Here is a 70511-nt window from a genome sequence, read left to right as displayed (position 1 = left end):
TGCGGGCACGAGAAAAGGTGGCGGGCTGCTACTCGTAAGATACAGGAGTAGGATGCCAAGGCTGGGGGACGGGGAGAAGATTCGCCATCTCCGGGCCGCTGGAGAAGTACAGGTGGTGGTTGCCTGGTTGGAGCCTTGGGGAATCTCGAGAGGAAGACGAGACTGAATAGTTGGGGAAAGTGACGGAGAGTTAAAAAATTATAACAGTGGGTTCCACAAGGAGTGGCTAAGAAAGATGCCCATTGCAACACAATTCGTTTCTTTGGACCCCGTTCTAGCAATTTTCTTAAACTTGCTCATTGCTCTTAGATCCTCGAAGTAGGTGTCACGTGGCAATTCTCAGGGTCGCAGTAACATCCATGGGTGCTAGCTGCGATGCCAGTGCCGCGCGCGCGGAGCCTGCCCCGGGGTGGATGCGTTGTTAATTAATTTCTTCACGGAAGCTTCTAGTATTGCACAGCTAAGTAACTGAATTTTTTTTCCCTAAAGAATAATAATATTGGTAACTCCTATGAAATATTTACACACTTAGAAGTTAACTACGGAGTATTATTTTTATTAACGTAACTCCTATTGATTCCTCTATATATTGGCAAACTTTCTGAACATTTTAGTAGGAACCGAAGCCAAGATGAACCAATATGTCTACACTGTTGGAAGCTCGATATGATCATTTTGACTGTAAGTTGTAATTTTTGTTTCCAGAAGCGTTTCGTAAATCCAAAGCTTTTCTCTGTAGGGGAACCGTCCCGTCCCGTAAATTATTTGCATGAACCGGTCAATGCATGTATCCAAAGAATCATTACTTAGTACTAATTCACTGCACTGCACCCATCTGCATGGCGACTTGTCGGGTACTACTCCTAGTTCAGAGTCTGGCGAGAGTTCAGCCGGGTGGTCTTGGGACGTTTTGCTTGCATATGCTTCGGTTTAGGCGAAAAACTGGAAACTGATCGGAGAGCCGCGCCCAGTTTACTTCTTGCATGCGGTTACCTGTGATTTAATAATCAGTGGAAGGCCAGGAAGCTAGCAGCATCGGCGCATGATGCGCTGGAGCTGGCAAGGTGACAGAGTACTATCGCCACTGCTCCGCGCTCGGGGTCCCGGTCATCGTAACTGAAATTTTTCTCTGTCAATTTTTTTTCTTAAGTTTGAATTCATCTACATCACCTTTTTCTTAGAGAGATCCAGTTCCATCACCTTTTTTTAGAGAGATCCATTTCCATCACCTTTAGATCCACTAATATGGCCCTTCTCTCTTAAGTCTCGAAGGATCCAACCAAATATTATAAAACTTGAGATGCATGGTTGACTGATGAGATCAAAGAGGTTTCCAGACGACAACGACAGTGAAATTACCAAATGGGCATGTCTATTTCTCGGTCGACTTAGAAATAGTTATTTATTTTTCAGTCGACGATCATAACCATCCAATTAAAATTTTCTCATAATTTATACATAACATGAATCTTGCACGAATCTCAGTGATTGAATCAGATAATTGTTAGTATCGACTTAGAAATAATTATTTCTTAGTCACCTTAAAAATAGCAAAACCGTTATGAAAATATAGTACTCCATAATAAGTGTGACTAAAGCTTCGATACTTATTATGAACCGGACAGAGTATGAAAGTTCATGTCTACACTGTTAGAAGCTCTTCTTATCTTAGTCCGGAACTCTCGATGATTGATCTCATTGTGTTGTTTCGCAAACCGATAGAAACTGAGTCTGCTGGGTCTATCGGTCCACTTTGCCCCTCTGCGTAATTAAGGCCCGTTGGTCTTCATTGTTTGGGCCAGTGAACCCGAGCGGGTGTCCTCAGCCCATTATCCCCACACAAATGTCCAGTACTATGCGGCCCACGGCGTCCTCGACCAGCTCTGCATGCATGCATGCATGCGGTCACGCCTTTCGATCAAGTGCCTGCCTGCATGCAATACAACACGTAATAAAGCTCCAACCATGCATGCATGTGTCGGCAATAAACTGCATGTATGCATGCAGCTAAGCAGCGTACGTGCTGCGCACTGCTCGTGTTAGCGCAGCTAAGCTAGCTAGTGTGTAGTGTCCCATGCATTGACAGAAACGAAAACACACATATGTTGCTCACTTGCTCCACTGCTCCATTCAGTCGATTTGGGAGGCGCTCTAGGATCCTTTAAACTGGATATAAACCGAGGTATGCCAGTTTTCGACCTATATATGCAGGAATCTTTGTCCAGACAAGGTTTGATTGTCGATCGAGATCTCATTGCAGTGCTTTGGAAGTTGGAACTTATGTTTTGCTTTGGTAAACTCACAACACCGATTATCGGCATATCCTGCATTATTTCTATCTTTGAGGACTAGGGAAGTGGGGAGTCATGTTGACCATCTTGTACAGTCCGTGTGATTAATCTTCTCCTTTCTGTGTATTCCTGCCACCACCAATTAGTGCAAATTTGAACTAAAACAACGACAACAATTTAGCTAGGATTGGAGGAAGTAATAAAATTGGCGCAGTCTGTCCTTAATTAAGGTACGTACTCCGTAGTTCGCTTAAAAAAACTGTCATATATCCTAGCTAGTCATCATTAGTGATCTAGTCGCCAGTGAATATTTTGCACAGCAGATGAAAAAAAAAACAATCAATGGGTACCTGCTTGGTTCCATACTAAGATCATTATAGTATGTTCGCAATTTTTTTTCTTTTACTAAATTAATAAGCCCGAAGATAGGTCACCACATCAAAATCGGCGCAATACTTCTTCGGCTGCTTCGGAAGAATGGCATGAGTTATTTATACGTAGGTTACATATGACTGTATCATCCTTGATGTCGTTATTGAGCTAGTCGCCAAATGAGTAATTTTGTGCCTCGGAAACAGGGACGGATATAGGCCTAGGGCAAGGGGAGCTTTACGTACCCGACCATGCTTAGCTAAATTACTACTCCGTGATAAGAAATGCGATAATAATTTTTCAAATTTATGAATTTATAAAGGCGTAGCCATAGGCTTCTGGTATGTAATTATGTTTTCCACCTGTCATGTTGAAACTATAGCTTATATTTAGCCCTAGGCTTGCAAAGATCCTAGCTCCCGACACTGCTCGGAAAGACAATTAATGAGTACCTGTTCGACTCATATACTAATTAAGTTTATAACATGCCATAATTTTTTTCTAACTAAGCTCTAAGGTCGCCAGGTCAGTAAAGGCGGCGCAACACTGCTACTTTGGAAGCACCACTTATCGTTATTAATGTATAGATTACAATGATTCTTATCATATCCTAGTAGTCGCAATATCATTGTACACGCCGTTAATGAGTCCCTACTGAGTAATATTTGTGCCCTACAAAGAAACTAATCTTCGGTACCTTAATTTCTTTGTTCACGAATAGAAGTATATGCCACATTTGCCGACAATTTGCTAAACTAAGCCTAAGGTTAAGTAATGAAAAATAAACACCAAACTTGCTTACTCGGGAGCATGACCTGACATTTTAATACATTTTAATGTTTAAATCAATGCAACCCGGCCTATCGTCATCCTAGTCACCAACAATATCATCCTAGACTTTGGTAATTAATTACTCGTCGGTGAGTAATTTTTGTGCCTCGGAACACTAAGGTTTTACCATGTTTGCCATATATATATAGTCGTCGAGACAATATATCATCCTAGCTGATCATCATTCATCATTAACGATCCAGTCACCAGTGAATATTTTGCGCCCCAAAAAGACAACCATTGTGTGCCTGTTTGGTTCACATACTAAGGTTATAGTATCTTCACCAATTTTGGTCCTTCTGCTAAATTAAGCCTGAGGTTAGGTCATCAAAATTGACGCAACAATACTTTGGCTGCTTTGGCGCCGGCAGCCTTGTCCTGTTCCAATTGTTTTCAAACGTGACAGCGTTCGTTTTAGGGCGTTAACGAGAGATGACTCAGATGAGGTACGTAGCGGGCTGAGGCTCCCCTAAAAAAAAGGTACGTAGCAGGCTCATTTCACGTTCCGGCCATTATCCAGCTATCTAGGATGATGGGCCTGCAAGGCAGGATTAACGGCCCAAGAATTTTTCAAGGCGCGCGCGGAGGAATTGAACTTGGCGCGCAGAATGGAGATAGCCGGATAACCACAAAGATCCAACGGTCGACTCCATCCGCTGGCTGACGCGGCCCTGCATTTCCTTCCTTCCATTTTACCTCCGGCCATTAAACCCTACCTAGCTTAGCGCGAAGAGATATATCAGCCCGTGTTTCCTTCTTCTTTAGCTCCGGCCAACTCCTATATAAGCAGCACCGCTATAGCTCAACACCCCACACCGAGCAACAACCATTCTAGCCCTAGCACAAATCCTCTGCCCCATTCAAGAGCGCCGCCACCACCCCTCGCAAGCTCCATCCATGGCAGCCAACCTTCTCCGCCGCCCCCAGTCCGCCGCCGCCGTTCCGCCGCCCATCCCCGGCAACCCCGCCTCCGGCTGGTAAGAATTAACCTCATACTCCTATGTGATATACTCCTATGTTAATTTGATCTCTTCAATTTCATACTGGAATGCATGCATGAAGACAAACTAGCTAAGCTAATCCCGTGTGTGTCTAACATATGTAATAGGAGGAAATGGGCAGAATTGGACAAGTCCTACGTGCAGCGGATCGCGGAGCACGCGCTCTCCAACGACGTAGCAGACTACGTCCACATCCGGGCGACCTGCAATCCATGGCGGAAGAACACGGAGGATCCCAAGCTCTCCTCCATCCTTGACCCGCGCTTCCACCCACGGAAATGGATCGTGCTCCCGGCCGACGACCGCGCCGGAGACGACAATGAAGCCCGGCGCCGCATGGTCAACATCTCCAACGGCGCCAAGTACGTCGTCCAACTCCCTTCCATCTCCGGCCACGCCATCGCCGCGAGCTCCAGCGGCGCCCCCGGCGGCATCATGGTCCTAATCAACGACTGCACGGCCGCCATTCGTCTCCTGAACCCGATCACGGGCCAGACCGCGGATCTCCCTTCCGTGGAGCCCGTGATGAGCCGGACCAGGACGGGGCGTCTGGACAGGGGATTCCATGAGCTCTGCAAAGTTACCGGGGCCGGGTTTGTCGGAGACCACACTGTGGTGCTCCACTTGGGGCGTGACGACCGCCTCGTGGCCGCCCGGCTCTACGGCGGCCACTGGGAGATGGTCAGCAGAGGCACCGTGCTGTGCTCGGCCTTCTCCTTGAATGGCACGGTGTACTTCGCCGACACGGACGGGCTCATGTTCGTGGACCTCGACAAGCCTTCGATGCGGAGGCTGCGGCGCGCCGCGGCGTGGCCGGAGATAGACACGGAGACCGTCGTGCACATGGCGGACGACGGTGCCGGCCGCCTGCTGGTCATCATCAACAGGCTCTACTTCAAAAAAGAAGCACGCCGGGAGGATGATAGATATTACACGGTGGAGTTCGAGGTGTTCCGGCTGGATCCCGAAGCCAGGGAGCTCGTGCCGGTGAGGAACATCGGCAAGCGTGCATTGTTCGTCGGGAACTACTGCGGCGCGCTGGTCGTGCCGGCGTCGGCGTCGGCTCCGGGTACCATCGTGCACAACAGTATCTACTTCCAGCACAATGGTCACCCTAGGTTCTTTGTGCGGCGTCTGTCGCCCAGGAACAATAATAGCCAGGTCATCGAAGCTCCCAAGGGTAGCTTCCTCGATGATATCACCTCCTATGTCAAGTGGAGCGGGCGCAAGACCATGGTGGCGCCGGCAGCCAGCATCTATGGTCGAGTCTAGCTAGTAGTTCCATGCTTACAATTCTCAGGTTTTAAGAATATCGACTTAGTTTGCTTATTGATTTTATTTCCAAAGAGATTGATTATTTTGTATCTCAGTTTGTTTGAGACTTAGCATGCCGTTTTAATGTTTAACACTTTATTTTCTTAATGTTATCAGTTTGTTTAAGAATTTTGGGAGGTTTTGATCATGTATCAGTTTGTTTAAGAATTTAGAGTTTGATCACTCAAGTTGATTTTATTTTATGTTTACTGGTACTGTATTGTTTGCATCATTCTCAATCTCGATTGCCAAGGACTATGAGTTTCAGCATAGCATGCAGATCTGTGTGTATGACATTTTCGGATTATGGAATGTCTTCACTATGGATTTCACACACACACACACACAACAAAAAAAAAACTCTTCATGGCTCAGTTCTCGTCCTAATTTTTTTCTGTTCTTACGGCAACCAAGGAAACCACATTGGTCAGACGATCCTTCATCAAACTCTGTCTCCCCCCTGCCAGCAGGATCGGCCTGGGCTTCTCGTCCATTTTTCAACCGTCTGTAAATTTCATAGCTCGCGTACGCATCAAGGGATAGTGGCTTCTTCTCCCAAGTATTGTGAAACCAATAATCCACGCCATCCTTCATGCGCGAGTACCATGGGTCCGTCTATCACATGGTATGCGATGTCACAGAAAGAATCATTCTTCTTCTTCTTGCTGTTGGGCACTTTGTAAATTTTCTGGATATCAATGTGAATATGTGATTCCCCGACCTGCAGCTGACAATTGACGGGCAAGCTTCTCCGTGTCCTGGGTGATGCCCACGCCGGCAAACCCAATACTTTCGTCGAGGAGGAAATGACGAAACTGTCGTGATACCATGTCGGCATGGCATACTTGATACACTAGACAGTACGTTCCTACGCATAGCTGGATGACTGCGGCCTTCTGCTTCAGGTGCTCCGGGAGACTCTTCTCTTTGCCCTTTGGCTTTGCCCTGGTGAACTCGACGTCTAGCCGGACGATCCGGTGCGGCGCCTCGTCCAACAACTCGTAGAATCTATCGATACATTCGTCCACGATTCTTGCCTTTGAGGTGTACCTCACGGTGAGATCGACACCGTCGTGGGCAGGGATGTGTGTAGTCGGCCACGTCGTCGTTGTGTGCGTGTAGTGCCGTGTCCTGAACCTGTAGCCAGTCCTGTAGTATGTAGTCAGCTTGTCACGGAGAGAGCTAGCACAGTTTAAGGCGCTAGCCAGGATGGAGTCGATAGACCGTTGGCTCGATCGGAAAGCGAGTGCGCGCTATTCCAAATAAGAAAGGAACATGGTGTCGGAATAATCTTGTATCCGAGTTGGCATATGTGTACGTGATCAACTATATGAGTCGATCGGGTACGTGTGCTAGTAGTAGTACGTACGTTGTGTTTGAGTTAGTTTTAATTTGTTCCTGATCGTGTCCGAGTCAGTTTAGTATACGGACTAGATAAGATAGTTGTTACACGGGTAAGCCCGGCTTGTAATAACGTGAGAAGATTTTTGCTTGAAAAGAAAAAGGAGAAGCATGACAAGTGTCTTTGACCAAGCAAAAAAGAAATAGAGTCAAATACACTGGATGTTCTAATTTTTTTTAAGGTGACAAGTTAGTCCTTGTTATTTGAAAATGCGTCGTTTAGATCATAATTATTTCGTAAGTTGTTCAGCACAGGTCGTAAGAGTGCGTCTCGTGCTATGACTGAGTGACGTGGCCGTTTGGGCCCACATGTCGGGTGGTAATTTGCCCCAAAACCCATGCCTCTTTCTTTTTTCTCACCAGCACAAATTTTTATGGCCGGCTAAGAGGCGGAGCCAGGCCTCATGCAACAAGGGCCATGGAATATTTTTTTGCCTTATGTTTTAGTATAAGCAGCTGCTTTGCACTGGGGTTTAGACTAATCACAATGTATAATATAATGTTGGCCTGATGTTTGGTTGAATCTTGGGTCCGCCACTGCCTGAAAATGTGTACCGATGTCACGATATCCCAAAATCAGTTGAAGCCCCAAAAAATTTGAGCTAACGCCCATGAAAATACATAGAACAGTGTTTTTTTAACTGCAAAAATGGCCTGACAACGTATACCGCGGTTCACGATATCGAACAATTGACCAAAAGCTCAAATAGCGTGAGCACATGGAAACATCCATGATGGCGTTTCTCAAACCGCCTAAAAGTGCCCGAAAATGTGTACCTGGTTCACGGTGTCGGAAAATCACGAAAACCAAAAAAAGTGAATCACGAAAACGCACAAACGATGAGTTTTTGTCGACCGGCCAAAAGAGGCCTGAAAACAGTACGTGAGTCATGTTATCTAAAAACGACCCAAAATCCAAAAAATGTGGGCTATATAGCCCACGAAAACGGTAAGAGCGGTGCTTTTTCATGACGGGCCAAACAAAGCTGAAAACATGTATGACGGTAAAGATATTGGAAAATCAGCCGAAAGACCAAAAACGAGAGCTATAGCCCATGAAAACATATAAAATGATGATCTTTTCATGACTAGCCAAAAGTAGGCCGAAAACTTTTACCGGGTTCACGATATCGGAAAATCGGCCGAAGGTGGGCTATAAGGCACGAAAACGGGCAGAATAGGTGATTTTTCATGATTGACCAAAAATATATATGCCGAAAACATGTACACGGTATACAAGTCCTTATTCTGTGTGGTTCACACTTTGCCATTATAATTGTGTGGTTCACAGTACTTAGGCATAAATTGTGTGGTTCACACTTTGCCATTATAATTTTGTGATTCACGCTTAGCCATAAATTGTGTGGTTCACACTTGGCCATCAATTGTGTGTGGATAACATAATAACTGGGAAAACTTGAACAAGTTCTTAAACCAACTGATACATGATCACAATCTCTCTGAAATCAAATTAAGCAAAAATGTCTTAAACAAACTGATACAACAATCTCTGGAAATCAAATTAATTAAACAAACTAAGTCGCACTTAATTAAAAGCTTAGGATCGGAATCATAAGCATTAATAGAGCTTCTAGACTCGACCATAGATGCTGGCAGCCGGCGCCACAATGGTCTTGCGCCCGTTCCACTTGACGTACGAGGTGAGATCATCAAGGAAGCTACCCTTGGGAGCTTTGATGGCCAGGCTATTATTGTTCCTACGCGACAGACGCCGCACAAAGAACGTAGGGTGCCCATCGTGCTGGAAGTAGATACCGTTGTGCACGATGGTGCCCGGAGCCGACGCTGATGCCGACACGACCAGCGCGCCACAGTAGTTCCCAAGGAACAGGGCACGCTTGCCGAGGTTCCTCACCGGCACGAGCTTCCTGGCTTCGGCATCCAGCCGGAACACGTTGAACTCCACCGTGTAATCTCTATCATCACCCGTTGCTTCTTTTTTGAAGTAGAGCCTGTTGATGATCACCAGCAGGCGGCCAGCGCCGTCGTCCGCCATGTGCACAACAGTCTCCGTGTCGGCCAGGCTCCGGCGCCGCAGCAGCCTCCGCAGGGCAGGCTTGTCGAGGTCCACGAACATGAGCCCGTCCGTGTCGGCGAAGTACACCTTGCCATTGATGGAGAAGGCCGAGCTCAGCACGGTCCCTCTGCTGACCATCTCCCAGTGGCCGCGCGCCGTCGAGCCAGGAGGCCACGAGGCGGTCGTCACGCCCGAAGTGTAGCACCACAGTGTGGTCTCCGATAAATCCGGGCCCGGTAACTTTACAACGCTCATGGAATCCCCTGTCGAGACGCCCCGTCCTGGCCCGGCTCATCAGGGGCGCCACGGAAGGGAGATCCGCTGTCTGGCCCGTGATCGGGTTCAGGAGACGAATTGCAGCAGTGCAGTCGTTGATCAGGACCATAATGCCGCCCGGGGCGCCGCTGGAGCTCGCACGTACTAGCACTTATCCAGTGCTGTCCAGTCCCTCCTTTATAACATATGTTAGACACACTTACGGGATAAACTCTCCATGCATGTGAAAAGTGACCAAATTAACGTATGTGTATGACATATCATGGTTAATTCTTACCAGCCGGAGGCGTGGTTGCCGAGGATGGGCGGCGGCTGATTGGGGGCGGTGGAGAAGGTTGGCAGCCATGGAATGACGGAATGAGCTTGCCAGGGGTGGCGGCGCGGCGCTCTTGAATGGGAAAGTGGATTTTCGCTAGGATTTCAATGGTGTGGGGTGTTGAGCTATAACGGCGCAGCTTATATAGCAGTTCGCCGGAGCTAAAGAAGAAGGAAACAGGGGATGATATATCTCTTCCGCTCTGCGCGCCAACTTCAATTCCTCCGCGCGCGGCTTGAAAATTCATGGGCGTTAAAACGGCCTTGTAGGCCCATCATCCTAGATAGCTGGACAACGGCCCAAACGGTTGATGAGCCCACTACCTCATCTCTGGTTGACGCCCTAAAACGAATGCTGCACGTCTGGAAAAAAATTGGAAGAGGACAAAGCTGCCGGCTCGAGATGCCTCAAAAAAAGAAAGAACGATAAGATTTATATTTCCGCCATGGTTGACAATTGGGCATGTAGAGTGCATGTGCTATGATCTGCTTTGTCTTGAACTTGTTCAAATTTGCTCAGTTATTATGTTATGTACACACAATTTATGGCCAAGTGTGAACCACACAAAATAAGAATCCGTATATTGTGTTTGCCGTGTAAAAAAAAAGTGTTCTCTGCATTCTTCGTGGACGGTAGACTACATTTCTTTGCATTTTTTGCCTGATTTGCCGATCCAGCAGGATTTTTTTTTTGTTTTGGCTGTTTTCGTAGTTATAGCCCATGTTTTTTGGGACCTTGCCAATTTTCAGATACCAGGTCCGGGAGCGAGAGCACGGGCCGGCGCCGAATAATGCGACCATATGACGGTCATAGATCTCGTCCTCTCAGCTGGCGAGCTTGATGACTGGGAGCGAGTGCTGGAGGCGGTGCCCGAGGAGGAACTCATTGGTGGAGGTGTCATGGTGCCAGGATTTGCGGACGGCGCAGCAGCGGATGTCCGCTAGTAGCGTCGTGAGTATCTCGTTGATGGAGACCAAATTGCGCACATCACTAAGGACTGTCTCGCCTGTGCTGCGGCATCTCGCCTCTCCTAGCTAACATCGTGTTGATTTTTCAGTTTTTAGAAATTCAGAAGTTCTTTGCCGAAGGCTGGCCTCTGGCAAAACCGTCTGCCACCGTCTCTTTTCGTGCGCGTTGTCTTCTCCTTTTCTTTGCCGAGAGCCATACGTAAAAACTCCATTGCAAAGGCTTTGCCATGCACCCTAAAAAAAGCCCACGGCAAAGACGGACTATCTCGTTAAACACTACGTCAATGCCTCTTTGCCATAGGCCATGACAAAAGGCCCACGGTAAAGCTTTTGCCGAGAGCAAAACATCCTTTGTTGTGTGTTCCAGACACACGACAAATAAGCTTTCTCCTGTACCGAAAGCTGCTGGTGCTCCGTCACAATGATAAGATTTGTTTCGGCCATATTTCGCATGTGGCCGAGAGCTGGATGTAAGCAGGCCATGCTCTTTGGAGAGTGTATTTGCTATGATTTGCCTTGTAGTTTGCGAGTTATTATGTTGTCCACACACAATTTATGGCTAAGTGTTGAACCACACAATTAATGACACTGTGTGAACCACACAAAATAAGGACATGTATACGGTTTGTGGCAGGTCAAAGTTTTTGGCCGATTTTTCGATATCGTGGCCCGCGGTACACGTTTTCGGGACTTTTTTGCGGGTAAAAAAATATATCCATTTTGTGTATTTTCGTGGACTATACAACGAGGAGGAAGAGCCCGGTGTGGAGCCAAGATCCACCGCCTTAGCGGTCTGAAAGGTTGGGATGTTTGCCGGATAGACGTCAGCGCCATGTTCCTGGCCATGGGTGGGACACCTGGGAGTCGGCCGTGTGTGGACCTTAATTTTCCTATATCGTGACATCGGTACACGTTTTCGGCGTTTTTTGTCCGGCCATGAAAAATCATCGTTCCGTCCGTTTTCGTTTACTATACAACGAGGAGGACGAGCCCAGCCGTCCGCCCCAGCGAGGGAGCCAAGATCCGCCGCCTCAGTGGCCTGAAAGGCTGGAACGTGCGCCGCATCTATGTCAACACCGTTTTCGCGGCCATGGCCCAGGGCGTGGGTGGGACACCTGGGAGTCAGCCGTGTGGGAACCCTAATTTTCTGATATCGTGACATCGATACATGTTTTAGGCGCTTTTTGGCCGGTCATGTAAAATCACACGTTTTCATATACACTGAGGAAGATGATCCCGGGCCGTCCGCCCCTGTGAGGGAGCCAAGATCCGCCGCCTCAGCGGCCTGAAAGGCTAGGACGTGCGTCGCATTGACGTCAGTGCCGTGTTCTCGGCCATGGCCCAGGGCGTGGGTGGGGCGCAGGGCCGGACACCTGGGTGTCGTCCGTGTGGGAACCCTGCCAGCAGGAGACAGTGAGGCTGGAGTACTGCTACTGCTGTTCCGCCTCAGTTGCTGCATGGCGTAATAGAAGAACTTGGGCAACATACTTTTGGTAAATTATATACGTCATCTCTGACCAAAAAAAAAATCTAATCTCTCGTGCGTGCTTGTTGGTTGGGTAGTGAGACATGCCAGATTCGTGATCGATCGAGATTCAGCTTGCTCGTAAGCCTATGTGCAAATTACATTTTAATTCCTGACTTAGGTTCAATTCAAGGTTATGCTGCCAGTTGATTCTACTCAAACTAGAAAACCACAGGTTTTGAGGGTAGGGTTTCACGGGGCCACAAGTTTTGGGTTTGCCACAGAAAACCACCGGTTTTGAGCCTAATTGTTAAACCCAAATGACCCGGATTAGCCACTTTGACAGAAAAACTAACAAGACGGGCCCACATATAAGGTCCTAGGTGGCAGTTTGTGTCTATATCATTTATCCACATAGCCCTCCTCTTCCTCTGTATTCACGATCCTCTCCCTATCCCCTTCTACCACCCCTGTCCATCCTCGTCTTCACCGACTCCGGGAGCCACCTTCATCTTCACCGACTCCGGCCGACCACCGCCGCCACCTGATCTCCCTGTCCAGCTCACCCCGGACCCTGAAGCCATCTCCCTCAGCATCACCTGACTTGAGCTCACCCCTCCTTGCATAGAGATCCTGCCGGCGCCACCTCTCCTTGCTCCTCCCAGTCCCGCCGGCGTCGCCTTTCCTCCCTCCCCTCCCCTCCCGCGGCGCCGCACACTACCGCTCGCCGCCCCTCCCGCACCGCCGCTTACCGCACTCGTCCGCCACTCGACGGCCCGAGGCGGGGCTGGGAATGGGGACAGGGCAGCAGAGCGGCGGCGGCGCGCAGCAGAATGGTGGCCCGCGGGGAGCGGCGACGGCAGTTGAGGCGCGGCCGCGGGTATGGAGGCACCGAGGCACCGTGTTAATTTTAATTTTCTGTTTTTTTAATGTTATTTGTTGTTGTTTTTTTCGGGGAAAATGTTATTTGTTGTTAGGTGCAAATATAGACTTGGATGAGGGGCTGGGGAAAAAGGAGTTCGTCTGACGTGGCAACTGACATGTGGGCCGCCTCTGTCGGTTTCGCTGTCAAACTGACAAAACCGGGTCATTTGGGTTTTCTGAAACAATTAGGCCCAGAATTGTGGTTTTCTGTTGCAAACCACAAAACTTGTGCCTCCGTGAAACCCTAGCCCCAGAACCTGTAGTTTTCTGAAATTTACTCCAAACTAATAGAATCTTGATCCACTGTTAGATGGATTCATTCACATCTCATCATGTTTACTTCTTTTCCGGTTTTGCTTTTGCAATTCAATAATCTGTGTGGTAAACACTTTGATATATAGCAGTTGCTCGGTGTGGGGTGTTGAGCTAGGGGCGCTGCTTACATAGCAGTTGGCCGGAGCTAAAGAAGAAGGAAACAGGGGCTGATATATCTCTTCTCGCTAAGCTAGGTAGGGATTTATGACCGTTAGATCTCTGTGTTCCATTCTGCGCGCCAACTTCCTCCGCGGCTTGAAAATTCTTGGGCCGTTAGTACTGCCTGTAGGTCCATTATCTATCATTAAGGCCCTAAAACGAACGCTGTCGTGGCCCATCAGATCGACAAGATTTTATTTTTCTTGCGCTGGTTGGCATGTTTGCCCAGAACTGGATCTAAGCCGGCCACGATCGTTGTAGAGTGTGCCTTGTCTTGAACTCCGTTCAAGTTTGCCCAGTTCCTATGTTATGTACATATTGAACAGGTTCCTATGTTATACTAAGTGTATGTACACACCATTTATGGCTAAGTGTGAACCACACGATTTATGACCAAGTGTGAACCACACGAAATAAGGATCTGGATATACATTTTGTTGTTGTTGGAAACAAAAAACCTTTTCTCACAAAAAAAAAAAAATCTTCCTCACGTTATCACAATTTACAAGCCAGGCTTTACCCGTGTAAGTAACAACTATCCTATCTATAGTTACCTGACTCATGGTTGATCACGTACACATGCCAACTGTTAGACGATATTTTGGCAAAAATATATTATGAGGCCCAATATGCCATGCAAAAAAATAAATAAATGAAGGTTATATGTTTGCCATCACCAATGTCAAATGCATGTATGTATACTAGTATCACAAGGGCCTGCACGTGCACGGTATTTTAAAAGGGATTAAGCTAATCACCCAGGCTTAATGGGCTGGCTTATCAAGCCCACTTCGTGTCAGCACGCATGTAGGCCGATGGTTAAATCTTTCTCCGCCAATCGATTGCTTGGCTGCGTAGCTAGCGTAGTGCTTATCCATCTAAATGGATCATCACGTACGTGCAGTTGATATCAGGAACAGCCGCACGGCAAAAGATTCTACTGGCCAACATCCACCGAAGAATCGGCCGATAGCCAACAACCAGCGGCGGTGCTCCGAGGAATTCGTTCGCCGAACTGCTTGCCCTACCTCCTGGCTATATAAGGAACATACCACCGTCACGCACAGGGGAGCGGGGAGAAAAAGAGAGCACACCGGCCACGCCATGTAGAATACCAGAAAAGAAGCTAGCAGAGCCACGGCGGCCGTGCACGCTGTGCAACATCCTCGCCATCTGCCATATCTCTTCTACCTCTCTACCATCTATACTTGCAGGCTCTCGATCCCCTCGATCTCGTTCATACGTGAAGAATGGTAAGATATTATAGATCAGGCCAAATCATGGTTTTACTTGATGGAAGAGAAAAGCAATAGCATACATGGTTGCTTCTCTAGATCATCCAAGATGGGTGCTAGAGTCAGCCATGCATTTATACGACCACAGCATGATAGCCTCATCAAAGTCGGCTATGTGAAGTATATGAAAAACAACACCCCAAGTGTTAAAGTATCTCAATACCTATGACCAAGGCGCGACCGCTAGCTTCATCACGTCGGCCATGCGGAATTTATGAAAAGAGTATCGCGTGCAAAACTATTAATCTAGATCATCCAAAAACGGGTACTAGAATGGAACCGGCTACACGCTAATACGACCATGGACCAATTGCCTCATCATATTGGCCATGGATATCAAACCCTAGACAGCCTTCGCGCGTGTGTGTACCAAGAACTGAAGACCCTTCGCGTGTTCGCTTTCCGATCTAGCCAACGGTCGATCGAGAGAGAAACCGATCGAATTTTTTTCTTCTTTAGCTTCAGCCAACTTCTATAACTTGCAGCCGCTGCCTCAACGCCTCGCCCCACAATCGAGCAATCAAACCCTAGCTAGCAAGCCCCGTTCAAGAGCGTCGCCCAAGTGCTCTCACAACAAGTTGCGGCGCCCTACACCAAGCAATATGTCAAACCCTAGCCAGCCTCCTACGCCTTCCTCCATGGCTGGCAACCTTCTCCGCCGCCAGTCTCCCCAAACACCGGCCGCCGCCGCTGCTGCCGCCCGTCCGCTATCCATCCCCGGCAACCGCGCCTCCAACAGGTAAGAAAAATGTGCTATGCTATTGCTAGCTCTCTTTCATTCTCTCTTGTACGCACTCTCTATATGTTGGATTTCTCACCCTTATACGAGACATATATATACTACAGGACTGACTACAGGTTCAGGGCACGGCAGGCCCCGGCACACGCGCCCTACAACGATGTGGCCGACTACACCATCCCTGCCCACGCCGGTATCGCCCTCACCGTAAGGTACACTTCAAAGGCAACAATCGTGGAAGACTGTATCGACAGATTCTACGAGTTGTTGGACAAGGAGCAGCACCGGATCGTCGGGCTCGACGTCAAGTTCACCAGGGCAAAGCGGGGCAAACAGAAGAATCTCCCGGATCACATGAGACAGAAGGCCGCCGTGATCCAGCTATGCGTCGGAACGTACTGTCTTGTATATCAAATGTGCCATGCTGACAGGTTATCCCCGAAGTTTTGTGATTTCCTCCTCGACGAAAGTATCGAATTTGTGGGCGTGGGCATCACACAGGACACGGAGATACTTGCCCGTTGTCAGCTGCAGGTCGCGAAGCACGTTGACATCCAGAAAATTTACAAAGTGCCCAACAATGGGAAGGAGATTGATTCTTTGTGTGACCTAGCAGAACATTTGATAGACCCATGGTACAAAGACACGAAGCATGGCGTGGATCATAGATTTCACAATCATTGGGAGAAGCCACTCTCTGAGGACCATGTCCGGCACGCATCCCTGGATGCATACGCAAGCTATGAAATTTACAGACAGTTGAGAAATAGACGAGAAGCCCAGGCCGATGATCCTGCTGGCAAGGGGAAGATGGAGTTTGATGAAGGATCGTCTGGCCAACCAAGCAAGCCGATGTGGCTTCCTGGGTTGCCGTAAGAACAGAAAATTATTTAGAAAAAATGAGCCATGAAGAGTTTTTTTTTGTGTGTATTTGGAGTCTCTGATGCGTTCATGCATATGAGGTTTGTTGAGAAAGTACTGCAATTTGTTTGTAGTATCTGCAATACAGGTAAGAAATTTAGAGAACAAATTTATCTTATTTTTTGGAGTAGAGTAAGTGAGGACACGTACGTGCTGATCGATATTCTTCATCTAGCTAAGACGATATAACCCTTTCTATTCTCTGTAAGTACCAAATTAACTGGAATACCAATGTCCCATTTCCTAACTCTCATCCCTTAGTAGTGCAGGGATACTGTAAAATCTCTCAAACATTAACTCCTGAAATTGTCCCATTTCAATTTGATGATGAATTTTTCTATTGCTTCAACTATAGAAAAATAGAGAAGAAATGACATAAGCTTATGATGTTCCTGCCATATATTAAGGTACATATCAAACATGCTAGATCAACTTTGACCGAACCAACTTAGGACTCCTCGTTTGTGACATGTGTAAACATCAAGCAGGAGAGATTTTTTGATCAGGAGTGATGTTACCTGATCTGTGTTTCTCCCTGGACTTGATTACATTGATTTGTGCTAAATTTCAGACTCTCTGTATGAATCATGCACTGAAGGTTGGCTCTCCCAACAAGAAGTCATGGCAGAGATTGTGAAGACCATGCTTAACGATGTGCGGAACCATCTTTTTGGAAAGAGACCATTAAAATTGTCGGGTCCGAGCACTCGATCCAGGGGAATGCGACGAATGACATTGCTGATCTCTCTTAACGAGTCCTGGAGCCCGAGCCGAGTTCACAAAAGAGGCTCGTTTCTCCTTCGGGCTGCAGCACATCTCCGCATGACACGGCCCATTTCGCCAACTTCAACCCGCACCTACCTCTCTCTCTCTCCCCGGCCCCGAGCTCGCGATAACCATCCTAAGGAGAACGGAAGACTGCCTGGGTATCATGGGATGATCTGACGATGCCTAAATATATGGGTGGAATTGGTTTTAGAGATATCGAGCTGTTTAATCTTGCTTTACTCGCCCGTCAGGCTTGGCGAATCCTGCAGACACCTGATACGTTGAGGGCCCGAGTGCTTAAGGCTAAGTATTTTGCTGACATGGAGTTTCTTTCGGCTGAGCTGGGCACTTGCCCTTCCCAGGTGTGGCGTGCGATACATGAAGGGAAGCGAGTGCTTTGTCTGGGACTCATCCGCAGGATCGGCTCGGGTTCTTCTACCAGGATTTGGGATGATAATTGGCTGCCCCGGGACTACTTGCTTCATCCGGTATGTGCTCGGTCTGTGCAGCCTCTTGAATTGGTGTCCGACCTCATTGATAGCAATTCTTGCACGTGGAAGGCAGAAATGCTTGCAGAACACTTCTATGAGATGGATAGTGATATCATACGTAACATTCCACTGAGTACTATGAGACAGGAGCACCATTGGGCGTGGAATTTTGAGAAGTCTGGCACTTTCTCGGTTAGATCCGCTTATCGTATGATTGTGGAGTTGAAGAAGCACAGGGAAGACTGGTTAGACAAGCGGCCGGCTAGTTCGGATGGAGAGAAAACCCGCAAGGAATGGTCGTCTCTTTGGAAAGCAAAAGTGCCGTCGAAGATCAAGGTGTTTGTGTGGCGCCTAGCGAGAAACTCGATACCGACAGGTGAGGTGAAGCTCAAGAGGCATATGGCTGAGAACATGACGTGTTCCTTTTGTAAGGCAGCTGAAGATGATTGGAGGCATGCACTAATACACTGCCCTATGGCACGCCACGTATGGGCATTGATTGATGAAGATGTGCTCGATTATGTAACGGCCAGTGTCTCCCCTGATGCTAGAATCTGGCAGACATGTAAGCACGAGGAGTTGACTAAGATCCTTGTTACTCTTTGGGCTATCTGGTGGGCGCACCGACGAGCAATGCATGATGAGGAATTCCAGAGCCCGCTCTCCACGTTTGGTTTTATCCAACGCTTCCTCGATGATTTGCAGATCCCTTGCTCTAAGGCTCATGCTCCTTCATCATTGAAGCAACGGCCTGTTAAGCCGCCGAGATGGATCCCTCCCGCCAAAGGGCTGGTAAAAATAAATGTTGATGCCGGCCTCTCCCGAACTGGTCGAACTGGAGCCGTAGCCACGGTCTGCCGTGATGAGAAGGGGACTTATTTGGGAGCATCGTCGGTTACGATCGACGGCCTTACTTCACCTGAAACTCTTGAAGCAATGGCCTGTTGCGAAGCTCTGGCTCTTGCTTGGGACCTCAACGAGCGCAAGGTGCAAGTTGCTTCAGACTGCTCAAATGTGGTGAAGGATCTCAAGGAGGGCAATCCCTGCGTCTACAACGCGATTGTGCGTGAATTCAATTTGCGAAAGGAGAGCTTCGATGTTATGCTGCCATGAGAAGAGAGATTCGAATGCGGATGCCCACAATCTCTCTAAGGCGGCCTCTACTCTTCCGGCGGGACGCCGCCTGTGGCTTCTAGACACCCCGGACATTTCTTGTATCCCAACCTTTGTTTTAAGTTAGTAAAGTCCGGGTGTTTGGCTAAAAAAAAAATGTCTCTAGTAAACTGACTTGGACTAGCACACGTGTTTCTTTCTTCTCTATTATTTGAATTAATCGGTTTGGCGCGCGCGTGTGTGTATCAGAACTCCGAAACCGAGAGAGAAACCGATCGAGTTTCTTTCTTCTTTAGCTTCGGCCAACTGCTATAACTTGAAGCCCCTAGCTAGCCCGTTCAAGAGCGCGGCCGGGCTCAACGTCCTACACCAAATTAACAATCAAACCCTAGCCAGCCCTACGCCTTCCTAACTCCATGGCCTCCAACCTTCTCCGCCGCCAGTCATCCCAAACACCGGCCGCCGCGGCCGCCGCCCGTCCGCTGCCCATCCGCGCCTCCGACAGGTAAGAAACCGTGCTGTATATGCTAATGCTATCTCTCTTTCTCTCTTGTACCGGCGTACTAGCTCTCTATCTAGATCAATCGTGCAAGTTGGATTTCTTCTTATATGACATACTACAGGACTGACTACAGGTTCAGGACACGGCAGACCCCGGCACACGCGCACTACTTCAACAACGACGTGGAGGACTACACCATCCCTGCCCACGCCGGCATCGCTCTCACCATGAGGTACACTTCAAAGGCAACAATCGTGGAAGACTGTATCGACAGATTCTACGAGTTATTGGACAAGGCGCCGCACCGGATCGTCGGGCTCGACGTCGAGTTCACCAGGGCAAGGCCGGGCAGACAGAAGGATCTCCCGGCGCACAAGAGGCGGAAGGCCGCCGTCATCCAGCTATGCGTAGGCACCTACTGCCTGGTGTACCAGATATGCCATGCCGACAGGTTATCCCCAAAGTTCCGTGATTTCCTCCAGGATGAAAGTGTTGAGTTTGCCGGCGTGGGCATCACACAGGACACGGAGGTACTTGCCCGTTGTCAGCTGCGGGTCGGGAAGTACATTGATATCCAGAAAATCTACAAAGTGCGGGGCAACGGCAAGCCGAATGATTCTTTGTGTGACCTCGCAGCAGATGTGGTAGACCCATGGTACAAGGACATGAAGGATGGCGTGGATCGTGCATTTCACAATCATTGGGAGAAAGCCACTATCTGAAGAGCGAGTCGAGTACGCATCCCTGGATGCGTACGCGAGCTATGAAATTTACAGACTGTTGAAAAATGAACGAGAAGCCCAGGCCGATCCTGCTGGCAAGGGGAAGATGGAGTTTGATGAAGGATCGTCTGGCCAACCAAGCAAGCCGGTGTGGCTTCCTTGGTTGCCGTAAGAACAGAAAATTAGAAAAAGTGAGCCATGTAGAGTTTTTTTTTTGCGTGTGTATTTGGAGTTTCTGATGCATTCATATGCGTGGATGAGGTTTGTAGCTGATCGATATTCTTCATCTAGCTAAGATGATATAACCCTTTCTACTTCCCTTAAGTACCAAACTAACTGGAATACCAATGTCTGCATTTCCTAACTCTCATCCCTTAGTACTATATTGGTATACTGTAAAATCTCTCAACCATACGTTAACTCCTAAAATTCTCCCATTTCAATTTACTGATGAGTTTTTCTGTTGCTTCAACTAGAACAACAGTGAAGAAACGGTGTACGCTTACGAAGTTGCTGAAATTAAGGTACATGCCAAACATGCTACGATCAAACTTTGACCGAACCAACTTATGTCGGAGAGATTTTTCGATCTACTCCGGGATTGATGGTACCTGATCCGTTTTTCTCCCTGGTCTTTGTTTACAGTGATTTCTGCTGAATTCCAGACTCTCTGTATGAATGAGTCTTGTATCCTCTGTCCTACATCCGTCGATCTTGCATGCAGTCCTGTATACTCATCTCAGCTGGCCTCCTGGGTCTTCCCTCGTCATCTACACCTGTTTCCCTCGACACGGGCGGTATTCCATGATTCTTTTGGTAGCATCGGTGAGTATTCAAAACTCATGCAAGACCGTCTGAATAGTGCATGTTTTGACGAAGCCGTATTGGTTGCGGTGTATCTTCGGAGAATGGCCTTTTGAAGGCGGTCATTATGATTACTGACTTGTTCTCCTGCTTGGTTAGGAATTAGTGTTGTGGAAGGATGCTTGATATGTACTGTGCACTGTCGCGGGTGAGTATGTTTAGCATATCTTGATTGGTTCTGTTTGAAAATGTTCTCCTCACTTCTTTGTGTAAAAATTGTTTATGCATTTTTTTAGAATATGATTTAGACATATTTTAGCTTGCACATACGCAAGAAGTTATAGACTTTTGCATGCGTTATCGGTGCAGAAAAGGTAGCCTGTACACAAGTTGGATGTTGTTCACCGAGATCGTGTGATCTGCATTTTTTTTCTTGCCTTTGGAGTTTGGATCGGGCTCCAGCACACCTCCGCACCCTCCTCGACTTCTCTGACAGCCAGGTCCGCCACACAGTGCTCCCTCTCATGTGGCTCTCTCATATGCCTAAGCTTGTGCCGAATGTCGGCCATAAAACCCTTTTCTTTTACCAAGCAAAAAAACGGCTTTTCTTCGTTTATGTTGTCTTGAAGCCCTGAGATGTGGTCCTTTTTTTGGAGCACCAAAAATTACTTGTCCATAGTACCCGTGTATGTAATACTCCGTATGTGCCAAGATGAATATATTTTCATGGCGATGTCCTTTAGTCATTTTTTTCATATGCTACGTTTTGATATGGAATATCTAATCACCCCTCTTGTGTTTAGAGCTCACGCTCCGCTACTGCTGACAGGAGAGATGTCATTCACTTATACTACCACGTACGGCATCTGCGTTGTAGCCTACGAAAGAGCATGGTTCCACATTCGGGATTTAAAACTGCATAGCACTGGCTATTACTACATCCCAGATTTAATTGATTACTACCAGATTTTTGTACAGGAGAAGTTTGAGAGTTTAGCAGGCACCACCTTTTTGAGCCAAATGGGTGGTATAATCCATACAATGCAGAGGTTGGGATCTTTGCCTTCAAATCGGCAGGCACATGAACCAAGTTGACTCACCTATTTTCTACCATATACAAAAACTCAGCTTTCATTCGCTGCGCACCGAATTGTACTTCTCAGCAAGTGAAGGAGTGGCCGTTATCTTGTTCATCAGATTCTTCATCTTCAAGCTGTAGTCGCTACCACTGCGGATAGAAACCATGACATCAATTGTTTTTGATCAGGTGTGGTAAAAGAATCTTAATTTTTGACTGATAAAAGCTATCGCCAATTAAGCAACTTATCAAAAGGATGACATACAGTTCTAGTTTTGGCTAAACCAGAATAAGTCGTGAACCAGTAGGGCAGAATCAAGCCTTACCTCAAGCGGCTCAGAGCAGCAATTGCTCGAAGAGCACTGCGAATCATGTCTTCATTGCGATCAACCTCCTGCTTCACCGCATCTCCCTTTGGCTTGTGACTGATAGTTTTCTCAATAGGTTCAACTAGTGAGTCCAAAACTGAAATGAGATAAAATGGTATTACAAAGGGCATTTGCAACGTAAAAATGAACTCGGCAATGGGCACTAGCACCCAGGTCTTTTTTAGTTAAGGAGCGAGCACCGGCACAGCCGTGTGCTCTAGCCAGCAAAGCATCGTTAGCTTCTCGGCAAAAGGACAACATATAATATAAAACATCACTTAAAGTTCCAAAATTATATAGCAAACCTGCAAGAACAGCAGAAGGGCACTTGTCTGCTAGCTTTGAGAGAATCAGATGGCAAGGCATTTTTACATCATAATGATCTGCAATAAAAAAATACAGTCAGAACTGATAAGCGAGTTTATATTGAAAAAAGTCACATTCAACAAGATTATGTAATTATTAAAATAGGTGCCATAACCAGTACTATGCCGTCCAGGCCTATCACTACACTGAGATAGACCGAACCATGAAGAGTTAATGGTACTTACAACCTAAGCCAGATAAGAGTTAACGGTACATATATTTTTAACAGTACTTACCACCTAAGCCAGATAAGAGGAAAGGAACAATGAAGGACGACGGATTCACTTGATCAAGACAAGTATCCAGCAGTGTGTCCACACATTCAAAGGCAGCTTTCCTAAGTTCAAGCCCATCATCAACAACATGCTTAAAAGGCCCTAGATCAACTGTCCTGATCAATTCTTGCTGCAAATTGGAAATTGATTATTTCCTAGATGGACAAGACAAAGATTTCTTGCAGAAACTTGATGATTATGTAAATTACATGTGACATCCCGGATCATAATTCATAAGAAAAGGCAACCACTTTAAGAAACAATACCTTCACAACAGTCTGGTCGTACAAAAGAGGCAACAATTCAGGAAGAAGACCTTTGATCAAACTTGGCTTGTTGTGGGCAGCTGTACTCAAGGCTAGAACAGCAGCACGTCTCACATGCTGCAAAGTGCAAACAACAAATGCAATTGTCAGCTTCAAAACTTTTTATCACCTAGATTAGTTAGTAAAGATGAGTATTTCAAGAAATATAATTACCCTGTCACTATCTTTAATCAACATAAGGAAAGTAGAAATCTCAGAGCACATGATTTCATCAATTTTTCCAGCCCGTTCGACAATAGAATATTTTATAGCAATGGCAACTGTAGCCCTTGTGTTTGCTGCTGGGCTACACGTGCGCTCCTACAAAATTATATGAAATGCCCAATTAGATCTCATCTCATAAAACAAATACAACATGGAAAACAACTTTGCCCATTATCCACACTTCACCTTTAGAGCAGGGATTAATTTTTGAGGTTCAATAAGAGCAATTTTGCCTAAACACTCGGCAACCACATTCCGAACTCCCTCTTCCTCACTTTCACAGTGATTAAAGAGCAATGCCAATATCTTCACAATGTTTGAGTCCTGGAGCTCACTCTGGCCAGTATGATCAACAGACTGCCGAGCAATTACCTGATAGATTTTGCATAAGGGCAAAAATTAAACAGCAGTTATACGGTAAATGCTTTTCACAAACATATTTTGAACAGAAGAAACGAACCTCTTTCAGTGAATGAAGCAAGAGATACTGCTTCTTTTGTTGATTGTCAATCTGATCCAAGATAAATGGCAAATATTTGGATAGATTGCCAACTGCAATGTTTCCAAGAGCATACGATGCTGCAGACTTTATCTCCTCAAAAGGTGACTGAAATGATTCAATGACAATATTCTCAATTTGAACATGATTGCTGAGGTCCTTCCTTCTTCCAATTTCTCCCAAACATAACAAGGCCATGTGTTGTTTAGCCTGGAAAAACAGGTTCGTCTTCAAGTTAAACAGAAATGTGGGCAATCAACCAACACCACATAATAATACTTTGTGAGACAGTTCATCTTCAATTTAAACATAACTGTGTGCAATCAACCAACATCAGATAATAATAATTTTTATGCTGCAATAACCCTACACTCAAGACTAAGATTTGCCTGATTATGCTCAATGTTTTAAGACCGTTAAACTATAGAGCACCAAACAGCATACTCTAAATGAAAACATTGTTCTTTGACCTACCACTGACATGTTTGGCATCGAAAGAATGAATTATGAGCAATAGCAGAACAGTGGAGCGCATATGAAACAAATAAAGGGAGCAGGTAGTATCCCAATTTCACAATTCCATACTACATAGACGATAGATATGAATAAAAACTTCTAAAAACACTAACTTACATGAGGCATTAATATACGGCATGCCAGGTCAAAGATTAAAAGAATGACATAGATACAGAAGTGTAAATCTGGTAACAAAAGACATACATGATCAGGAAAAGCAAACTTACCGAATTAGTCGAACTGTCATCCTTAAGAATGCCTTTAAGCATTTCAATAGTTGATGCACACTTCTGATCACCAGCTGCTAAGCACAGAACAGCGACACACTGTGCGATGGAGGACAGTGCCTGCTTGGCAAGACCACCTGACTGTGATGGTTTGGCAGTGGAAATAAGCGAGTCCAGCAAAGTATCAAAGCTCGTATTTGCAGACTGGACCAGTGAAGCAAAAAACTTCTGTAGTGCCTGTAACAGAAACAATGTCCTCTCTCAGTCCAGCATAAGAAGAAATCAACACTTCATATTTAAAGAGGAAAATATATACCTGCAGTGCTTGACCTTGCAATAGAGCACTCCTGATCAAAATAAGGGCCTGAGGCAAAACTTTAGATCTCACAGCTAAACCAACATTCTGAATGGATTTTCTGTCAACAATTATCGTGCAACAAAGTTCCAATGCAAGCGCGGCCATATGCAAATCCATATCACTGCCACAGTAGATAAGCAACCATCAGTCCACATGGTGGTAAATGGTGAATTGTCAAAGAATACTAAGTGGGGAACAAACCTTATCAGGGTAGAAAGTTCAGCGAGTATCGTTTCATAAGAGGAAGAGCCAATTTGACCCCCGTATGTGACAACCAGAGAATTTAAGGTTCCCAATGTTGCCTGCCTAAGAGCCCTGTTGGCCTGTTGAATGGGGAACCAGAGAATCATAACACTTCAACAATCGAGTCTGATGCCACGTTTAAAATACAGAAATTTCAAGACAACAAAATCAAAACAAACAATGTTCATAATGCATCACTACCTTCCGAAGGAAAGCTGTGAGCTCAGAAACCACATGGTCCAGGACACATGAAAGATCAATCCGAAGAGGTGAGTTTGCAATAACTGCAAATGCCTGTAAAGGAATGAACATTTTAAATATCACAACAGAACAACACAAGCAATGAATAGAGCCATTCAATCTACTAGTACAGACAAACAGAGAACAAACAAAATAGTCTGAAAACACCACAAGTAGGCACTAAGCAAAAATGGCAGGGTACATAGCTAAAATTGTGAAGGCCTGATCCACGCAAATAAATTTGTACATTCTACTAAAAGATTTTAAAATCACAATGAACCTGCGATAAATTATGTAACTCCCAAGCAACTCTGCAAAATGGCAAGCCCAACATTGAATTTTACATTTGTTTCTGTATCGCTCACTAGAATACTGAAATTCAACTTCTCCACATGTCTACATGTCCCTATTTACTTAAATCTTCAAATAAGTATTTCATACTCAGGCTAGATATAGAAAACAAAGGATATATAGAAGCAATGCTCGCAAGTGCTGGGTTGACAAGAAGAGGAGATTTAATGGATATCAGGTAAGTCCTGGGTCTAAAGTGAAGTTGGTTGCTTACCTTGACTGCTGTAAGTCGTGTTATTTCATTGCCCATCCTATCAACAAGTATGGGAAGGCATGAAGGTAATTCCCTTTGAAGACCATCACCAAAAGTGGAGATCACAAGGCTCATGCAAGATATGGCACACTCTTTAACTTCCTGGCAAAAAAGAATTGCTTGAGAGAGATAGAGGGAGAGAGAGAAAGTTGTACGGAAGAGAGGTCTAAACCTGATCTTGGTCTTGATTTGCCAAACGGGCCAAAATAGCATTATAGATTGGACCAATATATGGCCTGAAATCTAGAGAATGTGCCTATACAACAGCAGAACCAAGATTTCAAAATCAGCATAACTGGGTGCTTATGTCAACAGCACAGGTATGTAGTACAAGGCTGACCTCAAAATTAGGACGCAGGACACGGACTAACTCTCCGCACACCCGTAAAGCCTCAGCGGTGACTTTGTAATATCTATCTCCAATAGCAGACAGTATTGGACCAGAGAGTGCCTAGAATTTGATTATTTGTTGATTAATGAGTATCGACCGCAAATGTCTCAAGTGGTTTATTAAAAGGAGAGCCAACAGTACCTTGATGTAGGGATGAAACACAGAAGGTGAATGTGAAGCCATAACAATCCTTAAAAATGCAAGGGCTTCAATCTTCAGGTTGGAGGTAGAAGATTTATCCTATAAAATAGATGGTAAGTTAAAAATAAATAGAAATCCAGCACAAGAAACTTCTTAGAAGATCAAATATCAAATCACTGACATTCAAAGCCTTCTCAATCCCAGGAACAAGTGAACCAAAAAGATCAGCAAGACAATCTGGTAATACAACAACAAGCTCCTTCAAAACTGAGAATGCTCCAACCTGAAAATGCCAACAAAACCACATATAGTCATAATTATGAGTTAACATAGATACTTTGCAAGATAGTTGAAGAGCAAACCTTTGTCTTGACTGATTTTTCACGCAACTGCCTATTGATAGATTTGACAACTTTAGGTACTTCCTGTTTCAGCAACCATCTAGGGCTGCAAAGCATAAAAAATAGACAATACAGGCTCAGTGCACCGAACTTGAAATCACTTAAAAGACACTTTTCCCCTAAGTATAAGGAAGTCAAGTTGTGTATTCATATCTGAAGAGTAGATCACAATCTTCCCATTCAAACTAGCTAACTGCACGTGTGTTGCTACAGAATTATTATTATTATTATTATTCATAAGTTGTCTAAATGCACTCTTGGCCTTATGTTTCCAAATTTTGTGCTGAATAACTATCCCAAAATATATACACCAATCCAGTCAATTATAGACAAAAGATCGTGATACCTATACCTACCAAATTGAATGGTTGCAATTACATTCATTTCCTGACAATATAGGGAATAGTCTCAATGGAGTGAACGGACGACCACCAACTCAATCAAATCTTTATAAGTAAGAAGTAAAGATAAGGAATCATACAAAGCTTTAACATAAATAGGCTCAACTTCAGGTTACTAATCTAAAAGGGAAAAACTGCTTCATATACTACTTATGGTAAATTCAATAAGCAGTAAGAATGTGTACAAACTACCAAGTAATAAAACGGATATTTTGCTTACCTAGACTCATCAATGTCACCTTGCCCTTTCGTTACATTACCAGTTTGGCGTAACAACTCAATAAATGTGTTGAAGATGTCCATCTGGAATAAGAGCATTCGTCAGTTTGAAAAATAATGACAATTTCATAGCAATAAAATAGCACGCGGTTACCTACTTACCTTTACATTTTCCTCTCTTTCCCTAAAGCGCTCGATTAACTTTGGACAAGCCTGCACACAACCAAATAACAAGTTACATTGAGGCACTTAATTGGATGCCTCCATAAACATGTAATAAATGGTTAAAACCAACTTAAACACATAATAAGCAATATGGTTGCACTGGAATCGTGACGTCATGAAGAACAAGATTGCCAAACTACGATACATTGGTTTTATATCAACATACCTCCTGATACATCTTGGACAACATTTGAGGACGAGATACAATAATTGCAGACAGGCACTTTGCTGATGCCCGACGAACCTTCCAGCTTGCATCCTCATCATCTGTGTACTCGTTAGCACTCTCGCTGCAAGAACATGTCAAAACTTGTTTTAGTTGCACTGATAGAAGCCAATTTATTATCTGTATTGTAAGAATATAAGTGACATACTCATCATCTTCCTCATCATGTCCTTCATCATCAGTATCCTCCTCCATGCTATCAGTGAAATTAGGATCATAGCTTATATATTCCAAAGAAAGATTCAAAATACCCTCACAATATGGGGATATATCTCTTGGACATCTGAGCACAAAACTCTCGAGGGCCTAGATGGAAGTAAGGTATAACAATGAACAAAACATTCCAGTAAACAACCGTAGGAACTGGATGTAAATTCTCACCTGCAAGCTGTATTCACGGAGTTCTTCATCATTTTCTGATGCACTTGTGCAATAGTTTATGAGCAAAGGAACGGCTTCACCAAGATGAGGTCCAAAACGGTATCCAACTGAGCGACTGCAAGTCAAAATAAATTATGTTAGAACATGTGTTGCAGTAGTCCTTCCCCAGACCCTGCACAAGCGGAAGCTACGTGCACCGAGCTGCCCTTTTGATTATTTCTTTGCTTTTGTGTTTACTTTTATTTTCCACAAATTTCTGTTTGGGTTTCATATCTAGCCTACCCCAACATGCTTGGGACAAAAGGCTTAGTTGTTGTTGTATGTGTTGCAGTAGTCAAATGAGTTGAACCTATCAAATCTATTTCGACATCCCTTCATCCCCAAAAAATATTCTCCTATGGGTAGATCATCCAACAAAAGATTCATTATCTTTAAAAGTTTAATCCATATTTGGAGTAGCAATTGGAACATTTAGCTCATGCAAGCTATTAATAACAGATGAGCATAACCTATTCCTTAAATACTTAAGGAGGATTGCGACTTGCCACATGCACGATTGGAAGGTTGAAGCATATACCTTAGAGCACCAATCATCTGGATATTTGTTCGGGCTATTTCAGACTTTGCACTTCTATTTTTCAGCAATTGGACAACATGCAGAGTTGCCTTGGCTAATAGATCATCTGACAAACATGGAGCAAGCGATGCTGCAACATAGTGACACATTATAGTCACAAGTAACTATGAGTATGACCGTCCAATCATTTGCAAGTAATAACATAAAAGAAATTACAAAATCATTCAGGCATACCAATGCATGAAACTGACTTCTTTCGAACGCTTGCTTGATTGCAGTTTAGTTGGGAAAGAAGTGCAGTGAGCATAGATGCATGATTTTTTGTGATCAAGTTGCCAAATCTATGAAGTACATCACCTAATATATCAAGACATTCACATTTAATTTCAGCACTTTTTCCCTGTCAACAAAAGAAGAAATGTATCAAGACATCTGTTTTTAATTGAACATCAAAGTTACAAACCACGGAACAAGTAAAAAACCTCTGTATGCTACAAACCAATGAAACGTGCAAATACTTTATAAGTTTCGCTTCTGTAGGCACATACAAGTGTTCCGTACAATAGCACTTCCAGATATAATGTCACAATTCACAAGCAAGCACAGAATGCAATACAAACCTGAGACAACTACGAAAGCTAGAAGAAATGAACATAATAAAGCATCCGATTATCAGATTGGACCCAACGAAGCTCATGTTACAAATGTGATGCTTGTAACCTCTGAACTACTGCCCTAGTTAACAGATACTCCCTCCATCCCATATTAAGTGTCTCAAATTTGCCCAAATATGGATGTATCTATATCTAAAAAGCGTCTAGATACATGTAATATTTCGACACTTAATATGGGACGGAGAGAGTATATTAAATGTCCTGGATAAATCTGGCAACATGTGCATACTGTTTATTGCTGATGCACCAGCTACGAGCCTTCCTGTGCCATGAAGGATATATTTATTCTTGCTCCTTAAGCCATGGGTAGATGCCATTTTTGCCACTAGCAACTGCATTAGCTTTTCTGGGGTAAAACTACAGTTCAAAATATCTAATATCCAGAGAAGTCAATATTGACCAACCTGAAACTCCATACTGGCTCTTAACAAACAAATAAAAGGTTAAAAGGCACACACTTAGGGTTGCAGTGCTCTTGCCCACTCTACCTCGAGTTAAGATTGCTAACCAGCAGATAACGACAATAACTTCAGCATAATGGTAACCATATCTGCACTCATACTGCATGCCAAAGTTTACAATGGGGAATTTCCATTGTAAGACAAAATGAACATATAACACTACTCCCAGCATGTGCATGTGCACACCTTTCAAAATTAGAAGACCATCAGAAATACTAAACCTTAACTAGCTAGCCATGGACAATAAATTATTATACCAAACTGTAATGTCTGAGTAAGCTAATACTTAAAAAGCCTACAGAAAACTCAGAAAAATAAAGAAACGGACTAAAAACTTACACTGGTGACACCATTGATTAGCTGTGGGGCAATAGAAATTAAGATCTTTTCAGCAAGTGATGTCGTAGTAACTTCCACAATGATTGTCTTCAGAGCTATACTAGCAGTATCACGATGCTGCTCCTTTCCATTGAGTAGTTTATCGCAAAGCTTGTTTCCCATCTCCACTACTCTCTCCTCGCCAACCTTCTTGACAAGTGGAGCCAAGCTAACCAAGACAAGAAATAATAAGAATAAATATAACAAACAGATATAGAAAATTAGAAAAAACCAGGTGACAAATTTTCTATGCAAAAGAAGTTGTCTCGGTACACCCTCCGTCCCGTTTTATCTGTACGTTCGCTGATTATCAGACGAAATAAGCAAACGGCAACGCAAGGGTCACCTCGATGCCCTTCACTGCTTTCCTTTTTTAACTCTATCAGAGTAGCACACGTGTCCTGACCCTGGCCGTCCAAGCCACAGCAGCTTCTCACATCCCCATGCAAATTTATTACTACTTCATTAATTTACGTTTAACCAAAACAAATTGATCTCACACTGGTCAAAGTTTGTGGACTGCGGAGGCCTCGGAAGTGTTTGCATTAATAAGTATAAGTAAATGATTGCATCGGGACAGCAAATGCATAAACATTTCCGTCAAACTATCCAATGCTACATGTACAGATAAAAAGGGACGGAGGGAGTAGGTGAAATAACTTAAGCATAAGAAAAGAGCTAGCGACATAATTCAGAACGTCTGTTTTTTTCAAAATGCAATCTACTCCCTCCATCCATAAATTCTTGATGTACCACGACAAGAAGGAACGGAGGGAGTAGAAGATAAGAAAAGCTAGCATGCCATATAATAGCAAACAATAAGAAAACAATCCGACCAAAACTACAACATAGCAGGTAGCATCATCCAAAAGTTTCCAAATTCTAGTATGGAGGGGATAATCAACAGTAACAAGATCTTAACACACAAAATCTGTACTCAGCCAATCCCCACAAAACGAAACAAAATGTGATTCACAATTTTATATAAGACTGTTCCAACACCGACATGAAGAACACAAGGATACCGGTATTACAGGAAAAAGAAGGGAGTACATATTAACTATGCTTGGATTGATCAAGAAAAAGTATTCTCAACAAAAAGAATACCATTTCACTGCTAAGCCAGAAACATCTCCTGAAGCATCTTCCAGTTGTTGAAGAACAATATTCGTCAACTTTGGTTCGAGGTCTTGGTCTGCTTTGAAACTCTCTTTGTTCAATTCACTGAGCAGATCTGATGTAGCCATGTATCTGTAGTCTTTGTCTTTCCCGGTCATCTGAAAGAACAGACCCCAAAGAAGCAATGTTATACAGCATGAATTAAAAAAAAAGTGAAAACTAAGGGATTCCTTACGAAGATGATGCTTAAATTAGTATGACGCATACCTTCTCCAAGATGCCGGTTATGTTCATGTTCGCCATCGCAGAGAACCAGTGTTCAAGTCCTCTTCACAAACGTGTCCAGTAGTACCCTGCTAAGAGGAAAATTAAGCAATGATGAAACATGTTCTTCAGTTGCTGACAGACTAGAGCAACTCAAAAGTATCCCCGAAAAGGTTCCCCGCAAGCTTTATTCGAGGAATACGCCCAAGGAAAGGGCTCCAACAGGTTCCCCATCGCAACCCCAACCCCTAAATCCGCCTTCGGGGCTTCCCCATCACCCCTCCACGCGAGATCGGGATTCCGCATCCATCAAACTAATCGGAGCATTCCCTCCCAACAACGTACCTCCTGTGTAGCTTGCCTGCGTCGCTGCACAGAACAATCCCGCCGCCGCCAAGTCCAGTTGCTCGATCCGGACGGGGCTCGATGCGGACGTCGGGGAAAGTTACTGGAGGTTGGCTTGCCGTGCTCTCGGCTCCGCGGGGGAGAGGTGAAGGAGGCGGCGGTGCGGAGGAGGTGGGCGTGGGCTTGCAGGCGGCGGCGACGGCTGAGGTCGGCGGAGGGACGCTGGATCGGGAGGAGGGGTTGCAGGGAAATCGGGAGAAGATGCTCTCCGCGGCGGCCCGTGCTAAACCCTAGTCTGACTTCTTTATTTGTAAACGGGAGTATCTCTGCTACTCGCCCATAAATCGTACGGAGTAGTATAAAATACACGACTTAGATTTTCTTTTTAGAGGAAATACGCGACTCAGATGAGTCCTGGTACTGGCTTTTCTTCTTTTTTTTTTGAGAAAAGAGTCCTGGTACTTATTTTTTAGAACAAAAGAGTCCTTTTTTTCTTGAGCGGTGAGAACAAAAGAGTCAAAAGAGTCCTGGTACTTTTTTTTTGGAGGGAAAAAAGAGTCCTGGTACTGGTACGTGAACTCCGTGAACCAGACCCGTTCCACCTCCTCGGCTTCCTGGCCGGGCTTTTTCCGGCGGCCCGCCGGCCCACGTGCCAGGCTTGGGAGGGCACACAACTAACGTGTCGGATCGGGCCCTGGCCTGCCTCGTGCCTGCTGGGGCCTGTCCAATTCTTTTACATTTGGTCATGGACGTCTCTTCCTTCTAAGTTTTTCTATATTCAGGTGCCGTGTCTGGGCCTGCAATCTGCGTTCTGGGACTCGTTCGGCTCTGTTTTTTTTTACCGAAAAATAGCAGGAGAGGAGGCTCCTACTGCGGTATATTAATATAAAATTGTTATGAAATATTAATGTGGATGTCCATAACCCTATATCATCAAAGTTATAATCTTCTAGTTTAATGGCGTAACTCTCCTAACATCAATGCTTGTAACTCCATCTCTCATATATATGAGAGCTTATGTATTGGAAAGAGAATAAGAATTTTCAATTTCATCTCTAACTCTCTCCATTCTATATATTCCCTTACATTACGACTAGTTATTTTATAACACGTTATCAGTACGACTGTCTCTAAAATCTTTCAAGAACTAGGTAAGAAACTTTTCATTGATTGTAATGTTATTTTTGTGGTAAGACATTATTTTTTGTATTTGTTTCTATATTTTGTTCTTGCGCGATTGTTTGAATTTTGCAATCTATATATTGTAGTTTACTATGTTGAATCTTGCCAAGCTTGATTTCACGACTCTGGATATTTCGGACAAGAATTACTTGTCATGGGTGCTAGATGCTGAAACTCACCTGAATGCCAATGGGCTTGGTGATGCAATAAAAAAATACATCTAGCCAAGATAAAGGTAAGGCTTTGATTTTGTTCTTTGGAACAAACTAAAAAAAAGATTTGATCATCAGAAAACAATGATCCTCCCTAAAGCTCGTTATGAGTGGTGCACATAAGGTTGCAAGACTATAAAAGTGTTTCTGAATACAATTCAGCCACATCACTGTTACTGTTGTGTGGAGAAAAAATAACAAATGAAGAGATGCTCGAGAAAACATTCTCTACATTCCATGCATCAAATGTGCTGCCTCAGCAGCAATACCGTGAGAAAGGATTCAATAAATATTCTGAACTTATTTCTTGTTTGCTTTTGGCTAAACAAAACAATTAGCTTTTGATGAAAACCATGAGTCACGCCCAAGTGGTTCTAGTCCATTCCCCGAAGCGAATGCGACAAGATATGATTACCAAAATAGAGGACGTGGACGTGGCCAAGGTCGTGGCCGTGGCTATGAATATGGACGAGGTCGTGGTAGAGGAAATTATAGTGTTCGCTTCAAGAACACAACTAGACCTTATGAAATACAAGAAAAGAGAGATAAAGAAAATCATGAAATGGATAAAACTGAATATCCATGCCATCGTTGTGGAGGAAAACCCCATTAGGCACGAAAGTGCCGAACACCAAAGTATTGGATGTTTCTGATTTCTTCATTCAAGAATAATTTATATCGTAACTTTCTAGTCCACATAGGAGTAAATATGTCTTAATTACAATAAGAGTTAAGTATGTTGTAACTTCCTTTGCTACAGAATAAATTCATATCTGTGTTTAATACTCATGCATGTAACTGCTTAGTATTTAATAAATTTATTCTAATAAACTAATATTTATTGGTATATGTTTCTTTTGAAGTATATATGGAAAACTCTTTGGCTCAAGATCTTCCGAAAGAAGAAGATATATGTTTTATAGACAGTGCAGCAATGCATACCATACTAAAGAGTAAAGTATATTTTTCGTACCTTGTGGTACATGACGCAGTTGTTAATACAATATCTGTAAGTGCTAAATTGATAGAGGGCTCAGGAAGAGCCACAATAATGTTACCTTGTGGGACAAAGGTAGACATAAACAAAGCACTTTATTCCCCAAAGTCTCAAAGAAATTTGTTGAGCTTTAAAGATATACGCCGAAATGGCTATCATATAGAGACAATGTGTGAGGGTAATGTGGAGTACCTCAACATTACAAAGATGTCATTAGGGAAAAAATATGTGTTGGAGAAATTACCAGAATTATCTTCTAGCTTATACTATACAAGTCTCAAAAGGAATGAGTCATATATGGTGGTGGAACCGAAATTCAACAACCATAGCAATTTTATTATATGGCATGACCGGCTAGGCCATCCTGAATCAGTAATGATGCGAAAAATTATTAATAGTTCGTGCGGGCATGAACTAAAGAATGAAAAGGTTCTCCAATCGAATGACTTCCCAAGCATCGCATGCTCTCAAGGGAAACTGATTGTGCGCCCATCACCGGCTAAAATTGGACATCAGTCCCTCACTTTTCTGGAGCGCATACAAGGAGATATATGTGGACCAATTCATCCACCAAGTGGATCATTTAGATATTTTATGGTTTTAATTGATGCATCAACTAGATGGTCTCACGTCTCCTTACTATCAATCCGGAATCTAGCATTAGTGCGGCTGTTGGCTCAAATAATCAAGTTAAGAGCTCGGTTTTCAGATAATTTGATCAAAACTATGCGCCTGAATAATGCCGGTGAATTTACATCAAAAAGCTTCAATGAGTACTGCATGTCGATTGGAATAAGTGTTGAACATCCAGTTGCACATGTTCATACACAGAATGGCCTTACTGAATCATTTATTAAACGTCTCCAATTAATAGCGAGACCGTTACTTATGAAGTCAAAACTCCCAATGTCTTCATGGGGACATGCTATTTTGCATGCAGCGGCATTAATTCACATCAGGCCAACAAGTTATCACAGTTCTTCCCCTCTACAATTGGTTTTTGGCAAAGAGCCAGATATTTCCCATCTAAGAATCTTTAGATGTGCGGTGTATGTCCCAATTGCTCCACCAAAGCGCACAAAGATGGGACCTCATAGAAGGTTGGAAATATATGTTGGATATGAGTCCCCTTCTATAATAAAATATCTTGAATCATCAACAGGAGATGTATTTACAACAAGATTTGTTGATTGTCATTTTGATGAGTCAAATTTCCCAACAACAAGGGGAGAGGATAAGCAGCTAAATAAAGAAATAAGCTGGAATGAATTATCACTATCTCACTTTGATCCTCGTACAAACCTATGTGAGCAAGAAGTTCAAAGGATAATTCATTTACAAAGCTTAGCGAATAATTTGCCAAACGCTTTTACAGACTTAAAAAGAGTGACAAAGTCATATATTCTAGATGCTAATGCTCCTGAAAGAATTGATGTCCAACATGGGCAACCGTCTACCACAAATGAATCAAAACCAACCATGAAACGAGGTAGACCATTGGGTTCCAAAGATAAAAATCCTCGGAAAAGAAAGGGAGCAAAGGATCAAGATGGTCAATCCGAGGATATAATAAACCAAGAAAAATCTCCTGAGGAGATTGTAGACATGACAAATGCTATTGCTATAGAAGAGACAAAGGCACCTGATTCTTTAGAAAATGAGATCTCATTAAACTATGTCATGTTAGGAAAAATTTAGAACCGTGACCAAGTCATCATCGATGATGCATTTGCATATAATCTAGCGCTAGAAATTATGGATAAAACTGAGGATCATGAACCTCGATCAGTCGAGGAATGCAAGAAAAGACAAGATTGGCCAAGATGGAAAGATACAATTCAAGCAGAATTAAATTCTCTTACAAAAAGAGAAGTCTTTGGACTCGTAACCCGCACACCTGTTGGTATGAAACCTGTTGGTTACAATATAAATTATTCTGAGATACAAGGGGAAATTATGAGATACAAGGCACGATTAGTTGTCCAAGGATTCTCCCAAAGACCCAGAATTGATTACGAAGAAACATACTCTCCTGTGATGGATGCAACGATTTTTAGATATCTTATTAGTCTGGCAATAAAAGAGAATCTTGAATTGCGTCTAATGGATGTTGTTACAGCATACTTGTATGGTTCACTTGATAGTGGCATATATATGAAACTTCCTGAGGGATTTAAACTGCCTGAGGCAGGTTCTCGAGAACAATATTCAATCAAATTGAATAAGTTACTAGATGGACTAAAACAGTCTGGACGAATGTGGTATAATTGTCTCAGTGAATATTTGATGAAAAAAGGGTACAAAAATGATTCTATTTGTCCATGTATATTCATAAAAAGATCCGGAGCTGAATTTGTGATAATAGTTGTATATGTTGATGATCTAAATCTGATTGGTACTTCTCAAGGACTCTCTGAGGCAATGGATTGCTTGAAAAGGGAATTCGAGATGAAAGATCTTGGAAGGACCAAATTTTGCCTTGGATTACAAATAGAACATCTCAAAGATGGCATTCTTTTGCATCAGACAACTTATACAGACAAAATTTTGAAACAATTTTACATGGATAAAGCACATCCATTGAGTACCCCAGTGGTTGTCCGGTCACTTGATATAAGGAAAGATCCTTTTAGGCCCTCAGAGGACGACAATGAAATTCTTGGCCTTGAGGTTCCTTACTTAAGTGCCATTGGAGCACTAATGTATCTTTCTACTCATACACGACTTGATATTGCATTCTCCGTTAATTTGTTAGCAAGATATAGCTCTTGTCCTACAAGGTGACATTGGAACGGTGTGAAGCATATACTACGTTATCTTCAAAGTACAAAGGACATGGGTTTCTATTTTTCTAACAAAATCAAAGAAGAAATAGTTGGTTTTGCAGATGCAGGATATCTATCTGATCCACATAATGGTGATCATAAACTGGATATGTCTTTATGTGTGGAGGCACATCAATCTCATGTTGTTCAATGAAGCAAATTATAGATGCAACTTCATCTAACCATGCAGAGATCTTAGCAATCCATGAAGCTAGCCGAGAATGTGTGTGGTTGAGGAGTATGTCACATCATATTCGCAAAGAGTGTAACTTACTTTTGGAAAAGGAGGCGCCTACAGTCATACACGAGGATAATATGGCTTGTATAACTCAACTAAAAGACGGATATATCAAAGGAGACATAGTGAAGCATATCTTGCCAAAGTTTTTCTTCACTCACAATCTCCAGAAGGATGGTATTATAACAGTGCAGCAAATTCGTTTAACTGAGAATCTAGCAGACTTGTTCACAAAGGCACTCCCTACTTCAGTATTCAAGAAATCGGTACATGGTATCGGATTGCGACGGCTGAAAGACATCAAGTGATGTTGCCATCAGGGGGAGTGAATATGTGTGTACTCTTTTTTCCTTGACCATGGTTTTTTCCCAGTGGGTTTTTCCTTGGTAAGGTTTTTAACGAGGCATGCAATTCACCTATTAATGGACATCCAAGGGGGAGTGTTATGAAATATTAATGTGGATGTCCATAACCCCTATACCATCAAAGTTATAACCTTCTAGTTTAATGGTGTAACTCTCCTAGCATCAATGCTTGTAACTCCATCTCTCATATATGGCTATATATATGAGAGCTTATGTATTGGAAAGGGAATAAGAATTTCCAATTTCATCTCTAACTCTCTCCATTCTATATCTTCCCTTACATTACAACTAGTTATTTTATAACAAAAATAGTTATGTACAAGAGATTACATAATTACAATCTGGGACAAGCCCCAGAGTGGGGAGCTAGAGGAAACAAAGTGGCAATCTCAGAAGACAGGTTTTGAGGCACCCTAAAGCCTAAGAGAATGAGATCAGCTTTTAGTCTAGCTCTCCAGGTTTGGATCGTCGCTGGAACTCCCTTGAAGATAAAATCATTACGAACTTTCCAGATATTCCAGGCAGCTAAAACAAAAACCTCAAAGAAAATGGGGCTGCCAAAATTGATTTTGATCTCCGAGAGGATATCCAGACAATTAGCCTCTAGGGGCCAATGAATCCCAAGCTGTGGCCAGCATTCAGAGCTGAAAGGACAGTTGATGAAAAGATGGTTGAGAGTTTCTTCCACTTCATCATCACAGAGGACACAGTTTATATCATCACCAACTAAGAAATTTCTCATGTTCAGCATATTCCTGGTGTTAAGTCTGTCACTGAGTAGTGTTCGGCTCTGTTATAAAGGGGTCTTAGGGCTGGTAGGCCGATTAATCCCACGCAGACCTGATGGCCAGTTCCGTTCTCCCCCGAGCCGTTGACACGTTTTTTTTCCTGTCCCTAGTACGCAACACTTTGTGAGCAAGTTTATGTTCTCTATTTTTTTTTAAGTGTGAGCAAGGTTATGTTCTACTGGTACGTTTCTAAGTTTCTAAAAGTAAGAAGTCATATACTATTTGGTCACCAACCGAGTAGTGATTAAACGGATGATTAAATGATAAGACAACCTATTTTGTTTTCTAACATTCTATGTGCGATACGTTTAGCACAGAGAGCTATGAAAAAAACACTTGGTTTGTACCCTACCCACACATGAATGTGTTTAGCATGTCTTGACTTGGGCTTGACACAAAGAGCTATGAAAAGAACGCTCAGTATACACTACTTGCAGGTGAGTGTGTTTAGCATATTTTGACATATATTAGAAAATGTTATCCTCATTTTCAATATAAAAAAGTTTTATGCATTTTTTTAAACGGTTCAGATAAATTTTAGATAGTGTAATGCATGAAGTACACGTGTGCGCCATGTTAGCCCCAAGTGGCAGATCTAGATGTAGACGTTGATCAGCTGCACGAGAGCGAGTCACATAATTAGTTTCGGCTCCATGTCTTTTAATTTTTTGAGCATCTGCATCTGATAGAGTCTTCCTTCTCATGAATCCCTGCATGGTGAGCCAGCTTGGTTGCTATTCCGCCGCTTTCCAATTTGGGTAACTCCGATTAATTTGCCTGTCCTGTGAGTATTGTTGTGCGGAACTGGTATATGCATATGTACTATGGAACTTGGTTGATTGTACTGAATTTTTGTTGTTGTGTGGAATTGCTATGTGCATATGTACTATGGAGCTTGGTTGATTAATTGTATGGAATTATTGTTCGGTCATATATGATAAATTAATTAATTTGTTTGTCACATGTATATATCATGTTTGATATAGATATAGGTTCATTTGATCAACTTTATGTTTCCAACCTACAGCCGCAGCCATCGAAAGAAACATACATCAAACTGCACCAACCTACAGCCGCAGTTGGCAGATACATCTGATTCTGTGAGCTTCAGCCCAAACAAACATAAATCATATCTCGACTTCCGTAGAAAATGTTCTCCTCACTTTTTGTGTAAAAATGGTTTAGCCATTTTTTTGAAGATGGTTTAGACAAATCTTAGCTAGTATAAATGCAGTAAGTTATATGATAGTTGGAGGTTGTTCAATAATGTTCATCGAGGTTGTGCGCACATGCCGCTCTTAGGTTTTCCCACCAACAAAGGAGGCTTCCAATTGCTCAGGATCTCCACCCTTCCGCCCCGATTGAGCGCCGCCGACTCCTTCATCCCAAAGCCTTACCATGGCAGCATGTTCATCTCTAGGCCCACCGCGACGTCCGTGATGGCCGCGTCCTCCTCTCATATGCACATGTTGTTATGGCCAGTCAATTGTGTGCATCCATAAAGAGTATTCGTGGGTGTGCGACACCTGTCGCGGAGATATATATGTGCTGCTCCCACCTATACCTTTCGGGCCATGGCCCTGCTGGCGCCGGCGACGTGCCTCTTCGACGAGATCCTAGAGGAGATCTTCGTCCGGCTACCCACACTGGAGGCACTCGCTCGCGCCGCTTCTGTTGTATCATCAACGCACGCCCATTCCAATTCGCCGCTTCCGCGAACTCCATCCGCCGCCGCTCCTAGGTTTCGCACCGATGGAGGAGGCTTTCAACCGGCGCACAACAAAGGCTTTGTTGTGTGCCCAACAACAAAGGCTTTATTGTGTGCCCTACAAAAGGATCACGACAAAGCCGGCTTTGTGTCATCAAATAGTATACCGTGCCACCTTTGTCATAGGTGACGTAAGCCTTTGTTGTGTGTCCCAGGCACATGGCAAAGTCGGCTTCTCCCGTAGTGGCTTAATTACGATTTCTCTAGAATGGGGATGATTACCAACCGGCAGCATTGTGATTACATGCTATGTGGTTGTCATGCTTATCCTACTGAAGGGGGTGTGCTTCTTAATAGTTTCTCCAATGCTGAAAGTATGGAGTTGATAGGTGGACCTCATATGGTATGCTTACACCTTACTGCCAATTTTATTTATATATATATTTTTCCACCCGCAATTTCTCTTGCATCTCTACCCATTGTTAGACCTGCATATTACTCTTGTATCACAAGAGGTGAACATGTTTGAGCAGGTCAAGTAGCCGGATGACGAGACTATGCTTGTGTATCTTACACAAATGGGTTCAACATTTTCTAAAAGGGTGTCATATATTTGGTCACCAACCAAGTCGCGATTAAACAGACGAATAACCGATAAGGAAGCCTATTTTGTTTTCTAACATTCTATGTGCCGAAGGCTCGGCACAAAGAGCTATGGAAAGAACACTCGGTATGTACACTACCCACACTTCGGCTCGGCAAAAAGAGCTATGGAAATAACACCTTATATACACTACCCGCAGGTGAGTGTGTTTAGCATATTTTGACTTAGGTTAGAAAATGTTATCCTCATTTTTTATGTAAAAATGGTTTAATCATTTTTTTAATTATTTAGACAAACTTCAGATAGTATAATGCATGAAGTTATACGCGAGTTGGAGGTTGTGTGTATTGCATCGGGCGCTGACGGGGAAGAAGACGTAGCCTATGAGGTTGTGCGCAATGTTAGCCTCAAGTGGCGTATCTAGAGGTAGACGTTGATCAGCTTTCCGAGAGTGAGGGTCACGTAATTAGTTTCGGCTCCATATCTTTTAATTTCCTAAGCATTTGCATCTGTTAGAGTACGTCTTTCGTCTGAATCCTTGCATGGTGAGTGAGCTTGATTGCTATTTCGTGGTAAATTTGTGCTTTCCAATTTGGGCAACTTCGATTATTTTGCCTGTCCCGTGAGTATTGTTGTGTGGAACTGGTATATGCATATGTACTATGGAACTTGTTTGATTGTGTACCGAGTTTCTATTGTTGTGTGGAATTGTTATATGCATATGTACCATATATGGAGCTTGGTTGATTAATTGTACGGAATTATTGTTCGTTCATATATGATAAGTTTATTAATTTATTTGTCGCATCCATATATCATGTTTGATATAGATATAGGTTCATATGATCAACTTTCTGTTTCCAAACTAAAACATCAGCCGTTGAAAGAAACATACATCAAACTGCACCAAACTATAGCCGCATCTAGCAGCTACAGCCGATTCTGTGAGCTTCAGCCCGAACAAACATAATCATATCTTGACTTCCGTAGAAAATGTTATCCTCACTTTTTGTGTAAAAAAGTTTTAGCCATTTTTTAGAATATGGTTTAGAAAAATTTCAGCTAGTATAAATGCAGGAAGTTATATGAGAGTTGGAGGTTGTTCTATAATGTTCATCGAGGTTGTGTGCACCTGCATCCTTTTTCTTAGTTGGGAGTATAAATGGTTTAGACTATGGTTGTGCATTGTGTTTCAGGAGAAGGTGTGTAAAATCATGTGTTACACAAAAGTGGGTGCAACATTTTCTAAAAAAAATAATTAAGGTGTTTGAAACAAGTTCTCACACGACTTGATACTATTTTTTTAGTTGAATTTTCGAAAAGAGTACTTTCATCCAATTTTTAGCCAAAAAACAAAAGAAGGAGACGAAAACAAATGGGCCCGGCTTTTAGCCCAATAATGCGACGGGAGTATATTAAGGCAAGGCATCCAACCATCCCGCTTGTCCTTTGTCCATCTCCTAAGAAAAAACTTGTCTTCTATCCAAATATCGAAACTTGTATTCTTCTCCCGTCCGCTCGCCATGCAAGAGGACTGCTTCGTCAACTTCACCGACAAGACGTCCTCTGGCATGTGATATCCTTTCTGCCTGCCAAAGTGCACGCATCTTACCGATCTTATCTTTGTGCCTTTCAATCTTACCTATCTTATCTTTGTGCCTTTCAATTTGAGCAAATGGAATGTGGTTCACCGGTGTTCGATCTTCGTCTCATCTCCCAACACTTGAAGACCATGCATCTTACCTATCTTATCTATATAAGTTCCTCGATGTCTTGGGCTGCCCAGCACTAAGGATCTCAAGATGGAGCGTTGTGTCATTGCTGTACCCAAGATATCATCCGAATCACTGAAGCATCATCTGTGCATCACTAGATATTGTTGTGTCGAACCTTACGATTATCTGCGTCGCCATGCCAGCTCTGCCTTTTGCCGCATCATCACCGCGTGCCCCTTCCGCTGCCATGTCCGTGAACTCCAGCCTCCGCCGTTCCTAGGTTTCGCTACCGATGCAGGAGGCATCCAACTGGCCCAGGATCTCCAACCCTCGGCCCCGCTCGCCCGCGTGCTCGCCGCCACCACTGATTTCAGCTACTCCTTCGTCCCAAAGCCTAACAGTGGTGGCATGTTCACCCACTGGTCTCACCACGACGATTGTGATGGCTGCATCCTCCTCTAATGTGCACCTGCTGTTATCGCCAGTCCATCGCACGCATCCTTGAAAGAAACTTCATGGTGTGTGATACCCTCTCACAGAAATATGTCCTGCCCCCATCCATGCAGGTCGGGCCATGGCCCCACTGTCCCTAGCGTGCCTCTTCGACGAGATCCTAGAGGAGATCTTCCTCTGGCTACCCACGCCGCCGGAGGCACACGTCCGCGTCACCTTCCACTGCATTATCACCGCACACCCTTCCTCCGTCGCTTTCATGAACTCCAGCCGCCGCTGCTCCTAGGTTTTCCACCAACAGAAGAGGCTTCCAACCGTTCAGGATGTCCACCCTTCCGCCCCGCTTGAGCGTCGCCGATTTCAGCTACTCGTTCATCCCAAAGCCTTAGCATGGCAACGTGTTCATCCCTAGTCCCACTGCGACGTTCGTGATGGCCGTGTCCTCCTCTCATATGCACATGCTGTTATGGCCAGTCAATTGTGTGCATCCCAAAAGATTATTCGTGGTGTGCGACCCCTATCATGGAGATATGTGCTGCTCCCACCCATACCTTTCGGGCCATGGCCCTGCTGGCACCGGCGATGTGCCTCTTCGACAAGATCCTAGAGGAGATCTTCGTCCGGCTACCCACACTAGAGGCCCTCGCCCGCGCCGCCTTCGGTTGCATCATCACCGCACACCCATTCCTTCGCCGCTTCCGCGAACTCCATCTGCCGCCGCTCCTAGGTTTCACACCGACGGAGGAGGCTTTCAACCGGCGCACAGCAAAGGCTTTGCTATGTGCACGACAACAAAGACTTTGTGCCCGACAAAAGGTTCACGACAAAGCCGGCTTTGTGTCGTTAAATAGTATACCGTGCCACCTTTGTCGTAGGTGACGTAAGCCTTTGTTGTGTGTCCCAGGCACACGGCAAAGTCGGCTTCTCCCGTTATGGCTTAATTATGATTTCTGTAGAATGGGGATGATTACGAACGGGCAACATTGTGATTACATGCTATGTGGTTGTAATGCTTATCCCGCTGAAGGTGGGTGTGCTTCTTAATAGTTTCTCCGATGGTTAAAGTATGGAGTTGATAAGCAGACCTTGGATGGTATGCTTACACCTTACTGCCAATTTTATTCTTATATACTACTCCCTCAATCCCAAAATAAGTGACGTGGATCCACGTCACTTATTTTGGGACAGATGGAGTATATTTCTTGCACCTTGTATCTCTACCTATTGTTAGACATGCATATTACTCTTGTATCACAAGAGGTGAACATGCTTGAGCAGGTCTAGTAGTCGGACGACAAGACTATGCTCATGTATCTTGTATCTTACACAAGTGGGTTCAACATTTTCTAAAAAGGTGTCCGAAACAACGTAAAGTTCTCCCACAATGCGATACTTCTAGATTCCTGCTAAGGATTCATTAAGAATTAGCATATGAATAGAAAAAAAATGTACAAGTTTCCAAATGGAAACCCCATGATTCCATTTTATATGAAGCTTCTCTCGGGTTAAGTTGGGGTTTCCCTATAAAAAATCTACAAGGTAACAAAGAAGACAGACCGGTCACCCAGTCCCCCTAACTTAGAGGCAACACACAGCACACAGCTGATGAATCCAAACAATGTCACCTAAGTAGAAAAAAATGGATTAAAAAAATAACCATAGAGGGGCAAGAGAAGCAGTTCAAATATGTCAGACTATGAACAAAAAAAAATCTGGTATGTAATTAGAAGGTGCTATTGCTTTCATTTGCAGACAAGGAGCTGCCCTCTGACTTCAACGGTTCATCAGCCTCCGACTTGACAGGCACCGATCCTTTGCCGATGTCTAGTCCCTGTAGCCGCCCAAGCGAGTCTTGCTGCATCATATCCGGGAAGGTATTGGGGTGGGATGCCATCTGGTGGCCTGGGGCACTGGGATGAGGTGGTTGGAATTGGGGTGGCAACTGATGAACACTTGCACGGTGCTGAACTGAGTGTTGCTCGGAGAGCTGGAAGAAGGAAGGGCTGTACGGGACGTGATGCATTCCCCTGTCGTATGCTTCATTGGATTTTGTCGTCTCCCCTGTGGCGATCCTGAGCCTCTCCACCTCCTGCTTCAGTGCATCATTCAGAGCTGGAAACATATGGTGTTTCTGTTAGACAACACAAATAATCTCCTAATCCATGAAGTCCTTTTACAGATGTTTACGGATTGTTCAAACATGTCAACACTATTAACTTGACGAATGCAACTGACCTCGCACACAAGATATAGTTTCAGAAACAATGTGCCGGCTTTCAGTATAAGTCTATGTTTAACAAAGAGAGCATGGTACTATTGTCAATCTTATTTACATACAAAAGTTAAGGATGTTAATAAGCACAAATATCCCTGGTCAAGAAGTTTTCCATTTTATATAAAGCCACTGGGCAACTATGAGGCATCCAGATGCACAAACTTATTGAAAACAATGAAAAACAACTGTTGACATGATTAATTGATTATACCAGTGAAAGTAATAAAAATCTCACCATCACGGAGTTGAGCTTGTTGCTCCATGGCCTGCAGCCTTATCTTGAGCTCGGTGTTTTCTGCAGAAAGTCCCGTTGTGTCTCTCTGCGCAGCAAGACATAATATCTTATAAAATATCCAGCAAGTTCATATAAACAACATTCCTCATACAAAATAACAGACTGATTAAGAACAAAATTGCATTCCTTATACTTGTTGTTTCCATTTAGCATTATATAAGGATCATATTATTATGTATTATCCCCAGAGAGTGGTTTTTTGGCCTGTACAGCCGCTGGCCTGTACTATCGGGCCGTCCGGCATTGTTCCAAGATTCGTGTGTCGGGGTTCATGCAATGGCAGCGAGCCGGGCGTGCCTACGACCGGTTAGGGGCAGAGCCTACATCGCGCATGTCCGGTCCACCCTGGGAATCCTGCTAGGAGCGCTGACTGCAGGGGGCTACTAGCTGGTGCGCTAGACAGTAAAATACCGGTAGCTCACATGTCCCATTGTCCCTATCGTCCAAACGAACCAGCTCAATGTTTTCTTCCCCCACCGTCTCTCACAGGTCTTGCCGCCTGAACCTGGCACTCGGGTACATCTCGAGGATCGAACTTAGCGCCTGAGCAAGTTATTCAGTGCTGGCTCGGCCATGGCGACAGTGGCCAAGAAGGCGGGCTGTCCTCCTTCCGCGAGTTGAGCCCAAGACATCCGCGACGGTCATGTCCTCGACCAGGGCACCGTGGGCGAGGATGGCCCAGTCCACTTCCTGGAGCTCGCGGTGTGCGACCCCTTGCACGGCAATACGTCCTAGTTCCGCCAATCCCTGAAGACCTAGCCGCATTGGCGATGGATACATCGCATCAATTCCAACCGCTGCTCTGAGTCAACATGGGGGTGAACTACCAGTGTGCTGACTTCAAATAAAGAAAGAAGGAAAACTAGGCGAGAAGAACTCGGGAGGGGGGGGGGGGTGCGAGTGACTGGATTCTAAATTCGAGGTGTTATTTCGACATGGTCGTGTTCCCCTTCCTCCTATCTTCTAAATTCAATCTATATGACAGGGACACTATGTCAGATCAAAATTGTTGAATACTTGTGGGCCTGTCCCGAGTGCAAGTTGTGCACCCTAACATGGTGTTGCAATAACCTCAATAATCAAAAGGATGTTTTAGCCCAACCACTGCAAACCCTTTAGTTAAGAAGAGCCAAATAACTTATCCTAGCATGTGCGATAGTTCTTACGGCATGTGCATCAGTTCAAACGAAATATCATGCTGACTGGTGGTTCATTGAGTGTAGAGCAGTTGCAGGTTAGTGGACACAGATTTCCAAGTGTTGAGTGCAGCTGGCTGCTCAATAGAGTTTGAAAAGGGCGGTTTCTATGTAGTGTCTTTATTGCAGAGTAACTTTTTTCTGTGCATTGAAAACACATGAATTAAACATAATAGTGATAAGTGATAATACTGATACAATCCATGAGTCAAACAAATGGGGGTGAAAGGTTACCTGAAATAGTGTCAGTTGTGCCGAAAGAGTAGTAGCCTCGGTCTGAAGAGTTTGAACCTTCCGCTCTAATTCTGTTATATAACGAGCCTTTCTTTCCTTTGATCGAGCTGCAGACTGTCTGTTTGCTATAATTCTGAAACAAACAAAGCTGGGGGTTTAATAGGCACTTATCTAGTGCAGTATTGCAGGCAGCTAACAAGATGCACTGACAAAATCTAAACGTGCAGGCAGAATAATTGTTAACTTCTATTTAAGGAAAACTGTAGGAGAGCATCCGACAGTAACAAGACAAGAAAGAAAGTACAACAGGTGGGGAGAACATCAGGACGTCAGGAAGAAACAACTAGGTGAACAAGAGAGCCAGCTGCCTAAACTAGGAGAAATATTGCCAAATATTTTAGCATTTCTTTGCTTCCAGATGCTCCAGGCTGCCACCGTTAATGATTGTACATTTATTACATAGAAACAACTTAGCTCTAAAGGGGAAAAAATGGAGTTCTCTTTGTTTAGATGAAAAAAATAAATCATATCTTCGTAGTGAAGTTCTTTTCTGCTACATCAATTGTCTACAGCTGGGGCAAATTTGGTTGTTAAGAAAACTAGTTAATAATTACTAGAGTTTCAGTATTACACTTAACATACATTGATACTACAAAGATGCGTGGTTTTGGAATTATTATCAACGCCAATGTGTACATTGCACTGGAAAATTTTGTGCCTGACAGTATAAATGGAACCTTACATTAGAAATATAGGTATTTGTAATTTATAAAACTTGACTGTACCTACAAGTTTGATAGATTTGGGAGAACCGGAGAAGTATGTTATCTGGAATTTTGTAGAAGATGCTGCTGCAGGGGATTTTGGAGAAGACGATGGGTGGGAATCCTGACAGACACATGGGCCTCCAGGTGAAACTTGTAGCGGCATTTTTCCCTCCAATGCGTGGGATTTATAATCAGCTTTTATTTTCGAATTTATTGACTGTAATCAATATTGGAGAAGATGATGTGCGTCTAGTTTCCAACTATTCACAACTCAATACGAATGGAGCCAGCAAATTGGAATCGGTAGCCAGATTCGTGTGCCAGTGTATATCCCCTAACATCTAACTCAATTTGTGGAGTGTGCCGACTTGCGAATCACAAAACCAGCAAACTGGGAATCCGGCGACTATAATTAACATATGCAAACACAGGAAATCATTAAATCTGGGTCTGTTATACTGAAATAAAATAACCAATTAAAACAAGTTGATCACGCCCCTTGCAGTATGAGATAAAGGACTTCAAAATGGGGAGAATGAATCACAAAACGTGCAGGCGTAAGCAACATACAACAAATTGTCATCTCCCGCCTCGTTCATCACACCCTCTTTGCTGAGTTAAGAACTTATTTAAGAACTAAATGACAATTAAGCAGCATTTTGGACTAAGACAAAGCCTTACCAAATAAAGCACATGAGCGTCTCAAGACTTGTATGCATGGATAAGTACGTAATACCGTCACCCTATATTACAGAAACATATTTTTTAGACTATTATAAGTGAACGTGGAAACAACATTGCCACTGCCACAGGTAAAACCCTACATCGTAAATTTGAGCAATTAGGTATTGAATAAACATATTGCAGCATGTTGAATGCGACTTAATGCCAATAAAAAAGTGAAATGTTCGACTTTGAAACAGACAAATTGCAATTAAAAAAAAAGTGGCATGCAAGCTTTGTTGAATATCTCAGAGACGCTTAGAAAATGGTATAAAAAAGTCATAGCCAATGGAAAGAAAATACCATAAGGAGGCGCTTGCCTAAGCAATATGCCACAATTCGTTGCCATCTCCCGCCCCTTTCATCCCACATCCGTCGCTTTATTTAAGAAAAATGGCACGAAGCAGCTTTTCGGACAAAGAGAGCAACTTAGAGAAAAAATAAAGAGCATTTCAACTACTTCTATGGGTGCTTGCATTTCAAAAAGAAACCCACATAAGCAAGGAAGGCAAAAATGAGACAATAGGATACCTAGCTCCAGGCTCCAGCTTGTTCTAGCCCTATTTCTACCATCTACCTTTCACTATCCATCCAGATTCAAGACCACTAGCCCCAACGATCTGCCATGACTTAAGCATATGACAGACCAAGACCTGCAGTCTGTCTGCCCACACTTCTTTGCTTGAAGAATAATCAAAGTGAGCTACACCTACCCGACCTACCTAGACCACAATTCTTACTAAGCCCTTAACTAACCATCTCTCAGTCAACCTGTGATCAAAATTCAAAAGTAAGAGCAACCCTGAGCTGTAATAATCTATGTAGATGTATGCTACCAACCAGGCATTAGCTCATAATCCAAGGTGGCCTCAGGATCAGGATGCGGAGGGGAGGCCGGAGAAAGGGGGGTTGGTCACCTTTTGACACGCTTGGGGTCGACGAACGCGAGCTCGGAGAGCTCCTCGGAGGACATGGCCTTCTTCGCCTCCAGCACGTCGGAGAACACCCCGCCGACGCCACCCTTGTGCTTCCCAGCGCCGCCGCCCCCGTCGAACGAGGCGCTGTGGCGGTGCTTGGCGGAGCGCGGCGGCGAGGACGACGTGCCGGCGATCTTGTCCGTGTCCATGAAGGTGGAGAAGAGTTCGTCCTCGGGGCCGGCGATCCCGGCCAGCACGTTGGCCGGGAAGCGGAAGGCCACCTCAGATCTGGCGCGGCGGTGGTGAGGAGGAGGGTGGTGCCCGCCCGCCGCGGGGGAATGGTGATGGCCTGGCTGGGGTACGGGTGGGAGCGGACTGGGAAGGTTCAGGCTGTTGGGGCTGCGCCCCGACGGCGGCGGCTTGGGCGGCTCGCCGGGCTTGGGCGGCATCGCTGCTTTGCGGCCGCGCAGGGCTATGCGTGCTCGTTCCTGTCTGTCTCCCGGACAGTGACCACGTGGGTGAGTGTTCTACTGGACTCCTCCTACTATATGCCTCTCTTGGACTCTTGGTTGGGTTTTTGGGTTTGGACTTCTGATCGGTTGGGGTTGTTGGGCCTGGGCCTTCCTGAAGCTTAGTGTGGCCCGATTAAGGAGGAGTGACTAGTGGGCCATCGAGAGAAATTAACATAACCAAGTTTTAGTGCCTCTCTAAAAAACAAGTTTAGCTAGCTGTGTGACGCTCAATGTTGCTATATGACACGACTAGTATAATGTCCGTGCGTTGTCACGTGTTTTGAATTTTTTTCCTGCACCTAATCATCTAAGATTAACTGCAGTCGGAGAAGCTGCAGCCTCGTGCTATGCAGTCAACAATAAGCTGATGATTTGAATACTTTAATCTAAACAGTGGCATATATGAATTTTACCTACTACATGTTGCCGAATGATTTTGCATCAACTGGACCTGGATCAATCAGACCTGCAACCACACAATTTTTCCGTATGGTTCAAAACACTCCTCTAGCATCATATTTGACGTCTTGAGGTCGCAATATCCAGGGCCATGTAAATAATCTTCTCCAAAGGAAGACTTTTGCAATCTAGCTTGCGCAAAAATTCTCTTAGAGAACCCCTCGATGGAAACTCATTCATGACAAGTGGATAGCTACATGCTCCAACCAGCTACACAAAAGATTGAGAATTAAGTAAAACAACTATTAGAAGATAGCTAGAGAACCAACATGATCAAATGTTGTAACAGTCCGATGAGAAGCCTTTGTTACATTAAACCGGATGATAGCTAAAGAAAAAGGAAGCAACAAATATAAATAAAAGTTGTTTAATCATATTTTAAATCACAAACTGAAGTTATTTCTTGATGGTTTCCTTTGAACTCCTCGAGACAGTTGAATTAGGAGCATGAGGCAGAGGCTCGAGATACCTATTGGTTTCAGCCAATTTAACAATCTTGACAAAAACTGACAATCGAATTTGAAAGAAGAATTAGATAAAGCACATGATCAATCTAAGATTTATCAAAAGATTGAATATACTGGAAACTGCAAAAACGGTGTGCAAATAAGAATACCACTTGCAGATTGCAAGCTACAACATCACACGCTCACTAATTTGACCTCATAACAAGCCATGGCCTCTACTGCTGCTCGGCTAGCAGCTGAGCGGCAAAGCAGGAGGGCGCCGCCGGATGGGAAGGAGGGAGAGGAAACAGGGGGAGTGTGGGGAGGCGCTGAAGAGGGGGTCGGGAAGCAAGGGCAGCGTGCTTACAGGTGGTCTGGAAGCGAGGACGGCCGTTTCCTCCTCCTAATGCCCCGGCACACGCTTGTGCCGCTTCGACGACGCCGACGGCACGTATTTATCCTCCGTCCGGTCCGGCTCCGGCCAAGCAAGTCGATCGAAAACGCTAGAAAGATGTGCACGCGTGCGAGTTCGAACATCTCGCCGTGGAAGGGCACCAGCATCCAGTTTCCGTACCGCGCGCCCCTCTTTCATGCTCCTCGAGTGTAACTCTGGTCCTGCTTCTTCCTCCACCGCGCGGATGGCACTGCGGCCGCTGCTGCTCTGTGGGCCTGAAGCTCGGAGAGAGGAAATTAGCGGCAAAGCGCTGCCACGAGGAAGAGCCACTGGGGCCTGGAGCCTGGGTGCCATCCTGCTCGGGGGAGGCGGCTGGAGCGGGTCTGTGCCTCTGTGGGAGGGGAGGGTGGACGACTGGATGGGAGGGGGAAAAAAAGGAAAAGAAAAAACTCTTCGGGGGTTCCAGCGCATGCGTCATGCGGGATTGGACAGGACGCTCGAGACGGACGATGCAGGATGTACCCAACCCAACGACGGAAACGTTATTCCCTTTATTATTAGGTGTAGACGTAGAAAGGGCAAGGGTTGTTTTGGAATCAAGAAATGCATTCCCCAAAGGCAGCTTAATATAGACTATGTGAAATAAGCAATAGACAACCAAACCAAAGGCAGCCACCAAGCTGCCTTTCAATATAGTCAGAGCATCAAAGGGTACAACGTACATCAAACAAACGGGAATTGCACAGCCCAATCAGCCATATAGACGTATATCTGACAGCGGGAAATAAAGAGCAAGTGCAGCAACACGAAAGAGACCCTACGACAGATTTTGAATTCTTTTTTTAACATGTCACAAGCTGTTCCGTGAATTTTTTTTGGCGAAGCTGATCAAACACCAACGTCAATGTGTAAGGTTACAACACCAATACAACAAACTCGGTTCAGACAGCAGCATTGTCAGTGGCACCAATTCCATGGTTCTCGCCGGCTGCCTCGTCGACTGCCATGCTGCGTAGGTTCGCTCTCCCGATCTACACCACCAACGTCAATGTGGGTTACATTTGTACTGCCAGGCACAAAAAAATTCAGTGCAAATGTACACATTGACGTTGATAATAATTCCAAAACCACACATCTTTCCAGTACAAATGTAACCTTACATTACCAACTACCTTTTCGAATTTATGATGAAGCATGCCAACTGTTATCACAGGTTTTTAATGTATTTATTAGTATATAACAAGATGACACTAATGCACTATTACACATTTTGCAACGGCCAGTGAGAGAAGTGTTCTTAACATACCTTTCGCATGCTGAAGTACCATTAAGATATACTTCGCTCATTTGGATGTGCAGAAAGAAGATACATGGCAGATGTGGGCTAGATGTACATATGCATTTCACTGGAAATGCTCGATTCATTGTCTAAATATCACATCTGACAAACGGAGCTGTCGTGAATGTTGTAAGCATATTTCACTTTATGATAGATAAATTTGGTGTTACCAAAGCACATTTTCTGTTATTAGCATATAATTTTCACATGAGTGTTCTTAACATTTAACTTGCTCATCTGTGTGGCGGAATGATGACAGCAGGTGCTTGGGTCAGCACTCTTGAAGGTTAGGAGCTTGCTACGGTTTGAATGGTTGCTCGGTGTAGGGAGTTTTGCCAACAGCTCAGCTTATATATAACAGTTGGTCGGAGCTAAAGAAGAAAGAAACAAGGGCTTCTCGCTTCTCACTAAGCTAGGTAGGGTTTTAATGTTTTACTGGCTCATTTGTGTGGAAAGAAAATGCTTGCTAGAGATGTGGGTAAATGACAATCTTGTATCTCGTTCAACATGTACATATGCATTTGACACATAAATGTTTGATTCCTTGTACAATTATCACACCTTATAAATGGAGCAGTCATGGGTACTATGGCACGTCCTCCTGGGTATCCCCGAAACAGTCATCGTGGTGTGTGATCCCCTGTCGCGGAGATACATGGTACATGCTGCTTCCACCCTTGCCTGTCAGGCCATGGCCTCGCTGGCGGTGGCAACGTGCCTCTTCGACGAGATCCTAGAGGAGATCTTCCTTTGGCTAGCAACACCAGAGGTACTCACCCGTGCAGCCACAACCAGCGTCGCTGTCCAATGCATCATCACCGCGCGCCCCTTCCTCCGCCGCTTCCGTGAACTCCAGCCACCGTTGCTCCTAGGTTTCGCCACCAATGGACACGGCTTCCAACAGGCCCGGGATCTCCACCGCACCAATCAGCCCACCCACACGCTCACCGCCGCCGAATTTAGCTACTCCTTCGTCCCAAAGCCTAACCATGGCGGCGTGTTCACCCCCTGGTCTCACCCCGACGTTCGCGATGGTCGCGTCCTCCTGTAAGGTGCACCTGCTGTTATAGCCAGTCAATACCATGCATCCCCAAAAGAGTCCTCCTGGTGGGCAATCCCTTGTCGCGGAGATACGTGCTGCTCCCACCCATGCCTATCGGGCCATGGCCTCACTCGTGCCGACGGCGTGCCTCTTCGATGAGATTCTAGATATCTTCCTCCGTCTACCAACACCAGAGGCACTTGCCTACGCCACCACCACCAGCGCTGCCTTCCGCTGCATCATCACCGCACCCCTTCCTACGCCGCTTTGTGAACTTAAGACGCCGCCGCTCCTAGGTTTCACCACCGACGGAGGCAGCTTCCAACTGGCCTAGGATCTCCACCCCTCTACCCCGCTCGCTCGCCACTGCCGCCAATTTCAGCTACACCTTCGTCCCAAAGCCTAACAATGGCGACATTTTCACCACCTAGTCTCACCGCGCCGTACGTGATAGCCGCGTTCTCCTCACATATGCATCTATTGTTATGGCCAGACAGGAAGCTGCCAGTCAATCGCGGTATCCCTGTAAGAGTCCGCATCGTAAGCGACGCCTTGGCATGGGGATACGTGCAACTTCCACCCATGCTTGTCGGGCCACGGCTCGGCTGGCGCCGGTGCCGTGCCTCTTCTAGAAGATCCTAGAGGAGATCTTTCTCGGGCTACCGACACCGTAGCCACACACCAGCACCGCCTTCCGCTGCATCCTCACACGGCTTGATAGCGGTGACAAGTACAGTCTGAGTGGGCGACAGAATCAGGTTTGGTAGCGATGGAGCGATCGCCGCCTCGGACCGACCACTGACCCTCGGACCCTCTCATGAAAAAGGTGAGCGAGCTCTATACTCGGCCTTCCTTGTTGTGTACCTCCCCGATGAGGAGCATGCAGTGGGGCCGTCGAGGGCGGATGCCATCGCCGTTGCTCGGGACTACAAGTTCCTGCCGTCCAAGGAGCTGAAGAAGGCTCTGAACGGGGAGGGCTTCATACAGCAGCAAGTAGACAAGGAGAGAGCGAAGCTGCTGAACTTCCAGCGAGCAAAGGAGACGAAGCGCATCATCCACGAGCTCTTCCTCCGCCGCCATAGCTTAAACCTCTTCCTAGCCATCCACTCGCTCATCATCCTTCTTTAGGGTGTTATTTGCACTTGGCGAACCGTTCGGGGGGGTGGAGTGTGTGTGTGTGTGGGGGGGGGGGGGAGGAGGGTATTATGGACTGCGATTGTGTTCTTAACATAAACTTTTCAAATGCTAAAGTGTTTAAACATATACTTTGCTCATTCGTGTGTGGAGAAAAGAAGATGCTTGCTAGAAACGCAGGCTAAATGTGTACCACCATGACGAGGAGCAGCCGGTGGTGGTGTGGTCGTCGCCGGCGGAGGCCATCACCGTCGCTCGGGCGTACAAGTCCCTGAACTCGGAGAAGCTGAAGAAGGCTCTGGATGGGTAGGGCTTCGTCCAGCAGCAAGTATATAAGGAGAGACCGAAGCTGCTGAACTTTTAGCGGGCTAAGGAGACGAAGCGCATCATCCACGAGCAACTTCCTCCGCCGCCACAACATAAACCTATTCCCTTCCTCCTTTAGGGTGTTATTTACACTTGGCCAACCGTTTGGGGGGTGGGTGGGGGGAGGAGGGTATTATGGACTGTGTTTGTGTTATTCACATATACTTTTCCAATGCTAAAGTGTCTTTAACATATACTTTGCTCATTTGTGTGTGGAAAAAGAAGATGCTTGCCAGAAATGCAGGCTAAATGATAATGTTGTATCTGGTCCAGAAGTCAAAACATACATATGAATTTCATTGGAAAGAAGTTGCCTGTCTGAGATACTCTGCCACATCACGGCCTTCCTTGTCATGCACCCTCCTGACGAGGAGCAGCCGACGATGGTGTGGCCGTCCACAATGAAGGCCATCGCCGTTGCTCGGGAATACAAGTCCCTGCAGTCGGAGAAGCTTTAGAAGGCTCTAGACGGGGAGGGCTTCGTCCAGCAGCAAGTGGACAAGGAGAGAGCAAAGTTGCTGAACTTCCAGCGGGCTAACGAGATGAAGCGCATCATCCACAGGCTCTTCCTCCGCCGACACAGCTTAAACCTCTTCCCGCACTCAAATCCTCGAGATCACGTCTCGAATCATCACCGACTAGGTCGATGACCTCACGCGGCCTGATGGACGGGACTAGTATGGTCTGAGTGGGCAATCAAATCAGGTTTGTTGTTGATGGAGCGATCGTTGCCGCGTCCTTCCTCCACATCGGACAATGTCGACCTCAACTGCCCGTCAACCCGGACAATCCCCTCTGGTTTCCTCGAGCCACCGAGCACGTACGCCGCCACCACCACCCTCATGTGAAATCTTCCCACACTCGAATTCTCGGGATCACGGCCCGAATCATCACCGACTAGGTCAATGACCTCATGCGGCTTAACAGCAGGGACAAGTAACAGTCTGAGCGGGTAGTGGAATCGGGTTTGGTGGCGATGGAGCGATCGCTAACCGTCGGACCCTCCCGTGAAGAAGGTGAGCGAGCTCCCCATAATCTGTCACATCGCAGCCATCGTTGTCTTGTACCGCCCCGACGAGGACCGGCAATGGTGTGGTCGTCGCTGGCGGAGGCCATCGCCGTCACTCGGGAGTACAAGTCCCTAAAGTCGAAGAAGCTGGAGAAGGCTCTAGACGGGGAGGGCTTCGTCCGGTAGCAAGTATACAAGGAGAGAGTGAAGCTGCTGAACTTCGAGCGGGCTAAGGAGACAAAGCGCATCATCCACGAGCAACTTCCTCCGCCGCCACAACTTAAATCTCTTCCTGGCCAACCTCTCGCTCGCCGTCCTTCTTTAGGGTGTTATTTGCACTTGGCCCACCGTTCGGGGGGGTGGGGCGGGCGTGGAGGGCATTATGGACTGTGTTTGTGGTATTAACATGTACTTTTCCAATGCTAAAGTGTTTTTGACATATACTTTGGTCATCTGTGTGTGGAAAAAGAAGATGCTTGCTAGAAATGTAGGCTAAATGACAATCTAGTATTGGTTCAAAAGTCAAAACGTGCATATACATTTCATCAGAAAGAAATGCCTGCCTGAGATGTAGGCTATGGCGTTGACAATCTTGTATCTAAAGGTGTACTCATTGACAAGGACCAGCCCGCCAAACGCCGATGGTGCTGCGAGCTATTGTGTGAGCGGGGAACGCTGGTAGGTGGATGACGTACTTGGCACCATGCGAGAGGTTGAACATGCGGCAGCGGGCAGCGTTGTCTCTTGAAGGAGTCGTTGGCCAGGAGAAGGAACTCAACACTTGTACGTTAGAAATATAGGTATTTGTAATTTATAAATCTTAACTGTACTACAAACATTTTATAGATTTGGGAGAAGAATGATGTGTGGAATTTTGTAGAAGACGGCGCTGCAGGGGATTTTGGAGAAGAATATGGGTCGGAATCCTGACACACACATGGGCCTCCAAGTGAAACTTGTAGCGGCATATTTTCCCTCCAATGCAAAGGATTTATAATAAATTTTTATTTTAGAATTTATTGACTGTAATTAATTTTGGAGAAGATGATCGGTCTAGTTTCCCACTATTCACAATTCAATAGAGAATGGTGAAAGGGAAATCTTGCCCCTGTATGCGTTTTGATGAATGATGACAACATGGTTGAGGAACTAATGAGTTACACTGATTGTTTCAGGTTTTAGTTTCTCAGAAGAATTGGTTTAACCAGCATCGATGACCCCTAAAAATTGAAGTATAGGTACTGGCGTGAATTATGAAGAACTCAGTGAAGAACGGTGAAGAACGTAAAGCATAGCATTCTTCATAGATCTTTCCGTAGCTTTTTCTTTCACTTGAGTATAGGAACGCCGTACTATTAAGGGGGGTTTGAAGTGTGGAGCTGGTTTAGGTGAAACCTTATTCTTCATGTTCAGCTTAGGCGAAAACCATTTTCTGTGTGTGTTTTTCGTCGGCGTGAAGAATGAAGCATTTCAGGCTTCACAGAAACTTCCGCGTGAAGTCTTCACTCTGAGTTCAAATGTGTTTGAAAATCTGTCGCTTTCGTGCTTGACCATCTAGTCTAACCGTTGTGAGACAAAGTGATAAAGTGTGAGCTGTAGGCTCAAAGTTCACTTTATCCAACGGGTCACAACGGCCACCCCGAAGGAATTCAGTGGTGATCCCGAGTGAGTTGTTTTGAAGAACACCTGATAAAACCCTTAGAGCTGAACTGAGCGTGAAGAATGAGATCCCCTCTCTAGCCGAGCACTTGAAGCTAGTTACTCTTGGTGATTGGCATCACCTAGACGGCTATGAGTCAATGTTGAAGAGCAATTGAAGATTGTGATTGGCCATCAACCAGTCTGTGAAGGTCCGGAGATCACCTCAAGATCTACCACGAGTAACTGGGCGAGGCTTCGGTCTTAGCTCAGGAGGATTGGGTGGACTTGTGTGTCCGCGAGTCTTGTGTGACTCTGCCCCCTCAACGGAGACGTAGGATTGTGCCAACAATCTGAACTTCGGAAACAAATCCCTGTGTCTTCAGTCTTCGTGATTTCGTTCCTCAACTTTTACTTTGTGAAGTATAACTGATTCATTGTGTTCTGTCTTCATTGCTGCTGCTAAACCTGTTCATCTTTCTTCTTTCCGCTGCAACTCTAAAATTGATGTGTATCTCTATTGTTGAAGTACTGTGACTGTCTTCAATCTTCAGTCTTCATTTTGAAGAAAGAATTAAAACTGGTCACATTCACCCCCCTCCCCCTCTGTGACATACTCGATCTTTCACTTGGTATCAGAGCAAGGCTTTCTTGTTTTGGTTTAACCACCTGAGGAAAAAGTATGTCTAAGGAAGGGAAGTTACCTATTCTTAGCAGTACCAATTATGCTTTTTGGAAAAATCGCATTAAGACTCACATCATATCTACTGACCCTTGTGCTTGGGAAATAGTCTCAAATGGCCTTGTTGTTTCTTAGGGACCCATCTCTGGATATGACTCTATCTCTCTGAAGAATTATCAAGCAAATGCCAAAACTTGTGATATCATCTTCTCAACTGTCAGTGATGGTGAGTTCAACAAGATTAGCAATCTTACTGATGCAAAGAAGATCTGGGATCTTCTCGCTGAAGTCCATGAAGGGACAACAACTGTCAAACATTCTAGAGTTACTCGCCTCATCAGTCAGTTTGACCGTCTCATGCTTGAGCCCAATGAGACCGTTTCTTCACTTTACGATCGCATGAGCACCATCGTGAACAAGCTGAACACTCTCGATGATCACAATATCACCAACTTGATGCAAAACAGAAGGTTTCTTCGAGCTTTCCCCATGGAATACACTACTGTCTGTGAGCTGATCAAGCATAGGCCAGACTTCAAGGAATTAACTCCCACCTGGGTTCTTGGAAGAATCGTGTCCTATGAACTTGACCAAGAAGAGAAGAGATTGATACATGGTTCATGATCCAGTTCGAAGAAGAATAATGTTGCACTCAAGGCCAAGAAATTGTCCAAGAAGATTGTCAGCTCCAGTGAAGAATCTGAAGAATTGTCTTCGTCTGATGAAGAATCCAATGACGAGCTTGCTCTTTTTGTGAAGAGGTTCAATAAGAAGTTTGGAAGTAAGTTTGGAAACAAACTGAAGTATCAAAGTGAATCCGGAAACAACAATGAAGAATGCACTTCACAAGCTGAAGAACCTTACCCAAACGGAACTTCCACCCCAGCTGAAGAACGACCTGCTGCTTCAAATGAAGCACGACCTAGCACTGCAGGTGGTGAAGTACCTCATCCGAAGATCTGCAAAAGAATCCAGAAGGATCATCCCGTCGATCAAATTCTTGGAGACATCAGAAGAGGTACTCAAACTCGCTCACGCGTTTCAAATTTTTGTGAGCACTTCTCTTTTGTGTCTTCAGGTAAGCCGAAGACGACGGATGAAGCATTGTCGGATCCGAATTGGGTAATGGCTATGCATGAAGAACTGAACAACTTCAAGAGAAATGAAGTCTGGACCCTTGTGGAAAGGCCAAGACAAAATGTCATCGGCACCAAGTGGGTCTTCAGGAATAAGCAAGATGAAGACGGAATCGTTGTGAGGAACAAAGCACGATTGGTTGCAAAGGACTTCACTCAGGTTGAAGGTTTGGATTTCGGTGAAACCTATGCCCCTGTTGCACGTCTTGAATCCATTAGAATTCTTCTTGCATATGCTAATCATCATGACATAACTCTATATCAAATGGATGTGAAAAGTGCATTCTTAAATGGTAAAATTGAAGAACTTGTCTATGTTGAACAACCTCCTGGTTTTGAAGATCCAGAACATCCTAATCATGTCTATAAACTTGATAAGGCACTCTACAGCTTGAAGCAAGCACCTCGAGCCTGGTATGAATGCGTAAAAAGTTCTTAGTCAAAAAGGGTTTCAAAATTGGTAAAATTGACCCAACACTTTTTACAAAGAAATTGAATGATGATCTCTTTGTGTGTCAAATATATGTGGACGATATTATGTTTAGTTCTACTAACCCTGATTTCAGCGAAGAATTTGGAAAAATGATGACGGAGAAGTTTGAGACGTCTATGATGGGAGAATTGAAGTTTTTCCTCGGTCTTCAAATCAAGCAAATGAAGAATGGAATCTTCATCTCTCAAACGAAGTACATCAGAGACATGCTGAAGAAATTTGGGATGGAATCTGCTAAGGAAATTGAAACTCCAATGCCCACAAACGGTCATCTAGACCTCAACACCACCAGTGAACTTGTAGATCAAAAGGTTTTTCGTTCCATGATTGGCTCATTGCTTTATCTTTGTGCATCTAGGCTAGATATCATGTTGAGTGTTTGCATGTGTGCAAGGTTTCAAGCAGATCCCCGAGACTGTCATCTTATGGCTGTGAAGAGAATACTCAGATATTTAGTTCACACCCCATTCTTCGGTCTCTGGTATCCCAAAGGAGTCTCTATTGATCTTGTTGGCTATTCTGACTCAGATTATGCCGGTTGCAAAGTTCACAGAAAATCCACTTCCGGCACTTGCCAATTCCTCGGAAGATCCTTAGTAAGTTGGTCTTCAAAGAAGCAAAACTCTGTTGCTTTGTCGACGGCTAAAGCAGAATATGTTTCAGCAGGTAGTTGTTGTGCCCAACTTCTCTGGATGAGACAAACTCTCAAAAATTTCGGTATCTCTGTGGATGTCGTTCCTCTTCTGTGTAACAATGAGAGCGCCATAAAGATTGCCAACAATCCTGTCCAACATCCTCGCACAAAGCACATTGACATTCGACACCATTTCCTCAGAGATCATGTGTCCAAAGGAGAAATTAGCCTAAACCATGTAAGGACAGACAAACAACTCGCAGATATCTTCAGCAAACCACTTGACAAAATCAGATTCTGTGAGCTGAGGAGTGAATTAAACATCTTGGATTCCCGGAATGTCTCTTGAAGACATGCATACTTGTGAATACTCTTGCATTCATTTTTACTTCACTTGCATTGTCTTGAGTTTTTCTATTCCTCAGTTTGTGCTATCTGTTCTTCGTTTTTCGTTTGTCTTCAGTAGGTTTAGAAGACTGTTATTTGCCTCTTTCTTCAAATTCATCTGCACAGTTGTTCTTCACTGCTGTTGCCTCTTGCTGACAGATGAAAATGAAACTTAAGGACACCTTAGAACCTATCTATTTTATCTATTTCTTGTCTGTACACAAAGTCTGTTCATCATAATTCAAGTATCATCGAAATCGTTGTCGGTGATGCAAGAATTTTCATTCTTCAAAAATGAGTTTTGTTTTCAGTAAAACCGTCAGTCTTCAAAGTTCTGAAGAATACAACTTTAACGGAATCTCTGTTTTAGCCGTAGTCTTCACGAATCTTTCCGAACGGTAAAATCTTATCTCTAAGGAAATTTAAACCGTACGGGGAAATCCTAACGAAAATTTTGGGATAAAAGGATACCGGTAAGAACCTTCTTTTTCATTTCCCTATATAAGGAGTTCCACCCCTCCTCGGAAAAATCACCTCGGCCCCCAAAATCCACCGCTCTCGCGCTCGAAGCTCTCGCGACCTCCTCCTTGCCGCGAACGCCCGGACGCATTCTTCAAGCTCGGATCTTCAGCGCCGTCGCTGTTCTACATCGATTCAAGTCGGGAATTCTAGGCAAGCGTTGTTTTTCCCCTCTTAGATCGATTCCGCGTAGCAAACGCATCTAAAATCCTCGTTTGCTGCAGTAGATTGACCGCTCTCGCCGAGTTAGGGCTTTGCGGTTAGGGTTTCGGTGATTCCTCTGATTCTTCACCAAGCTCACCCTAGGTACTCTTCAAATCTTCATTAGATGAATACTCACTCTTGTAGATTCCTATGTTTGCGTAGATTGATGTGCTTCGTTTTTCCGAACTTCTAGCTAAACCAATCTAGGTTGAAGCTCCAGTAGTTCTACAGTTTAGATCTGCGTAGCTGTCTTCATTGAAGAACAGAGCTGTCATTCTTCACAAATGTAGTGAATCTGCCTCAACTAAAAACTTTTGTTAAAATCGTTTTGTTGCTGAGAAATTGTGTACTTCTTGCCTATTATTCGTATCCTCTACTTCACAGGTGTCACCATGTCTAACTCAACCCGCTCCAGCAATGACTTTGACAGAGAAGAACGGTACCAGTTTGACTCAACGCCTGAGCCCTCACCGCCGGTTTCTCCCAGAGTAAACATTGAAGACTCAGATGAAGAAATTGAAGAACCCGTGCCTCTCAGAGTGACACCCTCTCCTGGTGTGCGCTTGAAGTATGCCATCAACTCCCCACGGCCTGGTGAAGTTTTGCCCAGTCGTGGAAAGAAAATGGCGTTTAAGCCCAAGGCAGAGAAGAAGGAGAAGGTGAAGAAGTTCAAGGACGTGCCTGCTCCCACTGCTGAAGAAATCCTTGTCTTCTATTCTTCCAAAGAAGATGTGGAAGAGGAGACTAGAATGAAGAGAAAGCACCGTCTCCAGCACATAATCAGCAAGCACTCTCGTGTGTTAGCCGCTGAGATTCGGAGAAGAACGAAGGAAGCGGAGAGTGCCGACCTGTATTTTTCGGCTCCCAAGCTGGGAAACTTCAAGATTGCCCGCAAGGAAGGCGGACCTCACCATGAGGAATTCAACAGAAGAGCTCTGCAGATCATCAGAGATATCAACTATGTTGACCTCTCAAAGAAGCCCAAGTCCAAGAAGACTTCAGACACTGAAGACAGCGATGTATTCCTGTCTGAACCAGTCGTTGAATTGCGCGGTCCTGCCAGAGCATCCAGGATCAAAGGTTCTTCACTGCCTCCTCTTGCGCCTTGCAACAAGCCCAGTGAAGACTCCAAGGGCAAGGCCAAGATGCCTGAGAAGAGGAAAGCCGCTGAAGACGCACAGAAACAATTCAAGAAGGATCTGAAGAAAGCTAGGAAAGCCTCTACTGTTGGACCCGGTTCCTCATCCAAGGATGCTGCTGCTGCTACTGCTGCCTCCATGGCCTCTGGAGAAATTCCATATCCTCCTCAAGTTGTTCACATTGATCCAGTTCTGCTTGCTGCTTTCAATGAAGGAACGCTCCCGGATTCCCTCATGAGCCATGTTAAAGGCCTGATTGTTGCCAAGACTCGGGCTGAAGAATGGGAGCAAAACCGCAGTTTGCGTGTTGCCAGGCGGTTAGAAGAACAAGACCGTGCTAAGAAGAAACGTGTTGAGAAGGAGAAGGCAGAAGCTGCCTTGAAGGAGAAGAAAGCTGCTGAATTGCAGAAGAAGGCTGAGAAGGAAGCCAAAAAGAAGAAAAGGGCTGACCACATCGCCCTGAAGAAAGAAAAAGAACTTGCGTTGAAAACTCAAGCTGAGCTTGAGAAGAAGAAGAAGAAAGCTCTGCTCGCTGAGCAGATGAAACAAGCAGCCGAAAGCCTGAAGGCTGATAAGGTTAAGAGTGAAGCAAGGAAGAAAGCGGCAGAAATGAAGAAGTTGATCGGGAGAAGACTGAATATGAGAAGACGAGGGATACAGCTCGTGAGACCCGTCGTGAGGTTGATCTCAAGGCCAGACATGATACAACTGCCCCCTCTGACTCAGAAGAAAGTCAGGATTATCTCAGACCGTCCCATCAAAGAAGATCACTAGGACTCGTCAGGCGTCTCAGATCGCTGAAGTGAAGAAGACTGCCAAGGAGTTTGGTCTGAAGATCAAAGTTCCTGCCGGAAGAAGTTCCTCCACTTCATCATCTGCGGTAGTTCCTCTGAAGAAAGCTATTGACACACTTGTGCCAGATACATCAACAGTCAAGCTTACTTCACTTGCTGAGAAACAAGAAAAAGCTGCTTCATCCCCCACAGTACTGTCTGAGCACACCGCTCAACAGGAAGAAGGTGATGAGGTGCTGGGGAAGAACCAAGAAGACATCACCCGTCCTGAGGAACCTCCCACCAGCAGCTCGTTGCCTCGCACTGAATCAGTGGATGCCTCTGTTGAAGAAGGAAGAACCTGTGACTTCGAAACTGACGCCACTCGTGATCTGAATGTAAATGACGCAAAAACTGATGCAGATGCCCCAATGCCTACACCGGAAGTTCGAGTGAAGAAAGTTGTGAAGAAGAAGTTTGTTGCCCCGTCCGACCCGTCAGACCCGTCTAACCCAAATTCCTCAAGTGATGAGGAGAAAGAAGAAGAGAAGGAAAAAGAGATCTCAAACTATGTCTGAAGACAACCACGAGCTGTTGTCCCCCAAGCCAAAGACGCCTATATCCTCTGACCGAGAGAAGGTCTACTTCAAGGCCCTAAAGAACACTGAGCTTCGCCTCATAAGGCTGGAAAATGGGCTGAAGTACAAGGAGAAGAGATCTGCTGAAGACCGGAGGTTTTGGTCTTTTGAACAGCAGAACTACTATGCGCAGATTCTTCTGCCACGGACCCACTTTCCCAAGATGAAGTACATCAATGACGAATGGTTCGCCACCTATCGTCAGAGTGGAGTCATGATTGCTGCCAATGCTCTTAATAATATGCATCTGCTCAAATTTGTTCAGACCTACCAGAATTGGTATGATGAGCTGATTCTTCAGTTCTATGCTACTTTCGGCAGAAAAGTCTGCAGATTTGAAGACAACTCAAAGGGCTACAACATCTACTGGATGACAGATGGTGACAGGCACAGCTGCACCTCCAGGCACTTCAAGGATTTCCTTGGTCTCGCTGAGTTCGATGGCCATCCCAAGATCCATGAAGAACAGGTTGTCTCAGATGAAGACATTGCCATTCTCTATGAAGAAGAATTTTCTGGCGCATATGGAGGATTGGCTGGGTTGAAGCCTGAAGTGAAGATTCTCAATGACATTCTCCGTTTCACTCTCTCTCCCAAGCAAGGCCGCTCTATTGAGATAGCTGGTCTTCACCGCAATCTGCTGCTTGCCATTTTCAAGGGTGAGAAGAAAGATTTTGGAGACTACATTCTTCAGACCATCACCCATGCCTCAGCAGACCGTGTGCGTGCTCTGCCCTATGCACCCCACATTATGAAGATAATCCTGCAGTTGTCTGAGAAGCGCTTTGAGTTGGAACATCAGCACAAGTATTTTTCGCTGAAGCCTCAAGATGCAGAGCCGTTTGTGCTTCCTCCTACCTCAGTTTCTGATCGCCCGGAGTCTTCACCGCCCATCCCGTCGCAACCGCAGCTGAAGCAAGCACTTCATCCATCTGACTCTCAGTATGAGACCAGCTCCGGCACGGATGATTCCCTGAAGAATCTTATTGTGAAGCTCTCTCACAAGATTGAAGATCAGCAGGATCTCCTTGTGAAGCAGGCTTACTTCAAGAAGCTGGTGTCACGCGAAGAGAAGACCAGTAGCTTACTTCAAGACTTCCTCTCCAAGCACTACCCTGACGTTCTGAAGCCTGAAGACATCGACGCTACACCAAGCCAGTAGTCTTCAACCTTTTTGGCGTCTTGATGCCAAAGGGGGAGAAGGAGTTAGGGGGAGGTTTCGCTTCGTTTTGATGCTGGGGGAGTTTTGCCTTTTGTCTGATTCTTCGTCGTCCTAAAAACTTAAAACTCTTGGTTGTGTTGAAGTACACTAAATTTTGCCTCTTGCAAGAGGATTCTGAAATGCCTGTAATTTAATCTTCATGCATTTTCATTCCTCATGCATGCATATTTACTTCAATACTTGTTGGTGCTGCATCTGTTTACTTCAATTCTTGAGCATGTATGAATTCTTATTATTTCTGCTCTAACCCTGTACACGATGCACACCCTTGCTTCTGAAGAATATGAAGATTTCCTCACACTCCTAAAGCTCTTTGCACTTGCATTCAAACGCAATCTAAATAGTGCATATCTTCAAGGGGGGTCTTCATATAACTCAGAAGCTAAAACCTTCACACTTAATTTTTCCCATCCTTGAAGCTTTAACCAGTGTTGTCATCAAACACCAAAAAGGGGGAGATTGAAAGGGAAACCTTGCCCCTATATGGGTTTTGATGAATGATGACAACATGGTTGAGGAACTAATGAGTTACACTGAGTGTTTCAGGTTGTAGTTCCTCAGAAGAATTGGTTTAACCAGCATCGATGACCCCTAAAAATTGAAGTACAGGTACTGGCATAAATTATGAAGAACTCAGTGAAAAACGGTGAAGAACGTGAAGCATAGCATTCTTCCTAGATCTTTCCGTAGCTTTTTCTTTCACTTGAGTATAGGAACGCCGTACTATTAAGGGGGGTTTGAAGTGTGGAGCTGGTTTAGGTGAAACCTTATTCTTCATGTTCAGCGTAGGCGAAAACCATTTTCCGTGTGTGTTTTTCGTTGGGGTGAAGAATGAAGCATTTCAGGCTTCACAGAAACTTCCGCGTGAAGTCTTCACTCTGAGTTCAAATGTGTTTGAAAATCTGTCGCTTTCGTGCTTGACCACCTAATCTAACCGTTGTGAGACAAAGTGATAAAGTGTGAGCTGGAGGCTCAAAGTTCACTTTATCCAACGGGTCACAACGGCTAGATCAGCTGTGGCCAAGGCTATATAAGACGACCCACCCCGAAGGAATTCGGTGGTGATCCCGAGTGAGTTGTTTTGAAGAACACTGCTCCGGAAAAGGTTAGCAGCGGCGGTCCGGATTACACACCGGTGGCGGTAACACGGACCGCACTAAGCCTGCACCACTAGTGCTAACGAGCACCAGTGGCGGTGATGACACCCGCCACCAGTGCTAGCCTGCACTAGTGGCGGTTTGCACAACCGCCGCTGGTAATCTGTAGTGAGCTTCAGAAAGTGCACCAGTGGCCGTGGGAAGGACAGCCACTGTTACATACCGGTGGCGGTGCGTACTCACCGCCACTAATACTACCAGTGGCCGTCCCCAAGAATTTTCAGTAAGGCAAGTCCCAAAACACCGACCTCCTTTTCCACACAGGTCCATCACCATCTTTCTCTTTCGCTTGCGGATTTGCTTTCCCGGCAACAACTTCCAAGTTCCTAACAATTTCATAGATTTCGTGCCCAGTCTTTTTCCTAGGCTTTGGGCGAGGCTCTGATTTCCCATTGAAGTTTTTCTTGTCCTTCCTCCATGGGTCATCAGGTTGCAACCACTTTCGGTGTCCCATGTACACAATATTTTGTGAAACTGACAGCCTCTGTGAGTTCGTTTCATCCCTGCACTTTTTACATGCTTTGTACCCATGTGTGCGTTGGCAAGATGAGTTCCCGTTGGTAGGGTAGTCATGCACACATGTCAGCAGAGCTGCCCGAAGGGTGAACTCCTCCTTCTTGTAAGCGTCCCAAACCTTTCGGCCCGTACTCCAAAGTTCCGCAAGTTCATCTTTCAGTAGCTCCAGATACACGTTCAGATCAGCTCCCGGTTGCTTAGGTCCTTGTATGAGAATGGATAGGTGGATGCACTTCCTCTTCATGATAAGCCACGGAGGAAGGTTGTATATGAACAGGATCACCGGCCATATGTTGTGTTTGCTGCTCATGTTTCCGAACGGATTGATTCCATCCGTACTCATCCCGAACCTAATGTTCCTGGGCTCTGTGCTGAAGTCTGGAAACTCCTCGTCCAGGGTCCTCCATTGAGCCGCATCGGCGGGGTGTCTAAGTACACCATCGTCGTTACGGTACACCCCATCAGGATCGATATCCTTCTGAGTCGGGTCATGGAAGATGAACTACCTGGCCTCCTTCTCGTTTTGAAACCAACGCTCCAGCCGGCTACCACACGGGAGGTGCCATACCATCTTCGCCGCTGGACCACGAGTCACTTCTTCCTCCGGGAGGCCCTCAGGATTGGGGTCTTTCTTCCTGTATCGGGATGTTTTGCATACTGGACAGTTGTGCATGTCTTTGTAGTCACCCTTGTATATGATGCAGTCCAACGGACAAGAATGGTATCTGACAACCTCTAACCCGAGGGGACATGCAACCTTATTCGCTTCGTACGTGCTCTTAGGCAACATGTTGCCTGCAGGAAGAACTGTAGAAAGGTAGCTTTTGTGTGCACCATGTGAGAAAAATGGGGCTTGGTCCATGGTCCACCATGGACTAAGGGCCCCCTCCTCACACCTTTCTTGCCCCCTACTCTAGCTCATTTGACCCTTTGACCATGACATGAGAGGCTTGACTTGTTGACTTGTCTTCCTTTGCCACGTAGGATTGACCGCGCCACGCGGGGGTCTTTACTCGTGCTTGGAAAATGTTGACTTGGTCGTCGCCACGTAGGATTTACGGCCCTGCCCATATAAGGGTTTTATTTTACTACAACAGTAGCCCCCTTGAGCGGGAGGCATTGTGAATGCCTTCGGGTCAACCGTCGTGAGAGATTCCTGACATCTTCCCTTCGTGAGAGGAAAAGGTACTTTGGTGGCTTTCCGGCAAAAAAAGGAGCCGTGGAGGCGTTTTCGGGGAAATTCCATGCCTTCGGCGGTCTTTTCTTCGCGAGAAATCAGACTTCGGGGGGTATTTTAGCAAAAAACCGGGACCCTAGGGGTCTCTCTGCGAGAAAACCGGTGTTCCGAAGGACTATTTTGCAAAAATCAGGGACCCTGAGGGTCTCTCCAAAATTTCTGGGGTCTTATTGACAATTTTCCCAAAATCTTGGGTTTTCCTGCAAAAGATAAGAATCCCGTCGGCTGCGTGGGCCAACTGGGCCGCAGCACGCGAGATGGGCTGGGAGCTGGGCCAGTGCCCAGACTGCCTCCCGACCTGTTTTTTTTTATTTAGGCCCATTTCTTGGGCATAGTTGGGCCACGGCCCAACAGGGCCCGATACCGGTTCGGAATCAAGTGACCGGATCCGACGGCCACGGGCGAGAGGACGCCCTAGATCGGACGGCTCCTAGCCGTCTTCTTCCTTCGTACAAGGGGGACCGAACGGGCTGCCTCCCCAACCTTTTGCAGGCGTCGGGCGTCACCGGAGATGACGCCGGCGAGGCGAGGACGCGAGGGCTCGGGCGCGGGGCGCCTCCTTTTGGCCAGGACGCTCCCCTTTAGGAAAAGGAGGATGCCTTCCCTCCCCCTTTTTCCCTTCCCTTGTCTTGTTTCACAGTGGCCAAGGACGGCGAGGTGTCGACTTCTGGTTGGCTGGCGTGGATGCCAAGGATGCCCTTGGCGCCTATAAAATGGAACTAGGGGTTCATGGGGAAGCTCCACACCGGCCTTGTCTGACTTCTCCGGCGCCGAAGCCTCGTTCGGCGGCGCCCGAGACTTCTCCGGGGCTTGTTGTTTCCAGGGTCTTTTAGCCACATCTTGGTCGTCACGGTGATCGTCTTGGCCGCTAAGGAGCCGCTATGGAGGCTTGTCGTCGTCGAGGCATCGTGGGGACGAGGCGCGCGTGCGAGGCCCCTCGGAGCAAGGTGTAGGAGCTGCCTTCAAGTTTTCCCAGGGGACCCTCGTCGTCGGCCAACCTTCCCCTGCTCGTGTGGAGGTGAGAGGAAGCGGCGCCACGCCGGTCATGGCGAGTCTTGGGCTTTGCATGTCTTCTAGGCATTTCGTCGAACATCCTCGGGGTGTGAAGCGGCGCGGCGCGGTGTGCACGAGCGGGGCTTCACTGTGTACACACGGCAGCGCGGTTTAGTGCATATGGCGAGGGCGCGTGCGGCATGGGCGCGCGCGGCCCGTCGACGTGGCGGCGTGGCACGACGCGGCCCGACGGTAGGACACGTGAGTGGGGCACACCGGTTTGAGGCACGCAGCGAGGGTGAGTGCGGCGCGGGCGTGCGAGGCACCGCGACGGGGTGCGCGTGGTGGGGTGGCGGGATGCGCGCGGCATAGCGGCGTCATGCAGTGGGAGTGCACGCAGCGCGGGTCCGCGTGA

At 45.3% G+C, this 70511-nt stretch overlaps 5 protein-coding genes and 1 long non-coding RNA gene across 6 annotated transcripts; 4 read left to right on the top strand and 2 right to left on the bottom strand.

Annotated features, from left to right (window-relative positions):
- Positions 1 to 4391: 4391 nt before the first annotated feature.
- LOC112269777 lies at positions 4392 to 5767 on the top strand. Its single transcript, XM_024456888.1, has 2 exons — positions 4392 to 4471; positions 4603 to 5767. Exons 1-2 carry the CDS (start codon positions 4392 to 4394, stop codon positions 5765 to 5767), a joined length of 1245 nt encoding a protein of 414 aa, XP_024312656.1.
- A 9837-nt stretch (positions 5768 to 15604) lies between these two features.
- On the top strand, positions 15605 to 16581 carry LOC104582011. The gene is made up of 2 exons (XM_010231261.1): positions 15605 to 15705; positions 15813 to 16581. Exons 1-2 carry the CDS (start codon positions 15605 to 15607, stop codon positions 16579 to 16581), a joined length of 870 nt encoding a protein of 289 aa, XP_010229563.1.
- A 2824-nt stretch (positions 16582 to 19405) lies between these two features.
- On the top strand, positions 19406 to 20222 carry LOC104582010. The gene is made up of 2 exons (XM_024456882.1): positions 19406 to 19503; positions 19634 to 20222. The coding sequence occupies exons 1-2, from the start codon at positions 19415 to 19417 to the stop codon at positions 20220 to 20222; spliced, it is 678 nt and encodes a 225-aa protein (XP_024312650.1). The 5' UTR covers positions 19406 to 19414.
- Positions 20223 to 21934: 1712 nt separating this feature from the next.
- LOC100829264 (cullin-associated NEDD8-dissociated protein 1) lies at positions 21935 to 32844 on the bottom strand. Its single transcript, XM_003562401.4, has 29 exons — positions 32534 to 32844; positions 32192 to 32277; positions 31913 to 32082; positions 30767 to 30974; positions 29527 to 29692; positions 29293 to 29422; positions 28716 to 28830; positions 28483 to 28640; positions 28275 to 28398; positions 28046 to 28096; positions 27885 to 27967; positions 27225 to 27309; positions 27044 to 27145; positions 26863 to 26961; positions 26671 to 26781; positions 26503 to 26586; positions 26292 to 26432; positions 25688 to 25780; positions 25445 to 25566; positions 25202 to 25364; positions 24886 to 25122; positions 24104 to 24352; positions 23830 to 24015; positions 23593 to 23739; positions 23380 to 23496; positions 23075 to 23243; positions 22778 to 22855; positions 22431 to 22569; positions 21935 to 22254 (listed from the first exon to the last, which is right to left on the bottom strand). The coding sequence occupies exons 2-29, from the start codon at positions 32225 to 32227 to the stop codon at positions 22158 to 22160; spliced, it is 3660 nt and encodes a 1219-aa protein (XP_003562449.1). The 5' UTR covers positions 32228 to 32277; positions 32534 to 32844; the 3' UTR covers positions 21935 to 22157.
- A 12208-nt stretch (positions 32845 to 45052) lies between these two features.
- Positions 45053 to 50557, bottom strand: LOC100828964 (transcription factor RF2b). Its single transcript, XM_003562400.4, has 4 exons — positions 50028 to 50557; positions 47621 to 47753; positions 46131 to 46215; positions 45053 to 45732 (listed from the first exon to the last, which is right to left on the bottom strand). The coding sequence occupies exons 1-4, from the start codon at positions 50474 to 50476 to the stop codon at positions 45344 to 45346; spliced, it is 1056 nt and encodes a 351-aa protein (XP_003562448.1). The 5' UTR covers positions 50477 to 50557; the 3' UTR covers positions 45053 to 45343.
- On the top strand, positions 50411 to 53729 carry LOC112270162. Its single transcript, XR_002962544.1, has 3 exons — positions 50411 to 50545; positions 53198 to 53306; positions 53437 to 53729. It is a non-coding gene; the product is annotated as an uncharacterized LOC112270162 (long non-coding RNA).
- The last annotated feature ends 16782 nt before the right edge of the window (positions 53730 to 70511 follow it).

The sequence above is a fragment of the Brachypodium distachyon genome, chromosome 1 (genome assembly GCF_000005505.3).
Source record: "Brachypodium distachyon strain Bd21 chromosome 1, Brachypodium_distachyon_v3.0, whole genome shotgun sequence".
NCBI lineage: Eukaryota > Viridiplantae > Streptophyta > Magnoliopsida > Poales > Poaceae > Brachypodium > Brachypodium distachyon.
The sequence above is the reverse complement of the archived record's forward strand: the minus strand, read 5'-3'. Positions and strand labels throughout refer to the sequence as shown.

Excerpts from the sequence above, each read along its gene's own strand:
- LOC112269777 (XM_024456888.1), top strand. The coding sequence starts at position 4,392 with ATGGCAGCCAACCTTCTCCGCCGCCCCCAGTCCGCCGCCGCCGTTCCG. Across the intron at positions 4,472-4,602 it reads GGCAACCCCGCCTCCGGCTG|GAGGAAATGGGCAGAATTGG; the intron begins GTAAGAATTAAC and ends CATATGTAATAG.
- LOC104582011 (XM_010231261.1), top strand. The coding sequence starts at position 15,605 with ATGGCTGGCAACCTTCTCCGCCGCCAGTCTCCCCAAACACCGGCCGCC. Across the intron at positions 15,706-15,812 it reads GGCAACCGCGCCTCCAACAG|GACTGACTACAGGTTCAGGG; the intron begins GTAAGAAAAATG and ends TATATACTACAG.
- LOC104582010 (XM_024456882.1), top strand. The coding sequence starts at position 19,415 with ATGGCCTCCAACCTTCTCCGCCGCCAGTCATCCCAAACACCGGCCGCC. Across the intron at positions 19,504-19,633 it reads CCCATCCGCGCCTCCGACAG|GTTCAGGACACGGCAGACCC; the intron begins GTAAGAAACCGT and ends GACTGACTACAG.
- LOC100828964 (XM_003562400.4), bottom strand. The coding sequence starts at position 50,476 with ATGCCGCCCAAGCCCGGCGAGCCGCCCAAGCCGCCGCCGTCGGGGCGC. Across the intron at positions 47,754-50,027 it reads GACCCCAAGCGTGTCAAAAG|AATTATAGCAAACAGACAGT; the intron begins GTGACCAACCCC and ends TGTTTGTTTCAG. Across the intron at positions 45,733-46,130 it reads ACAAGCTCAACTCCGTGATG|CTCTGAATGATGCACTGAAG; the intron begins GTGAGATTTTTA and ends ATATGTTTCCAG.
- LOC100829264 (XM_003562401.4), bottom strand. The coding sequence starts at position 32,227 with ATGGCGAACATGAACATAACCGGCATCTTGGAGAAG. Across the intron at positions 32,083-32,191 it reads TAACCGGCATCTTGGAGAAG|ATGACCGGGAAAGACAAAGA; the intron begins GTATGCGTCATA and ends CTGTTCTTTCAG. Across the intron at positions 29,693-30,766 it reads TAATCAATGGTGTCACCAGT|GGAAAAAGTGCTGAAATTAA; the intron begins GTAAGTTTTTAG and ends TTTTGTTGACAG.